This window comes from Diadema setosum, chromosome 7 (assembly GCF_964275005.1).
Source record: "Diadema setosum chromosome 7, eeDiaSeto1, whole genome shotgun sequence".
Classification (NCBI taxonomy): Eukaryota; Metazoa; Echinodermata; class Echinoidea; order Diadematoida; family Diadematidae; genus Diadema; species Diadema setosum.
The window spans coordinates 17,669,564-17,740,830 of NC_092691.1; the positions used below are offsets into that span (position 1 = coordinate 17,669,564).

Here is a 71,267-nt window from a genome sequence, read left to right on the forward strand (position 1 = left end):
CAATTATCTTTGGTGACCAACCACAATGATATCACTTCTTCTTCTTTTTTTTTTTTTTTTTTTTTGTAAGGCATAAGAGAGAAGGTGGTTACAAATCTCTATCTGTCTCACCAAAAATCACTCCACTTACTTTCATAGCAGTGCTACTGAAATGTGACACCTATTTTGAAGTCATTTCACTTTTACCAAATATATACATAGTATATCTCTTGCCATATCTGACCTTTCTTGATGATGTACTGTATATGCCATATATAGCGAATCTAAATTTTCGGGTATTGGGACTTCCCAACCATTTCGCGAGTGGTTAAATTCGCAATCATGGAATGAATTACTGAATGGAGAAATGCATATACACATATGCACATCACATTCATGTATCGAAAAAGTCAAAACAGTCAAAAAAATTTGTGTGTCTTTAAATTCGCAAACAGCACCTGACTCGCGAAATTCGTGAAAATCTTCTATTACGATGATGTACTTGTATCTTCAGTCTGTTTGCTGTGATGTACAATTGTAAAGCGCCTTGAGCATTTAATCAAAGTGGAGAACGGCGCTATAGAAATTGTATGTATTATTATTATTATTAAATAAAAATCTCAAGAAATATTTAGCATATACAATATTCAAACATCTAATATTCCTGCTGAAATTTTCTGAGAAGAAGAGCAATGGCATATTCAATGAAATATTTACAATTAAATCATAATTAAACTCATGCAATCACTGCACACAAATCACTTACACAAATATGATTCCTGAAAATTCAAGATGACACTAAGCAACACATAATTCAATGACAACCAGTGAACACTGCACAATACTTTGCATTCATATGCATCCTATTTCAAATGTTCTGCTACAACTGCACATCAAACACAGCAACTTAGGGCGCGTTCATGCGAATTTCGTAGCCAGAATCACAAACATGAATCATGATTCAAAACGGCGTTTCAAATCCCGATCTCTGCGGAAGAGCGTTCATGCGGGCTTTCGCAACGCTGATTCTGGCTCAGCTCATCCATTGCCATTGCGCAGCGCACTGCGCAGTTTGACCTTGTCTCTTCTGCAACTCGAGCCTGACCTCCTGTTAAATCCTTCTACCAACTGATCAGTCAGTTTATTGTATGCCTTTCCGTTTTATTTCGGTGAATACCTTCCAATAACCTGTGGCATTCAGGCTCTGCCCACAGATTGAGGAAAAATCTTAATTCTTCGTCGTTTTCCTTGGTAGACACAGCTGCAGCCATTACTATTATCGACTCAATCGGAGAGTAATTACATGTATTATTATGTATTATTAATAAATAGCTAGCTAGATACTATAGGATAGAATCGGTGTATGGCGTTGATGTAAACAAACTAGTGCAGGTATGGTACCGAAACACACGATTCACAAGACGTACACAAGCACGCGAACAGAACTAGAAGCTGTGGGATACCCCGTGAGACACGCATGCGCATAATGACGTCATAGAATCATGATTGAAATCACGGTTGCGTTCATGCAGTTTTTGCGATTGTGATTCTGGCAGAATCATGATTCAAAACGCTCTTTTTTCCGCGTTTCAGATCGGCGTTTTGAAATGCGTTTCAATCGCATGAACGCAACGCAACTAAACACGTTTAGCGACTAATCGCGTTTAGAAACGCAATTCTAGTTTCGCATGAACGCAGCCTTAATCTACCTACGAACTATCTAAATTGAGGCTAACATCATGCTTCATGGTCTAATGTAAACCGATTACACAATTTCAGCTTATTATCAATTTCATAATTTGCTTTCGTGTGATCTCCCTGTCTTGTTCATAAAAGATTCTTTATCTAAATCTACTGATTTCAGTTCCTACACATCATTTCAAGTACTCATGCACTGCATTTACCACTTCTTTCTTTCCATTATATGATTGCTGTTTGCATTTTTCTGTTTGGAAATGTACAATACTTTCCAAGTCAATATTCAACTCAATACTTAATGATCTATTCATACATGTGCTATTTTATATGCAAAGTATCTGTACAGCACGACATTTGGAATCACCATAAAAGAGGTATAGTACTGGTTCAAACTTTGCAAACATGATCATACCAAAGTAGCTAGAAGACATATAAGCATACCATGTCAGTATAACTTAAGTTGAGACAAGGATGTTAACACAACAATCAAATATCTCATGAGCACAAGATTGTACACTGAAAAATGACTGCAGAGTAATAATCCATAGCAAATGTACACCCTGCTGGTTTCTCTCAGAATTATTAATCACAGCAAATCTATACTCAGTCTATGGCTACTGTATGACACTGTATTTGGGGTGGCCTATCCCATTTGGCATGCTAATCACTATTTTAGACATAAAAGCTTACCTATATCCCTCATCTGTCACTTTTCCAATCAAAGATGTCTGACAAGTACTGACACTACACAGAGACAGACAAACAAGGAATAAAGTATACAAGATCTACTGAGTAGTAGGCAACAATGAGGTTTTAGTTCATGAGTCTAATATTCTGCTGCACACTTACTGAAGAGGGAAATAGTCCATTGGTTTGTAAGCTTTGCCACAAATGAGGAATAACTACAATCCTCAAGTTTCTAGGTTTGCTGGAAAATAGTGGCCCTTTTATGGCCACTCTGAATTCCACTCAAAGCTAATGATGTTACCTAGTCACACACAAATGGCAAAGCTAGCACCGACTTGTTCCACATGCAAAGCAAAATAACTCGTGCTGAAATGGCAGCAAACAAATCTTCAGAAAGACAGGGAAAAGACAGACTACCCACAGGTCAGGCAGACTTGAGGTTGACATTGGCAGATAATGTAGGGGGAGGTATAAGATTCTTATCATCTATACAGAGCTTCACGTTCAATTGTTAGTACTGGATGGTGTCACAGACAGTTTTATGCCTCGGTGGCTTTCTCTCTGGACATCAGAAGCATCAAATGACACTGCACAGCAGCTGAAGGTAAAGAGCTATGAAAATAGTGGGGTAAGTAGTCCCGGAAGTTGTCATTTATTATCTCAAGAGTAAGAGAGAAAAGAGTCACATGAGATTTATTGGAAAGCTGTAGTTTCTTGATTTTTTTTTTTTTTTCAATTGCAAAGAAAATAACATCACCTGAGAATCAGAAGGGCTTAATCACAAATTTTGGGGGTATTGATTATTGGTATCACCTTGTAGAGCTCGGTCTCCTTTACATTAAGGTGTCATTTCATATCATTTTCATTTTCAGTAATATGCTAAAAATAACACCACAAGGGTGCTATTTCACCTGATGTTCGGACCAATGCTTATAAATCTACCCACTTCTGATTGAATACACTTTTTATATCATGAAAATCGATTATTCAATTTTTATTTATGCTCAAATCTTAGAACACAATAGCCCTCTCCTGGTTGTCAGTTGACGATAACAACCATCATTTGGTATTTAATATGATTAAAAATGTTTGAGTAAGATCCTTATTTTTTCAATACATAACAGCTCACGAATTGTTACTTGAACGAGTTCAAGTCAACCAATTAGAACATGTAATGAAGCCCCTAACAAACATTCTTTTTTTTTTTCCTTTACTACAATATTCTACACATTCTAAACTGTGTATTCTATCTATCAAATTCCCCAAAGTGAGCACAAATAGCTTGGTGAATACTGTCTATAAAGATAATATTAAAAAAACTACTGTCCCACCGTGGACCTGTGCCAATCTATTTATCCTTGTAATGAGAGATGCTCTTCCTGCCAGCAATCCTCTCCACTGGCTTGGACTGGAAGTACTCTGGCCAGGTCAAGCAGCGCCAGGCAATCAGCTGCGGTACAAGGAGAAGAGCCAGGTTGACTCCCCAGAAGATGGGCAAGCCATTCGATGGCACTCGGTAGATGTACGGCGTGCGGCTGTGCAGCGATGCCCCAATGTGAGAGAACTGGCCCTGCAGATGAGATGGACCAGAAATTGTCTTGCTTCAGCTACATCTTGGCCCCATTTCCTAAAAAAGTTGCTATGATATATATATCATATTTCTCAACATATTTCTCAAATTTGTAGTACTGTTACGTTTTATTTAAGAAATATTGCTAGAATCAGGAGATTTATTGATCAATCTGCATGTCATAACGCAGTGCGTTCTTTAGTTCTATCCCGTATAGATTATTGTAAGGGGCTTCTCTCTTCCATTCCTTCAACTCAATTGGATCGTGTGCAGCGACTTCAAAATTGGGCAGCCCGATTAGTGTTTCAGGTTTCTAGGGACTACCCATCTCAGCCACTTCTGAAGTCGTTGCACTGGCATCCTTTGAAGTAACGGATAATTTTCAAACTAGTTTTGTTTGTCTATAAAATCCTCAACAATCAAGCTCCGAAATACCTAGATGCCTGTTTGACTTTATATACACCTACTAGAAATTTGAGGTCATCTAGTGATCCGCTTCGTCTCACATACTCTGTTACTCGCACCTTAGCCGGTGATAGGACATTTACTGTGTCTGCTTCAAAGCACTGGAACAATTTACCACTTACCGTTGGACAGTCTCCATCAGTCAGTGTTTTCAAAAAAGCCTTGAAAACACATCTTTTTAGTAGTAACTAGTTCGTAGCTGTAACATTTATCCAATTACACATACTGTCGTACATGCTTTGAATTGATGGTAAGCGCTTTGGGCCTTGTGGGAAAAGCGCACTATAAATAATAGTAATAATAATAATATGATAGCAACTCTAGCTGTAGTGGCAAATGTCATAGTAACGACAAGATTATCCAGCTTCCTGATTGGCTGTTGATATTGGAAGTTGCTATTCGAACAAGACATGCTATCTAAACATCTTTTATGAAATGGGGCCCTGATGTTACCTCTACGTATCAAGTATTGACTTGTATGTGAACTACAGAAGGCACCCTCATTGTATAATGTGTCACTACAGTGCACTCCCGTTATAACAAACAAAAGTAAAAAATTCAGGCCGCAAAATTATCCATTCTATGTTTTTTAATGTTTATTTGTTCAGCTAAAACAAAATTTTGATATAACGAAAGAAAAATGCTGGTCCCGAGGACTTTGTTATAATGGGAGTCTACTGTGTAAGGCTGTAGTAACCAAACTGGCATCAATACTGGAACTCACCATAAGATTTGGCCTTGCTTTAGGTTAGACAAACCAACTGGGGTAACACAATGAGGTAGTCTTTCTTCAAGATCACTTTGATATAGGAATGGAGATGATTACTTAGTTCCTGTCACTAACAGTTATAATGTAGATTAACAAATTGCCCTTCATCAATATGAATAAGCAGCGACTATTCAGTGTTTTAGTAGGAGCCATTATAAAAGAAAAGATCATGGGTTTTCAAGGTGAGAGTATAAAAAGTGACTGACATTAAACTAAAAATGGCCTGCCAGTACAAATGATTGGCAGAAAGCAAAGGACTTACAACTTACAATGGACAGCACAAACATACCTCCCCCCCCCCCACACACACATACATACTTTTACATACATACATACATACATACATACATACAAATCACTATGGTTCAACTTGGTCTTTGGGTCACTTGAGCTGAATAGCTGTGCAACTCAAATTCATGTCATGGGTGACCTTTATACATGTTTCATCAAACTGTCAGCTGTACATGATCTTCCAGAATATTTCTATCGTAACACAAGAAAAACAAACAAACAAACAAACAAACAAACAAGATGCTGGAATTTAATAACAAAAAAAAGTCAGTGTGACTGTACCTGAGCAAAGGCACCAGCAGTGATCAAGGACCAGTCAGGCATCCACGTACAGCCAGGTTTCAAGAAGCCATAGATTGCACACACAAAGTATGGTACGAAATAGAACCAGTACACGAGTGCCTACAGTGAGAACAAAGAAATTTAGCCACAGAAATTTAGTGTCTGTAATTTGAGAAAACAATCTAAAGATGCTGATGCTGCAATGCACAGACTGTGATATTTATGTGGGTAAATTGCCAACTTACATAGCTACAACAAATATTATCGCTGCTCTACCAGGAAATGACTTTGTCAATATCTATTAAAAACAAACAAAACTTCAGCAAATACATGAGATAGACAGTCGCCAAACTCATAACCAGAGCTTTGTATTTATCTTAATATAGAATAAGACTCAAAACCAGCAAGCATCAAAGCGCTCTCAATGTTTGAAACTTGCTCTCACATATGAAAACGCAAATATACAATTGGGGTGAAACCCTGACTGCATCACAAGAAATGGAAGTTCTGCAAGGTTCTGCTTATGATCATCACACAACAAGACTTTCTTGAGGTCAAATAAAAATTTGTTTCACTGAACTCAAAGAAGCATACATATACTGCAAACAGCAAAGAGCATATATTTCCTGGGTATGACCTTTCCTTAATTATGAATTGTAATACAATTTTGTGAGTGGTTGGATATGCGACCAAGAAGCAGTGATGAGATAAGATTTTTTCTTTTTTTTTTCTGAAGCAAAGCAGTGATTTCCCAAATCAAGAGGTACATCACATACATGTTACAGGAGGCAACATTTTCATGCATTGTAAATTTCGCCAGTACAGAAGTGTCAGATCATGTAAATTTGCAACAATAAAAACACTGCAAAATATACCACATATAGATTATATGCAGTATATTTTGCAGTGTTTTATAACACAGCACATCCTTTAAAGCTCTCCCCTTTATATCACATTCCTGTTGGAAGTCTCTATGAAACCTTCAGGGTCACAATATCTACATCACATGACCTGTTGGTTGATCAGGTGAAAGAAAGTGTGTATGCCTGTAAGAGACAATGCCGGTACAGATCAATATTGCTTAAACAAATAAACAAACAGTATGACTTCCTTTCTGATCACATGACAATCTCCTGTCAGGCTTCAGTTAGCCAACTGAACTGACACTTGCAACATGACACATGGAGACTCTGCCATCACATGATGAACATTCTCTCCTGCAATACTCTTCAAGACCGGTGGGGCATCACGTTGTGTGTGATCGTATGACTGTTGTGCAGTGTTTTGTTTTGTTTTGTTTTGTTGTTGCTGTTGTTGATGGATTTTTTATTTCATGCCTGAGAGTAATTCATCAGAAAGATGCGTATGTGTTTTGGCTAGTGTGCTAGTGACCGGTCTCAGACAGGCCACTGGCCACAGGCCACAGCAATAATTCAATTTGAATGATCTTAACCCTAATCCCACCGGTTTTTTTGAGGGACTTGAAACCACCGGGGGGGCTTTTTGGCCCCCCCTTCAGATCTCGGTAGTAGATCGTGCGATCCTCGCGAAAATTTGCAGTAAGGCAGAGGCCAATGTAATCTACAAGACTGTATAGTTAGATTTTTCAAATTTTAATTTATGTATTTAATATTAATTAATTTATGCTAATTTATGCAAAAATAAATTTTTGCCTATAAATAAAAAAATAAAGCTCCAAGACTTCTAATTTTTGGTGAACATATTCTTTTCAATATCTTCAACAGTAACATTGAAGTGAAAATTCGGCTTCATAATTATTTCTCCTGTATTTTATTGTTTAGTGAATTTCTTATGTATTTCTTTGCTTTTAACTTTTTGTTTGTGTTGTTTTTTCGTCAAAATTTGTCGCAGAAACTTTTTAAAGCATATTCAGGCTAAAATAAATCATTATCAGCCATTGAAAGAAAAAAATTTTTATTTTTATACGAATTAATTGCAAAAACAAAATTTACATTGGATTTGTACACAAAATCATGTTTTTGAGCAATTTTGGGGTCAACAAATTTTTTTCAAAGGGGCGTGGCTTCAAAACGGTGTGCCCGGGGGTGACAAATTTGGTCTCAAAAGTTGCGCGATACTTGAAAGAAAAAAGTCATAAAATGTCGCGGCAAGAGCTTTACGCGTTGCGGAATAATCACGCGAAACGTCGAGGGGGGGAATAGGGTTAATGTCATCTTTAAAAAAGAGAAATTCAGTGAAAACTTGTATGCAAGTCAATGGGAGTCTTGCAGGAAATGACATCATCACTTCCCCTAGTTTGGTTGTATATCAATTGTTGCTGCTGACATCACTGTTTCCTTTTAAATGTGTAAAACATTAAAATTCCTACGACTTTAATATTTTTGCACTGATATTGATATGATGTACATCATTTTGTTTGTTTGATTTTACTCTACAGTTCGACCTCGATTATCCAGCCTCCTTTTATCCGGAAATGTCTATTATCCGGACGCGTTCACGTAGTGAAGGACTTTTTTTTTTTCCATCCAAAAATTGAGAAAAAACAGTGACTTTCATGGATCTATTTCACTAATTTCATAAGATGTGCATGATAGGTTTCTCAATATCTAATGAGGTAAAACATGTATGATTTTCACATAAAGATATACTTTATTTTTGTGAAGATGGGACTACAATTTTGCGTAGGCTAGCATAGATTACACCACGTTGCAGGGTACGCTACCTGCCTAGCTGCCAGTGCACTGGGACGGCAGCTTGGACGGCAGCTATATAATATACATTAACATTGTGTCTCCCATATCCGGCCAATTTGCTTATCCGGATGAGCGCCGGTCCCGACATGGCCGGATAATCGAGGCCGAACTGTATTTATCAAGCCAACTTTATGAAGTTGCATTGGAGAGTCTTCCCCTCTGGCAGGATCTGGTTAGTGCCATGCTGATAGGAGGTTCCCGTTTTCTTTGTCGCCTTGGTACAGTCTTCATGTTTTTGTAATCGTGTATTAATTTTGACAAGTTGTTTTTGGTTGTAGATTTGAAATTGTTTTGGGTACATATGATTACAGAGAAATCAAATAGATATAGAGTGTATGTATACATAACAGTTGTGCTATAGACGATGTGATGTAAAGCAATGTAAAACAACTAAATTATTCATATGAACACTACACAAATGTAATTATTGTATTGTATCGTCATCTTGTATAGGCATGAATGAAGCTTTACGTTGGTTGGCTTCACTTAATTCGATACACTTCCAGAATACAGTTAACTTTTGGGCCCAATGGAACCATATTCAACTGTGCTCTACAAAGCTATGAAAAAAGACCTCGAAGAAGAGTCTGTTGTTCACATCACATTATGAGACAAGATTTTCTCAGGGTTATAATGCCATATTACTCAACATAATTGAGTATGCCTAGCCTACTGAAATAAGTGACTGAAATCTAACTGAAATCCAACTACTTGGAATGTGACTGTTGAGCAGAGGGGTGTGATGATGATGATGAGGCTCTATTGAAGTATATTGACTCTCTCTTTATAGCGCCAAAGAGAAAAAGGGATTCGATACTTCATAGCAACCACTGAGATGGGATCACATGATTGTCCTGAAAGTTGGTGTCCAGCACATTCTTTTTCTGATTATCTTAAAGGTGCATGGTCCCGGTGTTTTAGTCAAATGCGTACGCGGGCGCACGGCGCAAGTTTCCTATAGAGACCTACGCTATTGACTCCTCTTTAGCGCTACGCTTCGGCCCACTTCCCCGAGTCCAAAGAAGTCCGATCCACTGTAGTCAGTGGTCCGATCACAGTTCGGCTCATGGTTCGGCTGAGGAGGATGACAGCTTTAGCAAACTTCTTTTGTGATGTCATAATAAGAAGCACATATGCACGCACCCTGGCATTACTACAGACTGCGCAATGCGCAGTGAAGACAACGAAGGCAACGTTACTTAGCAACACCTACGCACTTTACTCTTGATGACAGCTCAACTTCGGTAATCTTCGTATCAATGCTAACGGTGATCGGCAGTATCATCAACAGCGCCCTCTACACTACCAGGACTATGCCCCTTTAAAGTATCAATGTTGTAAACTGCTGTTATATATTTAGAGGGATTAATGCAGATTTTAACATGCCTAAGATTTGACTACTATAAAAGTGGAAATTTTCGTGCATTTTGCGCAAAGAGAAACTAGAGCGAAGATAATCCGCGAATATTTTTGTTTGGCATATGTTCCAGTAGTTAATGTCTTGATTCTGCAGAATTAAAAACATGTGAAACTCTTCTTACCAAGCCGAGCGCAAAAAATTAGTCACAAGAAAATATCCACTTTTACAGTACTGTGAAGCAAGAAATATTTATGGCATGAAATTTTCACGAGCTGGAGCCAATGGCCTTTTTATCAGCATGAAATTTTCATGAACTGTCACTGCTTTTACTGCATTTAGTGTAGACAAGAACTTTCACATGCATTCTAATTTTGCTATCTCAGCTTTCATGAAATTTGTGAAATTCAAATGCATGCGAAAATTTATGGAACAAGTGGAGGAACCCAGCCTCAACAGGAAGGGTGACCTCAATTTCAACCTTTCACATGACTTGGACTGGGCGATCCGAGAGATTCCGAGCCGTCTTTCACACACTCGAAGCGCATCAGTGCATGAAATTCCTGCACGACTTCATGGTTTGGCTTGGTTGCTTCAAAAGGTTATTCCTGTAATTTACATATTCAGCTTATATGTTGACTGCCATTATGCATAATGCCATGGTGATCAAAGTTAGAATAACCCATTTTCCTGCAAAAAAGTAGAACCAAAGTTTACACGATCACTTTCCGATATGACATGATTGGCAAGATTTTGGTCCCAGCAACAAACTTTGTTTCGTTTTCTTTGATTCATTTAAAGTGTCTGATCGATAATTCAAAATGCAAATTCTTAATTGTCATTAACACTGTGTTTGCTTTCAGAAACTTAAAAATATAAAGAATTCAACTGATATTGTCCAAATGTCTTATACTACCTGCGCAAACACGATTTCAGATCATGTATGGTATTCCTGAAATCCGTTTTATTTATAAAACTTTTTATTACAGCATTTCATTCTCAAAAGTTTTATTAGTTTCTGCGTAATTTGTGCAAAGTAGATCAGTCTCTTTCAAATTTGTGATACACCTTCGAAACAAATCTTTAGGATGTCTTTTTCTTGCGACAGGATATAGTAACTTTGCCTTCATAGACACTGGTTACCTGACATCACCACCAATGTTGTCTACCATGTTGTTTCTGTGTCTTTATAGTGAGCAAATTCAGAACTTTCCAGTTAACAGTGTAGAAGTTATCTTTATTAGATATATACAGTCGCAAAGCAAGAAGTGAATGGTAAGTCTTGTAATCTCATGTCAGGCTGCCATAACAATATGAAAGTCATGGAAATTTTTGTTTGTTTGTTTGTTTGTTTGTTTGTGTGTTTTTTTTTCTGATGTTGATGTTGTTCTTCCTTTAGCATTTAGATATTCACAGAGGAGTCTTTTCTGTGTTCTTTTTTTTTTCCCATGCCCTCTCCATCTCATACCTGAATCATTGGGTAGAGCACAGGATCTTGGTAGTACGGTTCCACATTCTTTAGGTAGCTATTAGCTATGGATGCTGGGCTGTCAAGTGCTACCTGTGAAATAAGAATGAATACAGTTCTATGTTATCAGAGGACAGAAGCAGAGACAAAGATCTCCTACACATGTCTACTGTCAGCAATCCACTGGAGAATGCACATGAGGCCAATGGTAGGTAAATACCTTTGCTATGTTGAACAGCAATTAGTAAGCCAAGCCATAATTACCTACCATACGCTGATGTCCAGTTTGCATCGTGTTGATAGTGCTACAACACTATTAGTTTATTTTAAAAAATTAAAAAAATACTATACCATTGTGCACACATCAAACAAATGATGACATGTGATGAGCGTTACTTTGATCAAAATAATCTGGTCTTATTTTCAAGATGATACTACAATAGCCAAATGGTTGGTACAATCTGCTACAGAGTTGCTCACTTTGAAAGCAGTTTTACTGCTGTTATGTACTCTCCATATCATTTTCTTACTATCTATGGTGGAGAGGTTGAGAACCATAATCATTATCAGGAAGTCTTGATAACAGAAGATTAGTCAAGCTTATGCTTCCATGTGTTTGACAAGGATGTACAAATGGGCAGCCTAAATGAGCATTACTCCTTTACAAAATCTTCCAATTTAAACAAGAAAAATGATGTCATTATTATTATTTTTTTTTTTTATATGCTATTTATTTCAATCTCCCTAGTTTGACAGTTCTTTATACTATCACTTCACACAAAGCATCAGAAGGAGAGTTGTTGGGCTGGGAGACAACACAAAAGTGTGAAAAGGGATGATTTTGGTTTCTAACTTAGAAAATTAGAAGTAGAAAGCTACCTTTGCAGATTGATTACTGATCTACCAATATGTTTGGCTAAAAAAAAAAATAAAAAAAAGGTCATAGATCTACAATCTTACTGCCATCCGTAGAAAAGACACCAAGATAGCAAACAGAAAGAAGACAATGAAGACAAGGTCCATTGGACGCTTCCAGATGCTGCATTTGTGAGCTGCCTCAACCTGCAAACAGACACAAGGTTTGCAATGATTAAACCTTGGGGCTTGGTCACACAGCCCAAAAGTTGCGTAAATGCATGAATCGCGCATGAAATTTAGTTGTGCGTGCTTGTTCGTCGAGAATTTTCGCTGATTTATGCGATGAAAATTCACGATGAATTGCGCAAGAACTACGGAAAGATCACGCAAAAATCACTAACAAACCACGCTCTTTCAGTGCATAGGCACGCAAAGGCCCCAAATAGGGCGAATACGTGGTTGTGCGCGACGACTGAGGTCCAAGGAAAACTACGCATAATCTGAGCATTATCACTAATGAAGTGCGTATGAATCGCGCATGAACACGATAGCGGCAACATTTTTGCGAACGATCACTGATATTCCATACATATTTCGCGCATTGTCCGCGTGCAAACTACGCAAAAATTACGTAAAACAGCGCAATACTGCGCAAATTCTTACGTGAAGCCGAGTTTTGAGCTGCTCAAAACCTGGAATTGCCTAAGGCGCCGATCTGACGCACATCGGCGGACAACTACGAAGGTTCCACGTCAGGCATACTCATGAAATGCGCAAATCGCGCATGTAGGCCGAAAGGCTTGAATTTCTTGCGTGATGCAGGCGTTTACGTGACTTTAGGGCTGTGTGACCGGGCCTGTAGATTTAGAGAGCTTTCAAGCGATATAATAAAATCATTTGTAATTGTGTTTCTTAACTTTATCTAAAAATGTATTAAGAGTAACTGAGTGTTCACACATCTCTAAATGTGCTTTGAAAATTGCATTTGGAGAAACACATGTCAAGCTGTAATCAGATTCACAAACAATTCAATTACTCCATTTGGTTGAAATATATTCAGAAACATATTTACAAGCAAGTTTGTCCATGTGAGAGCTCTCTTAAACAGTAATATCAAAGTGTGATTGACAGACTGAGCTTATCATGATTCACATACCAGTGTCCTACATCACGCTCTACACTTACTGCCATCATCAATTATTTTGCTTGTTCAATGGAATACTTAATTACGATTTTGTGGAATTAAAGACATGCAAAATTCATCTTACTCATCCAAGAGCAGGGTTCCACTTTTACAGTAACTTTAATAAGTACCAAACATTGTTTTGACGGTACACTGGGTGTGACATTCTGCATCTGAAATCCTCACATAACCATGCAAATTTCAAACAAATCCAGCAGACACAGGGCAAAATAAGGAAAATATCAAAGCACCTTGGAATATCTCATCAGTCAGGTAATGAAACTCTCTAAACTTACATTGTCTGTCCCCCCTTTTTTTTTAACAATTCTACCAACAAGATGTCTATTATGTGCGTGGTTGTTGTTGTTGTTTTTTTTTTGTGTGTGTGTGTTTTGTTTTGTTTTGTTTTTTCCTGGAAGAAACTTACATCTCTGTCTTCCGGCTCTTTTCTGGAGCTGAGACACTTCCAGGCAACCAGGATGGGGAAGAGCACATAGGGGATGTTGAGGAAGTACGATGCCTTGACATTGGAGCCGTATTTTCCTGCCACATTGCCTGGCATGAAGACTATCATGCTGTTTAGAATGGAGCCTGCCCAGTACAGCCCGACTTCCCTGTAGTCCTGTCTGTCCAGTATCATTGTAAGAACAGATTCAAAATAATAGGAAGTTAAGTAAAGTAGATATGAATTTAGTGCACAACTGTTTCCTGTTGGACAAATTAAACAAAAAGGATTATATTTCAGACAGCTGCTTGATTCACTGACAATGGAAAGTCTGCAAGTAAACTGTACAGACAGAGGAACCCATATAAAACAGTTACGGGTCTGTGACATAAGTTTTTGTATGACATCTTTTTAGGCTTCCTTTTCCTTCTCAAATACACCTTTGATACTATCTGACTCTAAAAGACTGATTTTGATTTATACCCATATGGATGTTATACCATCAACTTTGAAAACGAAATCTTTTGAAAATGCTGATATTGTCGGTATCATGGCATCACCTTCCAATAAATCCCATGCATGTAGAAAGTCACGAACAGCAGTTTGGTATCAAAATACTTTCAAGAATGTAATATATATGGCATTCCATCATTAAACACGCCACATGATCCAATAACTACCATCAAATTTCACCCTGAATGATTCTCCATGAAACATGATATTTCATGCAAAAGATAAATATGGCTGCAGCCGTTGGGACTCTGTCTTCAGTACCTGTTGTTCTGATGAACAACAACCTCTGTGCAGAGCTGATGATGCGGGGTCTGAAGCATACCAGGGCAATTACCCCCCTCCCAAATACTGGTTAGTGATACAGTAAGGTTAGAGTAAAGATTAGGGTCAGGGTTAGGTTCAGGGTTAGAGTTTGGGTAGGGTTAGGATAAGGTTCAGGATTAGGATTAGGGTTAGGGTCAGGGGAAGGGTCCGGGGTAATTGCCCTAGACCTGAAGAGTAAGGATATGCATACCGGTACTTACCCCCACACGATAGCTGTTACCATCATGAGATACATGCAGTAATGACCCGATCCATCCCAGTAGTTGATCATTGTACCATGGGCTGTGTTCAAGTATGGTTCTCCCTGCAGAGTGTTTCAACAGTGGATGAGAAACAAAAATCTTTATTAGTGACATGATATACAACATGGTTTTCACATTGCACACTATCAAAAATGTGTCTTACTGCCAAGTGTTGCTGTCCTCATAAAGCTCATTGCAATGAATTTTACATGGTAAGTCTGAACACACATACTACAACAATACAAAATATTGGTACATAAATGCATTTAGCTACAATAAGTATACTAGAGATGCACACTTCTGGAGATGCAGCATCTGTTGCTACCTACAATAGCTTCATGTACAGGAAATGGATACAAACAGTATCATATCATAATGTGGCACAGGGAATGACTGATTGTCACTGAACAGATGAAAATGTAGAGTTAGTATTTGAAGTTATTTTGTCTGATGGTGGAATTGCTTTTTTTTTAAGGAATGTCAATAAAAAGCGTACAATGATGATATCTTCAAAATTCTGTAGAGTCAACTTCCATTATGAGTGACCATTATTATAAGACAATGTAAGTCAGGGTATTCTACTCTACAGAACAGAAGAAGATTTAAGGCTATGTCTGTGCAGGTGTATAATTTAGTGCATTGTGAACACTATAACCTCTGGGAGAATTTCGTTCTAATCGTATCAAGCAAAACTTGACCTCTTGTACTCTGAGAGGACAGAAGACATTACTCATTATTTGCTAAGTGTGTGTGTGTGTGTGTGTGTGTGTGAGACAGACAGACAGACAGAGACAGAGTAATACAATATAATGACAAACCAAAATGCACTAAAGTTTTATTGATATAAACAACCAACACTGATGCAAATGATAATGTCTTTCTTTCTGATTTCATGAGAAACAAGAAAATTTTGTGAAAACATGGTAAAGTATATAATTCTTTTCTTTTTCTTTAATTGGTCCAATTGTGTTGAAAATTTTTGTCATTCTATTATAACAATGTAGCTTTTACTCTCTATCAACTCCTAACTTCATTAACAAGCCAAGTTCATGTTAATGGTCAAACTACATGTAAATGTTCACAACGGGACATTCACATTTTCATGCAAGCAGCGTACTGTAATTAACTCTGCCTGTTATTGGCAGGCAGGGTTGTAAACCTTCTTTTACCTTGTTGCTTAAAAATACATCTTTTACCAGAATCACGAGGATAAAGAAACCAAAACTGAGTGATGTCCAAAAAACTCAGTAGGCACATGATGAGCTAAAGCCAACTTACACATGTGTGTTTACACTGCACTTTGAACTTTGCTTTCTTATCTGCTTTGTGATCAAATTTTAGCTGCTTGACACACAATTTATTTCAGTCAATGATTCACCGGAAACTCTGAACTTTGAACACCTAATAGTACTACTTGGACACTGTTGCTCCCTTCATTAACATTTTGTAAATTGCAGGTTGATCTTACCTCTTTCAGATACGCTGCCATGAATTTCTCAATTATGCCATCAAGCTCCATAGCCAACACTATGTCAATCACACTGGTGAAAGCAAATACTGCAAACACTGTAAAGATAACAATCACACAAGAAAGCATTATATAATGACCACAAAATGAATCAAATCATTTCTTGATAGGTGAAGTGATGTATGATTTGAAATAAAATCACATAAAGGGAATGACTCCATAATACAACCCCATTAGACTTTTAAATGCTTTTTAAAAAAAGTGTTACATTTACATGTACAGAAATGTACACTTTGAACTTATTCTATAGTAATTGTCTTCAAACTTCAAATGTCAACCAGCTCTACAAGTCTATTATCACTGATAATGAAGACATTTTGACTGCTCAATACGGCTAAAAATAGAAATACACAACCGACTAATCACTTTATGGTTCTACTGTCATTTGGGACATATTTCACATCATGCAGTCTGCGGATACATGCTGAACTAGCAAGCTTTGAATATTGCTTCTAAAGATTGTTTTAGTAATATTCATTGTTGTTTATATGATGAAAGATGCATATATTAAAAGGTCATGCAGTGCATATAATCAGCTGACAGGAATTAAAGGGATGGTATAGTATTGGTGGAGATGAGAATTGGGCTTTTAACTTTTTGCGAGATACCAAGAAAACACTTATGAAATAGTACAGAGCATACCTCTTTCAGAGGAATTCCAAGTTTATTTGATGAAAATCGGGTTTGGAATGACTGAAACATCCAAAAACAAAGTAAAACAAAGCTCGGTCTCCAAATCTCTGTCATTTATCAACCAATTGTAACCAAACTTAGTCTTTTGGTGTCTTATTATGTATTCTACATTGTAGTACAAGGATGCATGGTCAAATTATGATTATATTTGTTGTTACTCTTTATTATTTTATCTAATTAATGGAAACTGGATTTTTTTTTTTCCAAGGAATTCTTTTTCTTCAGTTTTCATGTTTATAGAGAAAACATAAACAAATATGGTATGTTTGTACATGTACAAATATTGTGAATGTAATTCAAGATACATTTAGCTTAGTCAAATGCACTGAAATATTATATACTTTTATCTATAATTGTTCTTAATAATGCAATTTGCAAATATGCTACTTTTGTCCAAAGTCCTGAACTTTCACACTTTCTAAAATTTTATCACATCAGGGCAAAATCTTATTCAAGATTATGTACTTTTTTGTTTGTAACAAAGTATTTCTTTCTTTTTTGATGTTTTGTTTTTCAGTGTTTTGTCATAGCTAGAATAGTTTCCGACAGCCAAAAGGGAAGTTGATTACATGTATCGGAGGAAAAACAGCAACAAAAAAAAAAGAAAAAAAGAAAAATCTTCTGAGAACATTTCTATTATAAAAATGTAAAACCTAGCCTGATCAGATGCCATGCTTTGCACAGCGCAACTTCTGTGTATGTACAGGAACAGGGCTGTGTAGGGGTCTATACATGCAGTTTTCATAGTAGATTTATCTAAAAGCAATAAACTGTTCCAGGGTATGTACAATGTACGTACAACTTGTACATCCAGGTCCAGGATTATTCGTGCCACACAAAAATTTCTGAAACCTCAATCTATTTTGGGACGTTGGTCATGAATAATACAAGGAAATGAGTCTAGGATATACATGTATGGTAGATGGGGTCTACATCATGTGCTAACTGCTACATCTCCAAAACCAGACCCCTGATTTTCACAAACAAGGTGTTAAAATGTGTGTTTTGAGATTTTTTTTTGCATCGACAAATTATTGCAAAAAAAACAAAAATGATGTGCTCCTTGTGATGTGATTTGTTGAGAATATGTGTTCTTGATATCAATTAGATACAATGTCCGGCTACAGTAGATACCTCAGCTCTAACGTTAGATAGACCCGTTTCTTGATACTTTCAACCTAGATTAACACAGTAACACTACAGACTACAGACTAAACTAGGAAAGCACTCCTAGAGTGCAGACCTCTGCCAAGCAGCTCATTTACAATTTCCATGCATGCATGCATGCTGAATACATGTATTGCCAAATTTCCCAATTCTATAGAAGCCTTTTGTTTAAATGTCACCAGCTTCAAGATAGGCGGCACCTCACCAGAGCAGAGTAATCATTTTAGAGTGTGTATGAAAACCTCAAATACGCACAGCTTGAACCCCTAAGACCATTGACCCTACGTACCTTCAAAAATATATTTTTTAATCCTTCCAAAATCCGTAAAAATCCCTGGATCACTACCAAACTTGAATCATCTGCTCCTTGTGTCATTATCAACTTTTCCTGAAATTTTCATTCAAATCCATACAAGTCTTTGAGTTATTTTGCAAACAGACAAACCAACGCCGATGATGACTTAACCTCCTCCTTCCATGACAGATGTACATGTACATGTACTTGACAGTAATAAAGTCCTAGACAAGTTACAAGACTACAACGTAGCTCTGTAGCAGCAGTGCACAGTGGGCCAGGATGAGCTCACCCCTCAGTTATATTCCATGGTTTCTTTTGCCCAAACTTGGAATTTGGGGGGTAATTTGGGGTGCAGAATTGACTGAACATAATTTCAAACTCATATGACATCATTGTGATGCTGACTTGGCTACCAAAAAGTCTGTCTGTAGGTTCTAAATGATGAATTAAGCAATGCAATTCGTTGTCTGTTGATGTATTTCTTTGAAGGTTGATGTGAGACTGATTTATGTTTATCACATTCACTGACACTGTAATAATATGCTATCAATGAATCATAGATGTTGAATAAACTTTTGGGTTTCGTTTTTAAAAGGAAAAGAATTCATGGTGAAAGTTCCACATTTACACAAGTATGGGAAAATAATATTGTTGTCCATGTAAATTAGAATTTATAAATCAAAAGTTTATGACATAACTTGTCATAAGCTGTACCGTTGGGCAAATTTCTTCATTCTATTCTAGCAGAACATATAGAGTCTAAAGCCTGATAAAACCAATCTTTGACAATATAAAGATCCTATTACTGTTAGGTTTCTATTCCTTTTGACAAAAATTGAGTTTTAAGCAAAACAAATAGGAGTCTAGGGGCCTAATGGTAGAAAGAATTTTTTCTTCTCATCATGGAGAGTGGATGTCTGTGTGTACAATAACAAACAAAAAAACACAGTGCGAACTTGCAACCATTTATATATCAGATGTGAGATGGATGAGAAGTGAAGAGGAGACCTCATGAGCACTGCGGGGAGGGAGCCTCATTTTTGAGGACCCCAGACGTGCTCATGAGGGGGAGAGTGTCTTGTGAGATGGAGCCCCACTCGTGAGTGGATTTCCTGGACTGATACTTGGTACTTGGTTGAGATCCTCCTGAATACTCCCACTGGAGTTTTAACTGGAGGCACCGGAGGGTGGACGTTTAAAAAACAATTATTCCATTAAGTAACATCTCTTTAAATTTAACTGAATCAGTTCGTGTGATTTCGGAAGAAGGAAGTTCATTTAATTGTGCGGGGAAAGAATGAGTTCCTGTGTGGACCTCCAGTCTGGAGGATGGTACTTCGAACTATCCGTGTCTACTTCTAATGAGCTTGGGTTTAGTATGTGATAAATACTGTAAAACAAGATAGGCTCTATATTCGCAGCATGAAAATTTAGCGAATTGGAGCCAACGGCCTCCTCGCAGCATTAAATTTTCGCAACTTGCCATGGCCATCCAATGCATATTGTGTAGTGTCTAGCCTCTGGGCAAAAAAAAATCATGTGCATTTTAATTTTGCGAATGCTGCGGCTTGCAAAATTCGCGAAATTAAAATGCATGCGAACATTCCTTGTTTTACAGTAATCAATATCAAATCAATTATTTAAGTTTTTAACATTTTGTGAAAGCAAGTCAGACAATGTGCTTCTCGTCTTGCTTGTAACTGTAGTGACTTCCATCAAAGAGAGTTCAGAATTTGAGTGACGCTAGATTCTCTGTTGTAAGTGTTGGTGACAAAACATTCATGAAGCTTGTCTCTGGATTCTTTCAATAAACGAAATATTTTTGTCAGTGTAAGGATCCCATCATGTGGCAACAGCGTATTCCAAGTGTGGTCTAACTATTAAGGACATTTAAGGTAAAGTAGATCTAACGTTATAACTTTTCCTCGACAGTAGGCCTAACGTTAGTAACAAAAGTTTTAGATGAACAATAATCGATAATGATGAAAATTATACGCCGGAGGATATTTTTTGATATAGAAATTAACATTAGAATCTTTTTTATCCCCATTTTTTACAATTTTAGCAGAGGTAAATTACATATGGCGGTGCTGAAGTTAGAAGCCTAAATAAAATAATTTAGCCCCCTAAAACCCAGGATTGCCCTGCATGCACTCTTCTTACCATAAAAGAATGGGTCGGTGATTTTCTGCGTCCCTCGAGAAAGCCGCACGATCAAGTAGCTGAGCAGCGCGATAAGGCCAAGAATCGCGTAACCCACGGTTAAGACCGTCCCCTCTCCCCGCGACTCGAGAACGTAATTGGCGGTGTATGTGACAGGGATTGCCGTCAGTGAAAGAGCGAAAACACTCGTCGCCGTTGACATTTTTGCGGAGAGAAATTCACTTACACATGCAATCAAATCAAAATAAAGGGTTCGGTTGATTGCAAACCTGTTGCGCGATCCGTTTCAAAAGTTTGCATTTGACGCCAAATCTAAGAATTACATGAGGTGTTATTCACTTCTTCAATCTCAAGTCGGACTTCAATGAATCGCGCGATCGGTCGTTATTGCAAATTGTCGGTAATACGCCCTCTACGGGCGTTTGACATTTTTGTGAAACCGAAGATCCTACCGAGCTTCATGTTGCCAAGCCGACGGCTTTCAAGCACTTATTTCGTTTAAAGGTATGCGAACTCAGTTTTTTTCTTGTTTGAAATGTGCAAAATTACTTCAGCATCTTTGCTCAATGAGTGTTTTATGTACCGTTTGATCCGCGTTGAATAGCATGATATGATATGGTTTTCATTTATTTTCATCGCTTTTCAGGTATACCTTCGTCATTGTCCCACATACTCTATTTTGTGTTTGGTAGTCACATACTGTCGGCAAAACTTACAAGAAGTTAATTTGCTATAACAGTTAGGGTCTAGACCCTACAAGCAATCATAAGGTCCCAGGTACCAAATACCACCAACTATTATTAGGTGTGCCGTAATTTCCCCGATGCAACATCGCGCCAATAATAAATAATGAGGTACGCTGCGGCACATTTTCAATGGCCCTGAGCTGTAACAGTTATAAGTACGTGCATCAACATCAAATGACTGCATAGATAGCTAGCACCCATCCAATATCTGATTCTGAATATCTGAAGTCTGGCCAGGCCAGGGAGCGGTCGCATTCTGGTCTAACATTAACATAACAATTCAGTGTTGCATTACATATCATACTATCATAGCGATATATTATTGGATTTTCTGAAATTTTGTGATCACCGATGTATTTATTAATTTAACAAAACAGACATTGTCACTTGTGACAAAAGTAGTTTTTCATATAATAGTAGGGCCTAGGCCTATTGTTCTAGATAAGATTTTGCATGAATTATTTTAGTTGAATAGATATTGCAGAAGATTAAAGCTATTATATTTTCGGAGGATGGAGGGCATCATGCCCCCCTGTCGAATTTCTTTTTTCTGTACTTCCTATAGTATTATACGCCTTGAAATTAAATTTCAAAACAAAATTCCATGATTTTTTTCTTTGATCCTTCTCACATCATATTTTGATAGCAAATTAATCCCTATCAGACGCGGTAAGAGTGTAACACATGCTGCTTAGATTTTGCAGTTGCTACATACAACTCTGTATACACTGTAAACTTTTGGACAAAATTATCAGAAACTTTCCCAAATTAATATGTGCGAAATACCTTCCAGAAATTATCATAACTTTCTCAAGTAATGTAAAACAAATACCACACACATACACTCTCTCACACAAAGATTTCACATGGTTCACGAAAAATGTGACTTTGATGCATGAATTTTTACACACACAGACACACTCACAAACACACACACACCCTCTCATACATAGACATACACTTATACACAGTTTTTTGCTGCTCTCTAAAGAGCAATCTTACATGTATTATTCTTCTTACATGGGAGAACTTGGTTGAAAAATAATCATGCTCACATTTCTAGAAGATTTTGGTGGAAAAAACAAAAAATAAGTAAGTTATGTGAAAACAAAAAATCCAAAGAAAAAAAAAATGATATACCAATTTTACCCAGTCAAATTGATCAGGATGTCATTAAAAATATTTGTAATCATAATCACATTTACCGGAGCATTATTTTTTTGAAATTTGTAAAATTGCAACAAAAAAAAAAGAAAAAAAATCAAAGAAATACATAAGGAATTTGGAAAACAATAAAATACTTTGAAAATAAAACCTACACCTATTATATTTCTTTGAAGAATCAATAAGGAAGTTATAAAAGACAATTTAACAAAAAATGCTATTCCTAAAGCTTTATTCAGTGAGAATTATCCAAAGCTATTATTTCTTGCATAAATTAACATAAATTAATTCATATGAAATATGAGAAAAGGCCTTTCATAGATTCAGCCATACTGCTTTGTAGATTATTTCATCCTCTACTGTAGCAAACTTTGGGGGCAATTGGGCGATCCACGGCTGAGATCTTGGGGGTGGCATAATGCTCCAAATATTTTCTCACCAGGACACTGTAACTCCTATAAACTCCGGTTTATGTCACCATACTACACAATCCCAGTGTATGAGTCTTCAGACCCTCTCTCTCTTCAGACCCTCCTCACAGAGGAAAACAAAAAGCTCTCCATCTCTTGAAGTATACTGTACAATCTTTATTCAGTCATGTATAAGTAAGAGATAACTTTTTATATCTTTGCTTTGAGATCAGTCATGGTATTGTGGCCAGTACATGTAGTTTTATTGCCATTATGGCAATGAAAATACAGTGTACATTGTTAGCTACATGTATGATAGCTAACAATGTACACTGTACTCTTACTCAATTGCAGGTTGTTGAGGACATGAACATCACTATTTCTTCAATTTGCTTTGAGATCAGTCATGGTATTTTGGCCAGTAGTTTTATTGCCATAACTAACAACGTAGCCTACACTGTACTTTTACTATAATGCAGGTTGTTTAGGACATGAACATCACTGTTTACTCTGGCATGTTTTGACAACTGAATTAGATTAGACAGCTACTTTTCTAGAGTGGATTTGGATGTCTGACTGTCTGATTGTCTTCCCCCCCCCCCCCTCTCTTTTTTTTTCTGTCTAACTCCTTGCTCTCCCTCTATACATGTATGTCTCCCCTCTCCCCTTGTCTCCCTCTCTCTGTCTCTGTCTCTCTTTGCTTGTCAACCCTGCCCCCCTCCTCCCAACTTCCCCATCCCCCTTGTCTTCCTCTCTGACTGGACAGGAAACACCTATGCTAAAGATGGAACAGTTAGAATTGTGAAAAAAAAAAAATCAGAGCTTTATCAGCCCATCACCTTCTTGGTCAGCAGTGACAGGAAAATGGGTCACGGGGCAAGCACCAGCGTGAAGAGAGTTTCCCTGGCACAGAAGAAATCCCGCGTGGAAAGAGAGGAGGAGGAGGAGGAAGAGGAGGATTCCAGGCCGATGTAAGATTTCATTTTCATATTGTTGGCCCTTTTGCACATGGGGGTTTCATGCAACATTAACCTGTACTTACTGAAGATAGTGGTAAATTTCTATTTGTGATTGTAAATTGATTTGCCAAGTAGGGTGGTGCAGGGATAATATGAACCAGGCAAAGAAACAATTATACTTTTGTGTGCCTACCCCCCCCCCACACACACACACAAACACACATACACACACACACACACACACACACACAATATGCACACATGTAAGAGTAGTAACAGGCAGTTCAACGATTTCCCAGAGATGTCCACTGATGGTTAAAGAGGTCACATGGTTAAAATTGGACTATACATGTCGAGTAAATAACTATGCTAAGATATTTAATACAATACTTTCTGTTTTTCAAGGACTGTTCATAAAGTCAATTGGGTAAACTTTGTAAATCAAGACAAATAATAGATATATGGTACACATCTTCATGTCAATTGTATGTCATAGACTGCAATAATTTTTGTTACTTGCTTGGTTGTTCAAGTTTCTTAATCCCAAACTTGATTTTAATCATGATTATGGTCTTTCATTTGTGCTTTGGTGAAAAGAATCCTATTGTTCACACAGTTAGAGATTTATTGATTCAAGCAGCAAGTACATTGATTCACTTCAGACAAATGCACTTTTTGTTTTTCTCTCTAGATGGACAAGATCAAATTCAGATGGATGCATCGTAGAGAGTCTTAACACAAGCAAAACCAAGGTATACTTCTATTGTGTGCCATTGTGTTTCTCTGTGTGTCTGTCATTCTATATCTCTTTCTTATATGCTGTCTGTTAATAATGGAAATGTAAACATATTTTTAGGGAATTTCAGGCATATCAGTATATACATCTGCTTATCATGGGCAAATACCTGCTCCTGATAATGTAATGAGAGAGAATATATCCACCCAGAAGTCTGTTCTCTGTTTGTTGTGGATGTTCTCCCTGTTGAAAGTATCAGCACAAGGTTTGCCATAAATGCTCTTATTTGTTCCAGTGCATGCAAATCAGATTCATTTTTTGCAGAGTATTGCTACAAGTTACTAAAGGGGTGGTATAGTATTGGTTGAGGTGAGGATTGAGCGTAAAACTTTTTTTTGCAAAATACTTAGAAACCACTTTATGAAATGTAAATAAGCATACAACTCTAGAGATATCCAAACTTTATTTGATGAAAATCAGTTTTGAAATGGCTGAGATATCCAAAAAACAAATAAAGCAAAGCAATCCTAATGAAAGGTGGGTTCCACCTATCGCTTTGTGTGGGCTATCTCGGCCATTTCAAAGCCACTTTTCATCAAGTAAACTTTGAATTCCTTTTTGAATTATATGCTCTTTCATATCTCATATCAGGTTTCTCATTATTTCAACCACAAAAAAATCATCATCAAAAAATATTAATCTGAAGCCCGTCTCAACTTAACCTGTACTATTCCTTTAAGGTTTATTACAATTCAAGAATGCACTACTGGTCCTTGATCAAACCTTGATTGTGTTCATTATTGCCACCTTTTTCAATAGCTGGATCTTCTGGAACAGCAGATTACAGAGTTCAAAGAGCTATTCAGGCAAGCAGAACTTAAATATGAGGAGGAGCATGAGAGAGCCAAGACTCTTGAAAAGCAGGTTAGTCTGTCAGATAAATGTGTATCAAATATATAATATATATATATACTGTAAAACATGATATATTAGCGGCATGAAATTTTCACGATTTGGAGCCGACGCTCTTTGTCATGGCATGAAATTTTTGCAAATTGCCACCGGCGTTCAATGCATATGGTGTAGACAAGAACTTTCGCAGGCATTTTAATTTCGCGAATCTTGGTGTTCGTGAAATTTGCAAAATTAAAATGCACGCGAACATTCCTCATTTTACTGTATACAATGTAGTTTTTAACAAACACCAGATGTGTACAATCAATATGTTTTGATATGGAGTATGGAAAAAACTGCACACAGAGAAAGTAATTGAAATAGTATTCTCATTTGAAGCTGTGTTTTGAGTGAACACATACATTAGATCACTAAATGAATTATTACTCCTCAACAGTCACAAATTATAGTCTGAGGATATAATTTTCAGTTGCAATCCATCATGTCATGGTGTCCATGTTATTATAATGCATTCTTTCTGTATCTCATTACATTTTAAGCAATTTTTTAAGAGACAAAAGTACAATTGTACATGTTGCAATAATGTTTTCACATTATGTCATAGGTCTTGACAGTATACCATTCATGGCTCAAAATAAGATTTTTTATTGGAAACTCATTGCGCCTTCAAGGTGTTATCTCAGGATTTGTAGAGCAGGGTGATCTGCTCATTTTTTTAGCCATGAAGGTTTGATAAGTCATGGGTATATCATTATTCATAACATTTTTATGACTAACTTTATTGATTTAAGGAATTACTGCTAATATCTAGTATATGGAATCATACTCAAACATTTCCTTAAGTGTTGACAGCTGATCTGTAAGTAAAGGAATATCTTAATTCAATGGGGATGAATTTAACAAGGACAAAAGCAGTAAAAACAAGATGTAGAACTTCATTTGATTTCACTCCAATGACTGCATCCCTGAAATACTTTTCATAGCTTATTGAACTATATATCTCATACAGATATTGAACTAGTGTTAAAGAACTATTTATGTAGATACTTTAGACAAAGAGTCTTGTGGTCATGCTTTCTGGCCTATTAATTTGCTAGGTATTGAATCAAATCAGTGCAATGTGTAACAATGATTGTGATTTGGTTCTGCAGCTGGCTGAAGTGGAAGGAACCAACTTTGAGTTGACGGATCAGATCTCAGACCTAGAGGGACAGCTGGAATCCCTTCAGGGAAATTCTGGGTCAGAGGTTAATGACCAACTGGAACAGGAGTTGACCCGCAGCAATCAGGTCTGTCAAACTTGCCTGTGAAAATTTTGATGCATGCATTCATTAAAGTGCCATTACACTCCATCTTCAAGTTGGATTCAATTAAAAGAATGAAATCAAATGAACAGGGGGTCATCAGATGGGACGTATACATGTATTATGTATTAAATATAAATTAAATATGGAAGTTAGCTAATTTTAAAGTTTTTGCATGCTTTCACTGAACAGTGATGTTAGATACAACCATGACGTAGATGGTGTGATTATGCCGTCACCTCACAAGTCTTCATGAGAACCAAAGCAAAACTCTTAACCAGTATTCTTGCAAACAGATGCATGCTTCAGCAAAACTGAGACTAAAATCAAGTGATGTTTTCATTTCTCATTGAAACTAGTGAAAGTAACCTTAGGGGAAGCAAACTTTTGTTGGCAGCTAGCCACTAACAGATGACACTGTATTGAGACTGATGTGGGGCATGCAAAAGATCGCTGTATTTTGAGATAATAGTTCACAGGGTGAAACCATACAACATATTCTAAGTTTGTAGAGGATATATCTCAAAAATTAATTTCAAGCTTATTACTGTGGTAACTTTTCTTTTCTGTTCATAGGGATGTTGTTTATGTCATCGTTTCTTCATTATTTGTTCCACAATGTGTTTTTCTTTTGATACAAAATTCAAGTGGCAGCTTCTTTCATCTGTACAATTTATTTCTTTTGACAACCTATATATATTCACAAGATTTGATGGATACCTTGAACTTTTGCTTTTGTTGACAATTGTTTTTCTCCTTCAAACAATACTTGATTTTTATTTGTAGTTACACCTGAAACACGTATATTTAGTTTGCAAGAATGTTTGCAAGTTTGCAAGAACGTTTCAGATTATACTGATCAATGCAATTCATTTTATTCCCAACCACAGTACAATTATTCATAGTTGTGAATGTTTCTTCAAAAATACAGATTTTTACATTAAAATTTATGCATTAATATGAAAATGATTTACTGCATCATTTGTTCATGCATACTCAAAGCTGATATCAATATTCCATTACTTTCCCCATACGTTCAACATTTATTAGTATATTCAATAACTTAATGCTAACTGCTCTATGGAATTCTGAATTAGATTTGTTTTACAAGCTGAAGTTTGAATCTTGCAACAAGGCATTTACATTGTAAGATAGACTATACCACAATTATTGCCAATCAGTATAACACTAACTCTACAAAAACACACACACAAAAAAACAACAACACACACATACACACGCAACAACAAGACATACACACGCAACAACAACAAAGGAAAAATAGGGACATTGTTTGGTTTATGTGTTTGTCATTATTGTGTTTTGTCAGGAGTTTCATTATTTTGTTTTAGGGTGGTGTGTTTTTTTTTTAGTGTGTGTGTGTGTGTGTTTGTGTGTTTATTTGTTTATTTGTTTCTTTGTCTTTGCTGTAAAAATTCTCATTCACCATTCATTTTGCAGGAAGTGGAAAAGCTGGAAATGCAAGTGAAAATACTAGAGGAACAGATGACCTCTATGGTATGTTTATGTTCTATACAAAATAATCTTATCTGTACTTTTCTAGTATTTCTTGAAGTAACCTTTTAAGCATATTCCGTGAAAGAGATAAAGGCAATCACTTTATTTCACTCCTGATCCAGCCTTTCATGTAGTAACATGCGAGCGAAGCGAGCCCAGCTGAGCACCACAGCACGAGGGCCTTTTGAGATATGCTTCACACATTATTATTCATGTCAAATGAACCCTTCTGAATATTCATATTAATGGGTTCCGGTCGACCAATGGAATGGCGCACTCCCTACATCCTCTGTCTTGGTGTTGTCATGCCTGTTTGCATGCATCACTGACCACCCGTGGAGGTCTGTGGTAAGCATTCGCTGTATTCAAATCGGGCTCGGGCAGACAGACACACTGATTGGTCGACTTTTGCTCCCAAAATCGGGGAGCAAAAGTCAGTAATTCAAAGGGCTAGCAAAAGGATGCGAAGCAGATCTCAAAAGCCCTCACGCTACCCCTTTCAGCTGGGCTCTCTTCACCATACAGCAAGAGGGCCTTGACAAAAGGCTACTCCTGATCAAGAAATCTGTTCATACTAACATGTAACTTTGAACATGAAAATGTATTTCTACACGATGATAAGTGTTACTAAGTCTTAGTGGTCACCTATTTTCGCGTGGTAAAACCATCCAGTGTGTACTCATATTTATATGACTTATATGTGGAAAATTTGAAAAAATGTTGCCTTAATACAATTAATACCATAAGGTGGGGGAAAGTGATTGAGTGATACAACTCAGCTATGGCATTAAAAGGTAAAATATGCAATAGAACTAGCTCAAAACTTTGGGTACTTTGCCACAAATATAAATTATATTATCTTTCCATGTGAGTTGTGAATCAACAAATACACACACACACACACACACACACAAAAAAGATGTGCATTTCTTACTTTGTTGATTCCATGACCACTGATTTTCTAATGTAAATGATCAATTACTTTATCTTCAGCGCTCCAAGTTCCGTAAGAAAGTGAGGGCAGCCAACATGGAGGTGACAGAGGCGAAGCAGGAATCCTCGCTGAAAATTTACCGTCTGAAGGATGAGATGAAACAACTGGAAGAGGAGAACCTGAAACTGACTGGTATGTTGCAGAGATTTCCTTCGGTGATGTTAGGTTAATTCAATTTTGTGCGTAGTGAGTTTCATTTGCAGCCATTCCCTTGAATCTAAGATCAAAAGAAAGTGAAAACAAAAGCCAAATGTAGATGATGCTAACTGCAGACAAATGTGTTTGCCATTAGCTCACAAAAGATGTGTAGGACATTAGAAGTGCACAAGCAGCATTGCATCTATTTGCTGTCTGAACATGTCTGGTTGTAGTGCATGATGTAGTAAAAACATCCACTTTGGTAATATTTTCTTCACTACATTGACTTAAGTAGTTTTTACAAATATGTATTTCATTCTTTTCATCTCTCCTGTTCACTCATATTATGTGTCTAATTGGTTCTCTCTCTCTCTCTCTCTAATGAGAATCCTTGTCTTCAGAACAGAGTCATTCACTACTTTTTTCTTTTTTTCTATATTTGTTATTTCTTTGTGTGTCCACTTACTGAACTTTTGATAATGACATACTTGGTCTCGTGGTGTGTCGTATAGTAATTGTTGCTTATTCTAGCTGAATTTATAAGATACAGATGTAGATATAAGGGTACCATGAGTAAATGTGTAGTTGTGTTATTGGAGTATGTCAATAAAACAGAAACATAGATACATTCATGTGATGACCTTTTAACTTCTGACACCCACAGAACGACTAGAACGTGCCAATGCTGGATCTTCCCCATCAGCTGAATCTGGCAAGTTGCATCCAGGACGAGACCAGCCTGTGACAGAGGATTCCCGCATGATGGTCATTTTGGAGCTTTCTGGCAAGGTGTCCAGCCAAGAGGATCACATCCAGGAGCTCACAGCACTCGTTGAAGAGAAGGACAAACTGCTGAAGGACCTGTCTGACCAACTTGCCCAGCACAGGCCCCCCAGTCGACCCCTGAGTGAGATGCACACCAGCAGGCCTCCCAGTGGGTCATCCAACCGCCCACTCAGCGGGAAGACCTCAAGGCAGAGAAGTAGCGGGTCGAGTGCCAAGTCCAGCAGTAATCAGGATGGTCAATTAAATGCTCACAGGAGAGCAGACCCTCTGGATAGCGATGGTGGCGAGGAGACATTCAGGAGCTCAGAAACAGATGTGACTGATTACAGGAGAGAGGAACATCAGGGACGATTTAAGAGGAAGTCAGAGCATGATGGAAGAGAGGGGCGGAGTAATGCAGAGGATGATGGCAAGACCCCTGCTGGCAGGGGGCACAGCTCTTCAGAGGAGAGAAGAAAAAGTGGTAGTCGAAAAAGCAAAGACAGGGTCAGGACAAATAGTAAAGACAGAAAGGATCCTAATAAGAGAATAGGGGGCCAGGGAGGAGAAGTTGATGCAGAGAGTATAGGTCCTGTCTACAGAGACCAGGAGCAGGTACATGCAATGGGACCGAAATCCAGCAGTCCCATTTCAGGATCAGATCAGCGCTCAAACTCAAGGGTCTCTAATACATCCATGTCTTCAAGGAGCACTAAAAGAGCGAACTCTGCCGGCAGTGAAGACTCAGCATTCCATGAAAATGGGGAGGGAACGAAGAGTGCTCCTTCCAGCGCAGGCTCGAGCAGGCTTCGCCGACGATTAAAATCGTCTCAGCAACGGGCAGCCTCAGTAGATACCCTGCACAGCCAATGTGTGGATTTCCCAAAGCCACCTTCCAGGACCAGTGCAAATTTGTACGAGCAGGACTCAGGTCTTGATGACAGTTGTACAAATCAAGCTTCCAAGCAGATCTCAAATCCTTCAGACCAAGACCTGGATAACTTGCTGCAGGAGCTGATGAGAGAGAGTCCCGTGGATGCTGTTCAGGATATCAAGGAGAAGAGAGTTCACAAGTTTGGTATCTCTGAGGATAAGATAAGGAGTCTGGTATCAGATGATGCTTCATAACCTATCCCAGTGGATGTAGACATCACTGAGCCTGAAATCTATGTGTTGTCACTCACTCTACCCAGAGCAAGTGTAGAATGACATGTGAGTAACAAAAATGTCATACAGATGCACGATTATAACAAAAGACATGGCTGCAAGATAGAAAACAAAGTTGAATCTTCCTTTTTGAGATAGTATAGCAGAAAGGTTGTCTTCAGTCTGATCCATAAAATATCCAGTCCATTAATGTATGTTGTTGGCATCGTGTCTACCCGAAAGAGGTTAGATTTAGTGCATTACTGTAGAAGTGGATGTTTTCACATAAGTAATTTTTTGCACTCATCGGGATAAGATGAGATTTGCAAGTTTTTTAATTTTGCAGAATCAAGACATGAACTACTGGAACATATAGCAAGGAAGAATATTTACATGCTTTTATTTTGCACTGGTTTTTGGTTGTGCAAAATATGTGATAATTTCAACACATGAATATTTCCACTTGTACAGTATCCATACTGCTCCTCCAAGTACCAAGAGTATTTCTTTTTCAACAGTCCAGCACTATCACACATATTGTGTGCTTTTTATGTCGACATACAAATTGTAACCGCATCAGTATGTTCCATTTTGTTTATTGTTTGCCTTTAATTGGACTATTCTACAGATTTTATAAGATTGTTAATGTTTGAACAGTCATGCCTGAATTTGATACTTGTCTATGGAAGTACATAGTTGGAAATTCTGTGTAGTATGTTATACACAAGCAAGATGAATATTGAGCACTTCATACTTTTGAGAAAGAGAAAACTTCATTGCACAAAGCATGAAAAAGTCCTGCTGTTTTTCATAAGTACGTTTCCCCAAACAATTTTAGATATTTGAGGAATATTGAAGGAATTGTATGCATACACAACTGAAATTTAGAATATTTTTCTGTTCTTTTTTTTTTTCCAAGGGCATGTCATGAGAAACAATAAAACTCACATCCCTGTAAATCTCAAAGAGGGGAAAAATAGCTTTTCCTGCAAAATTAATAGGAATTCTTTTTCTTTTAATTTCTTTAGCAATCATTGTGTTCCAAATATTGCACATTCTGAAAGTGACAATACCATATAAGATGAGACCTTGTGCACTATATCATGTGAGTATTGAGATTAAAAATACAATTTGTACTACATCCCTGGAGTGTACAGTATATATTTACTTGCTGCCAATGTCTTCATGAGGATCTGGTAGTCGTTATGAGAAGCAAAGTGGTTAGGGCTCCATCTTGTGTTCATAGAGGCAAGAATCATCCCCAGTGAAATGTTAACATGACACTGTAGTGCCTCACAGACAGATTACAGTCTCAGTGCATGAAGTACATCATGACAGTTGCAATACACCCACCATCTCATATTTTAACCCACTGAAGACGGACTGATTTTGCTATAACACGCATTTCCCATAGACACCTGCCCAAGTATTCTCGGGACTCGTCTTCAGTGGATTAAAAGAGGAAGAGTTTCATGAGAACAGTTGTATTAAAGGCTAGATTGTGAGCTCTCAATCACATCCAAAAACATTGATTTAAATGTGACCCTTTCAATATCCAGAGTTCAGATATTTTACTCTGTCGAGAATTCACAGTAATCACAGTGATCAGAAAGCAAACTAACAGAAACACATGATCATCTCTAGTTCTGCCATTTTGTGTCAGAGGAAATTGTCCTAATGCCAGCTGTTAATTCTGTTGTAATTGGTTTGGATATGATATCAAAAGTGTTGCTAATAGTGTGGTAGATTGATTCTTGTTCCATTGCAGAAGTCCAAACCGAACATTATCAGGCAATGGACCACGCACACCATTGGGTTGTTCGTAAGAAACCCTTCGAATGTGTGAGAGGTTGAAACATGAAATTCTCACTAAATTTCCATCTCGGAATCCTCATGTTGGAATGCTCTATTGTTGGGTTGTATTTGCTTTAACTCAGTGCTGAAAGTGGCATTATGCCAATCATAGAATGGTAGTTCATGTAATAAACACCATAAAGAACATTTCACACACACCTATACAAGTGGGACATCTATTATCCCCCCCCCCCCAATTTGGTTTTGCAATGCTGATGCTTTTGTTTCATTAGAATAATTGCAGAGAGAATGTATAGCAGAGAAAATGTATTAAGGTGGTCACACACACACACACACACACACACACACATGCACACACGCATACACACACGCACACCTGGCTTTAATCCTGCATACTTGAAGAGAATGAAGACTACTAGTGCTAGCTACAAATAGATTCTTGGCAAAATATATAATGTTGAAATAAGCATTGAAATTCACCTTTTTACATAATATATTACGTATACAGTAGTAACAGTAGTCACACTAATCACAATGTTGAAATAAGCCTTGAAATTCACGTGTTTGAGTAATATATTACATATAGCAACAGACTAGTCACACTAATCTTTCTCGCTAACAATTTGGGCACGTGCATGAAATCGTATTTTTCTCTGAAATTCATGTTTGTCCTTTCACCATTACTTTGCCTCTCCATCTCACATCAAAGTCACTTATGGAGAGCGTCTGACTTTGATTTACTCTGTCTTTACCTCGCATTCTTGTCTTTTTTTTTTTCAAGGAAAGTGTTGATTCTTACAAGGGGGGGGGGGGGGGGTTTCATACGATCCCGTGCATTTCATTGCTATTCATTCGTACATAGCGCCATCTTTGGTCGACCATTCGGAAGCTCTGAACTCTGTGTACGACCATGTTTTGGCATTTATGACGGCAAAGCTACCAGACAGTAACAAAGTTACGTATGCATTGGAATCTGTCCAGATATGCATGCACCTTTTCCAAATGTCATCTTCGTTTAGATGTAGCAAACAAAATAACACTTCTATTACAATGTGAACAATCTTGCAAGACTAGTTCTCCCAGATATTATAATCTACTCCAGCATAGACAATTATCGATACAGATTATTGAAGTTAACATAATTCCTGAACGACCGATGTTTCGAAACGGTAGCCATATTCATGAAAAAAAAGTCTCGTTTGTTAAGAATCACAGATCGCGCAACTCAGAATGTTCGTTTACAAATCAATAGACTTCATTTTGCATATTCGATGTTGTATAAACTTTATGTCCCAGATTTCTCCCAATGTATTTAGGAAGGAGTCCCGGGGCAATTCATCAAGTCTTAGCAGGTTGCTATGATTTGTATCTTGCCCGTTAGCCGCTCATCGCCAATATCCTATCGAAAACAAACAAACGAAAGAGCAAACAAACAAACACACAAGTAAACAATTAAACAAAAACAAAACCAACTCAACAAAAACACAGCAAAGCTATTCTACATTATTGTTTGAGGTGTGTCCGTGTGTTGATTGATGAAATATACAATGTGTCTTATAATTGCGGTCTGACTGTGGTTTTGAATAACCTATAAATTCTTACAAGGAAGGGAAGCATGGATTCCACTGGTGTTTTGTTTTTCATTTGTTTTTAATCTTTAATTTGTTGTTTACTACACGTCATCGGGCAACCTTTCATTTACAAATCTGTAGCAGTATTATACATCGCACTTGCAATCACAAACATTGCAACAGCCATCCACGGGGTGATATCAGCTAGTTTGTGTTTTGTTTGTTTGGTTTTGTCTGTCAGTGTGCGATGTAGGGTCCGTGGTCTGCATGGGAAGCGTTCCAATCACAAATGGAATCAAAGTGCCACAATTAACAAAGCAGAAGATTCTTCCCTTATGTACAAAGTCCGCTGAGGCCGTACGTTTGCGTGGTATATAATATGCCAGCGCCGTATACTGAGTGCAGAACGAAAGTTGCTCGTTGATATTCAGTGAACTCTTTCATCTTATGGACCTGTTGCCAAAAAGGCAAATCATTAAAACAAAACATTAAAAACAAACAAAGAGAGATCAGAATAGACCAGCAAGCAAGTAAGCAAGAATGCAAACGGTCGTTCTGTTATCGACATGCAGTTTTACCTCGAACAATCTCCTGCGTTATTTTACGATGACAATGTTTGGGTTCACTTTCTGTGTGCTAAGCCTAAAGTCTCGCACCGTAGGCCTTGATACAAACATGATTTGTCCTATAAATTTGTAACCTTTCTTCACCGGGCAGCATGGTGATAGGTATAGATAGCGAAATTATACAATTGATTCTATTTGAAATCCTTCGATGGAAGTGAATTCCAACTTCTGCTGTTCTGTAGAAGTCGGACCAGAAATCTCGTCAACATTATTCTCGGACAGAAAGAGAATGCACGCTTTGTGCTTATCGCAGTACAAAATGACTTCTCTGGGTTTTTTTCTTCCCGTCTCTTTATTTTTCCCTCTATTCAATTCTGTTCTGTTCTATTCTATTCTGCTCTATTCTATTCTATTCTAATCTATTCCATTCTATTCTATTCTATTCTGTTCTATTCTATTCTATTCTATCTATTCCATCTATTCTATTCTAATATTTTCTATCCTATCCTATTCTATTCTATTGTATTGTATTCTATTCTATTCTATTCTATTCTATTCTATTCTATTCTATCTATTCTATCTATTCCATCTATTCTATTCTAATATTTTCTATCCTATCCTATCCTATTCTATTCTATTCTATTCTATTCTATTCTATTCTATTCTATTCTATTCTATTCTATTCTATTCTATTCCGTTCTACTTTAGTCTATTAATTCATTTCTATTCTATTTGCTTTCTCCATACATATCTATTCTATTCTATTCTATTCCATTCTATTCTATTCTATTCTATTCTATTCTATTCTATTCTATTCTATTCTATTCTATTCTATTCTATTCTATTCTATTCTATTCTATTCTATTCTATCTATTCTATCTATTCCATCTATTCTATTCTAATATTTTCTATCCTATTCTATTCTATTCTATTCTATTCTATTCTATTCCGTTCTACTTTAGTCTATTTTATTCATTTCTATTCTATTTGCTTTCTCCATACATATCTATCTTTATAATCTATCTATCTCTCATCTTTGACTTAACTGTTCATGAATGATTTATGAAAATGTATCATAGTAAAGTAGGATTCATGTAAACGTATCATGATAGTAAAGTAGTATTTATTACAAATAACCATATACGTACACGTATGTTTTCTGACGCATGAAAGGAGGATGATTATTATGATTATGAGGATAATGATTTATTTACCAAGTCGGATATGCAAAACACGTGTAAAAGTCGAAACATCAAATACATGTATAACACAAAATGAGATTAAACAAGCTGAACACATGCAGTTTGCAAGTGTGGAAAGTGAAAATGACGCAATTGCTAATCGAGATTAGTATCCTTTGAAATTATTGATTTACGTCTTAAAATTTCAAACGTAAAAATATGTCAAGTGTGTATACCAGTATCATTAAGACGGAACAGTAAACATCCCGCGAGATACATGTATACATTATTCATAAGACTTTCTAGCTCAAGAAATGCGAATGTACATAATGTAGTCAAGGTCATATAAGTCATATAAGGTTCTGCATACACAAAGACGTTTACTCATTATTATGAAAGTGGTTTCTTCTTACGGCAGTGCACAGAAGTGCACAGAAAGTAAATACATTTTTGTTTACGTTATGAAATGTTAAATTGTTGAAGTTTTACTCCATCAGATTTTAGTGATCAACATAAACTAAAAAGTTGAATATGTCGATAATCTATAGTTTTTAGATTATTTATAATATGATATGATACAATGATATGAAATTATCTATTCCTGTTTGGAGTATACGAAATTTAATGCAATGTGTATACTCCATTAATTTGTTCATGTAATAATTCCTTGTCAAATTCAAATTTCTAGCTCTATACTGGTGAAATGATAATAGATTTATCAAATCTGCGCAAAAATCGGATAGAAAGGATCAAAACTAAGACAACATCAGAAAGAAACAGAAATTTCAAGCTTCTATCTTTAGTGTGCTGCCAAATCGAGAATCAGGAAAATTAAGGAGTAATGATGCTATTGTGAATTCTGTAACTGTAACAAACACTTCTGAACAACAAAGGGCTCAAATAACTTCTTTTTCTTTACACTATACCGTATACTTTATGATAACACAAACAACATGCAGCATAAACCACAGAAATGCGGTTTGTGATGGGACTCGACCGTGGAGTTAACATTCTCTCTGCAGAAATCAATTTTGCCGCCTCCTCTCCCTCCAACCGCAAACTTTGACAAGCGTCTCTTGTATACACCTTGCTGATCTACAAATAATAAGCACACGGATGGATTCATGCATTCGTAAAAATACCGAGATTTCTATTGGCACGTATTTGTTGAAAATTCGTGCATACTGGACGGATTTACCAACTAGAGCTTCCGCCGTTCTTAGGAATAACTATTAACGCAAATGATGACTGCAAATAAGGTGTCAAACTTCTCTCGCTGATGGGATTAATGACTTCTGATCATAATTATTGAGATGTGCCCTGTTCATTAAGTAGAATATTCGTATTGCAAGAGAGCTTACGGAGTATAATGACAATGTAAAGTAGACGCCCTTCATCCAGAAATTGTCCTCATTGAGGCAGTATATTTGTTTTCCTTTTATGCTAAAAATATCTCATTTTTATTCAAAAGCTTTCATACAACAATCCTATACACACAACAGTATACACTGTGTTACATTACTTTAGTGCTTGGTGTCACGGTACAAAGGCGGTTTTTTTTTTTTTTTTTTTTTTTTTTTTTTTTGTATTGCTCTCTTGGCCAGAGGAGGGTACCTGCATGTACCAAATACATTAAAGTTTTATGATAACATTGTTATTCTAAGTTATTAGATGTTGTAAAGCAATATAAAAATCCACCCCTACCACGATATAGGCGCTGGAAAGAAAAGAAACAAAATAGAACCATAATTGTTACCAATATCAGGATAAATATCATTCAAATAATAACAATTCTTAAAAGGTGCTAAATTGTCAAAATAAATTAAATCTAATTAAATTGTCTATACAATCTTGAGTTTGCCCATTAAAGATAAAAGTCGCGACTTTTGATTATACACATGCAGTGCAGAGAGAAGGGAAGCTGAGGTCGATACCAGGCCAACTCTGAACTCGGTACAATCCCGGGCCAACTTGGCACAGCCCGACAATAGAAACTCATTCTCCGGTGCGACATCCTCATAGGGAACTTCGAGCTCAGTCAGTCAATCTAGAATACCGGCAAGTATGATAACAAGCTCGAACTGTCTATTATACTCTATTTGATGGACCTTCTTCTAATATAAAATAGAACAATCCATCTGTATCAATTGTGTCTGTGTATCTTTGTTGTTCAGGATTGAAACATTGTGATGTCATGTAAATTCATTCAGTAATAATTATGAAATACTTTTCTTATTTGTTTATTTTGTAGTTCATGCAATTTTTGATTTAAGATGTAGCCGACACAATTTGTGACTGTGCATCACAAAACGCGCCCCTTTTTTGTTTCTTTTGTTTTAACAAAAAAATAAAAGGGGGCGCGCCCGGTGCGCTTCTCCCCCCCCCCCCCCCCCCCCCGATCCGCCACTGAAGGATGATGGTAAAGCTTTGAAAGTATGTATTAATCATGGATAGAATGTGTTAATAGAGCATGCTCAATTTCAGCTTAATCTCATGATAATTGCTGTGTTGTTAAACATCTTGTTTTTGTTCCATTCATTGCACAGTAAGGATGACTTGGTAAGATTTAGTGCTTGAATGGACCCTATACTTCGATACTTCTTTTCCCAGTACACATTTTCCCCATCAGAGTGTGGCTTTCTTGCAAGTATTTAGATTAGATTAGGCGATTCCGTTTGAATTGAGTTACACATCATTTTAAAGCTTAAAGACCGCTCTTTCACAATCTGCCCTTAACTAAAGATTCATGTCTGGCGATGTTTTGCTGGTTTGTGATGCAGAGTCACATGAATATGCACCACTCACACATACCCACACGTACGCACCCACAGGTATATATAAATATGAATGCGTATCTATCAAATTATCTTTACATTACGTAATGTGTACTTTGTATAAAAAATATGATAGCATACTTTCGTTAAATGAATTTCCTGTGGTTTTCCCTGTTGAAAATTCGTGCAGACTGGACAGATTTATCAACTATAGTGCATGCTTCTTCCGCTCTTTTAACTATTAATGCAAATGATGACTGTAATTAAGGTATCAGACTTCTCTCGCTTATGGGAGTATTACTTTTGATCATAATGATGTGCGCTGTTCATTAAGCAGAATATTTATATTGCAAGAGAGATTATTGAGTATAATGACAATGTATAAAAAGTATGATACCATACTTCTGTCAATATTTCGTTAAATGAATTTCCTGTGGTTTCGTGCAGGTTTACTGAAATCCTGCTAAATTGTTTGGCCGAGGACCATATTGTATATGGTGTCGCAAGTACTGAAAACAATTAAACACGGATTTGTGCGAACACAGAATCAACTAATGTGAACCTTCAGAAACATATTGGTTTGCCATCTAACCTGTTACGAAACACAAACAAAAATATATTTAGCAAGTTATTATGTCCGTTGAGAGATATACACAACGGTTCACTATAGCCTTGTATGATATATGTTGCCATGCTAATGCAGGTTATCAGAGCGTTTGTATAAAGGATATCATGCCATTGATTGAATCATTTGTTGGTTGAATGTACTTTCATGAATAAAAAAAAAGAATAAGGAGGGGGAAGAAGAGGAGAAAAAGAAGAGGAAGAAGAGAAGGAGAGATAGAAAGAGTAATGGAGGAGGTTAAGTAGGTGGGTTGCACAACAAATCACGACACCGATATAAAGATCGTGTCTACGAGTTATGATTGAGAAATGAAAGATTTGCATGATAAAACATCTAAAACTTTGCGAGTCTGCCATTCAGAACTCGTCGCTCAGACCTGCCCAGGTACGGTCTAACCCCTCACTCAATCTTAGTGATAGTAAACTGTGTTAAGTTGTTTTCCTCCTGCTCACGAAGGATAAGACACGAATTTCATCATAAAAAAAAGAGCCAAAAACAATGTCACATGTGCACTTCGTAATGCATGACACGCACCCATCTAACACAGATCTCGCTCTGGTAAATGGTCGTGAGAAAAGACAAAGGGTTACAGTGGTAATTGATAAAATGCATGAGAGTCATCGAATTGATTTGGAAGATTGGATTACAATACAGGTTTATAATGCAGCCGTGTAATCGCTGTATATGTCGCGTTTGGGTACAGGGAATAGAAAAAGAGAGAGAGGGAGGGAGAAAAAAGGACTGTAAGCAGCGCTACGTGATTAAATGTTTTGTTGGATAGGTTGATAACTAATGGAGAAAAAAGGAAAAACACCGGCCAGAGCAGCAACATTAACTATACTGTATAACAGAGAAAAATGCTTACATTCACAGCTATACACAATCACACACTCACTCGCATACATTCATGTATGTGAGTATCTATCTATCTATCTATCTATCTGCATATATATATATATATATATATATATATATATATATATATATATATATATATATATATATATATATATATATATATATATCATATATCACATATCATATATCAGGCTCAACATATACCATTGGCCAAAAAGTGGTGTCGCACCACCAAATTTATCTTTTGGTGGCCCGATTGGGCAACTCAGATTCAAAATGGATTTTTAATAAAAATGTTTTAGGCCACTACGAATCTTTCTTTTTTTTTTTTTTTATTTCAAAATTTCAAAATTTCTAGAACGGGCCACCAGACAAACAAGTTAGAGTTATCCTGTAATTGCAAAAATTTAGCAGAATATAAAGTTCAATGCGGCAGTTCACACTTTACTTATACCTGATAATATATACATATGATTCTGGTTTTTACTACGATTTTGTAAAGACTGGTTGCAAATAGATTTATGTTTTGGGGTCGTACATCTATATGAAAACAAGCATCATTGCGCTGTCTGAATCTTGTCTGAATTTGTATATCACTGTTATCATTTTTTTTTTTTTTTGTCATCGATCGATAAGAATGACAAAATGATTATTTATGCATTTTTATACACGTATTTATGGGTAAAAAGACTCGGACATTTTTGTATTTTTAACAGCATAAAGAACAAACAAAATAGATAACCAAAAAAAGAAAAACTCACACAAAACACACTTACATGTAAGTTTCATGTAAAAAAAAAACCAAACAAACAAAGACAAAATGTGGATATTCCTGTACATAGATTTGCACTGCTCCTTTCGCCCCCGTCCAGTAAAGCAAAAAAAAAAATATTTAAAAAAATGATACAAAGAAGTGAAGTTTCAAAGAATTTCTTTAAGCAGATAGTGACCTTCTGTAACTCACTTATCTACAAAAGGAGAATGAATAAAAACAAACTCTGCTTTCTCATTCTATCAAAAACTAGCTATCCAGGTAAGGCTGTAATATAGTATGTTATACTGCATAAAGTCAATACTAGTGTAGAATTCAATAAATGAAGAGAAACCATTTACATTCCATCATGTATTATGTATTGATACTTGGTATCTCGCGGGAACACTACAGTGCCTTTTCAGCGGATTTTGGTTGACAGTTTACACACAAAAAAAGTGTAAATAAACTGTTGGCTTATATAATTATTGTGTTACTGGGGGACATTGTCAATAACATTTATTTCAGACCATTCTTAAAGGGACTGTACAGTACTGGTTGAGGTGAGGATTCAGGTTTTATAACAGTTTTGATGAGATAATGAGAAACCTCTTATGAAATATGAAAGAGTATGTAATTTCAAGAAGGATTCAACGTTTATTTGATGAAAATTGGCCTTGAACTGGCTGAGATATAAAAAAAAAAGCGATCCTAATAAAATTGACAGGCCACGGCTTTTATTAGGATCTCTTTGTTTTACCTTGTTTTTAGATATCTCAGTCATTTCAAAACCGATTTTCATGAAATAAACTTTTGATTTCCCTTAGAATTGTATATATGCTCTATAACATTTCACAGAGTAGTTTCTAAATATCTCACAAGCTGAATCCTCCCCTCAACCAGAACTGTACAGTCCCTTTAATTTGTCCAAAACATACCATTATTATGTTAATGCAAAGACAATGAAAACAAAAAGTCCATTTCCTGACTATTGATTATGAATGCAATAGCACATCGAGCAGTTTCAATGGCATATTTATCGATTATTCGTATATTTTCATCCTTTTTTTTTTAACGATTATTCCTTTTTTAGCAGAAAGTGACATTGGATGACAGAGCTTAGAAATCTTGAAAATATCGAATTATTTTTCAGGGCTCAACACTTCCGTAACACAATGACACATTTTCGACATGAATCAAACAGTTTTTCAATTAAAAAAGATGGAATCAGACATATGATACTGTTTGGTTGAGTAGACATGTACTTCACCTTCTTGAAATGCATCTGCCTCTCGTCTATGTATTATTGAGGTGTAAGACTTCCAATTGCGGCCAGTGTTGATGGGGTGTGTGTAATGCGTGTGTTGTCTATTTTTTTTTTCTCAGTGCAGCAAACAGTTAATGGTAAAAGCTCTAATTAAGGTCTGAACTCTTCTGTGAATGTGTAGAACTGTGTGGTTTCTTCTCCTGTGTCTTTCCCCTTCTTCTTTTTTTAATCTCCCTTTCTCTCTCCCAATCTCTCTCATTTTGTCACGGTGGTGGTCGTTCTTCTTACGATACCGTCTGTGACGTGCGTGTCCAGTCGTCTCGTTTCCCATCACTCCTTGATTGCGATGGTCTCACCCACGTACATACTAAACAAATTGAATAAAGGCAGCAAACACATCCCAGCAATGCCCGTCCCCGATGTAGCCTATACAGATTCTACCGAGGTTGCTTCCTCATAGGCCTACCATGTTTTCCATGAGAGAACCCGTACACCTATAACGCTGGGCGTTTATTTCAGCTCTCCTAGATATCTATCATAGCTTATAGATTATTTAATTTATCCCTATTAGAATGCTATTTTCTTTTTTCTGAAATTACTTTAAAAAAAATGAAAGTATTTGAATGAAAGTATTGTCCCATGTTCATTGTGTCACTGCCGGCAACCATGCAGGGATAGCTTGCTGGCAGTGTCGCTGCCCGGAAAGCAGTAGATGACAGGTTCAAGTCCCACTGATTCCCTTTTTTCCCGACATGTTTGTTAATTTGCAGCATTTCCGATCTTAACAAATATAAATTTGTAGGGGGAGACAAATTGAATAAACTCCCACTTGTACTCTTCTTTTTCTTTTTTTTTTCTTTTTTGCCTAAATGCAAATGTATAAAGCCTTAAGGTTCTCGTGTCATTTGTATATAACTTGGAGTATAGGTTTATGGACGCCACTCTAAGAAGTGGACATTCTACCAAGTAAGTGAATTTATCATATGTTTTTTTTTTTCTAGTTCTGTCGGTTATGACTGTATTCTAATTTATCAGATTTAACATTTGCGCGGTTTGATGCGAGACTGGCCAAATTTTGCTAGGGTCGTACATAAGGATACCACGAATGTTATATGTGTAGATTTATAGCTATACTGATATGATTATGATTTAGGATATACACAAGCATGTAAACCATTCAAAAAGCAATGGTTTCAGTTCAGGATAAATTTAGACCCTACACCACGGTTACAGCTAACTAACCATGACTATAACTGGGCTGTGATACAAGGGACCTTTTTGGAACAATGTAACCTGTCAATGAACTTGTTGTGCACTTATTATGACGCTCAACGCGTTATTTTCTATTTCTCCCAGTTGTACGTGCTTGACACAAACCCGTCTTTGGCGAGGCTTGAAGGACGCATTGACTTATGATATACAATGTTATCAGTTATTATCATCAGTAACAAAGGGAGACAAGAGATACTACTTTAATAATGAGGGGGGAAAATATCTGCCGAAACGCGGATGACCTGAAAAGCGCACGTGCCGCGGAAAATCCATTTATGACAGTAACCGCAAATAGAGAGTGAAATGTATTGTACTCGAACGTGCAAACGTGTCCAGTAACGTTTGGGTAATTATGTATTGTTTGGTTCTCACAAAGATTAGATTTCGTTGTCAACAGGCTTTGTGGAGGTACCCCTTCTCGCTCATCCCTCGTCATGCTAACCGACTCCAATGACATCATCATATATAGATATTTAGGAGAAAACGTCTTTTGTACAGATCATTATAGTTTCCTGCTTGGGTGTAACATTAGATTATCTGCAACCGCTACATCGTGAGAAATCATAAAACGATATTGCTATTCCATCTTCATCAAACGTATCAAAGCCAATCTAGTATCCGTGTGAATGACACAGATAGCATTCACATTGTTTCAAGTAAGTTCGATCAGAATTTCATTCCCTTTGATCGAGCAGTCAGTGTGCTCCCTGATTTTAGGTTTTTGCAATTGGAGCCGTCTTTTTCTTTACAGTATAATAATTACAGCACATTTCATGCATCTTTTCTGTAAGAAATCTATGAAGATGATCATCATTGAAGAATGGACTTGATCATCATTACAATCATCATCGAATACAGATTTAGCCTCATTCTCCCAATTCATTGCCTCCGGATGTTGTTGGGTGTTTTTATCTGGTGCACGTCACGAGACCGACACCCACGAGTCATACAGCCCACGAGTCATACAGCCCATGAGATATACAGCTCACGAGTCATACAGCCCATTAGTTCGACACTAAGCTAACAAGGCCCACGAGACCTACACATTAAGCCCACAGTGTTGTATCTGTCGAACTCGTGGGCTGTTTTCACCTAGTGTCGAACTCATGGGTTGTATGACTCGTGAGCTGTATGACTCATGGACCTGCTTTCAATGTCGAACTTGTGGTCTGTATGACTCGTGGGTGTCGGTCTAGTGGGATGACCCGTTTTTTATCATAGTGTGCCATTTTTAGATGATGAAGTGTCAAAAACTGTCGAAATTCTGATCTCAGCCTCAATCACTCATTCAAAACAGACAAAATGGCAATCTTATACTACTCTCCAAACTTTAATATTGACGTTTACATGACATATAAAACAACTTGAACCATTAAAACTTTTTTTGTTTTCAATGATGCGGCAACTATTACACCCCATACTATATACTTTTACAACGCCATCATCATTTCATTAATTTTAAGATTAAAAAGAAAAAAATAAATTAAATAAAGACTTGTGAAGACAAATGTAAACTTATGAACTCACATGAAAACATCACCTCATCCTGTGAGGGTGTTCCAGGTGACTGCCAACGCTATCATCAATCTCAGAAATCTATTTCGTTTACTTCCCATCCGATTTTTTTGCTTCGTATCATTTTTCTACTATTCTTTCTTTTCTTTTGGTTCTTTACTCTTTGAGAGTCAACTGCATGGAGGGTATGTGACCAAAATTCAAACGAACAAACAAATCAACGCACTTTCATGGGGTGTGCGTTACAAAAAGAGGGAATGAAACACATTTGATGTATAATTTTGCTTTTTATGAAATGGTTTGGCGATTGTTTTATCTTTTATTTTGTTCCCCTTTCGTTATTATCTCCATTGTTAGCTTTCCAAAGACAGAGAAAGTGGAGAGAAATTGTGTTCTAAGAACTCAGCACCTTTTATATGCTAATAACAAAATACTGACAGTTGTTATAATAAATTGGGTATCAGTTATAAAAGCTAGATGTCATGCACGCTATATACCAAGGTGTTCCGATGCCTTGGAAAGCAACATCAAAGACTGTGACCCAAAATATTTAATCACACTGGGCAATATTCAGTGAACAATACAAATATGACTACAGGAAAGCTTCGCAGGCAATATAGCAAGTAATCTAAATCAATTTCATTTCATTTATTTTTCTATTTCCATGTTATACAAAATCAACACAAAATAACAGTGATATACGAATTGTACAAAAACGTGAAATGGCATGAAGCAAATATAAATACATACATTAAATAGATATCAAACAATTATAGTAAAGTAATAGTGCATAGCTCTGCGCCTCCACAAGAAAGGTTGCCGGGACAGTAATGCTCCAGAGAAGCTGGCCTAAGCGTCTTCTCGTTCATCAACGATGGAGGATCAACTATCCAATGATAGGAAACATGAAAAAATTAGAATGCTATCTTCTTAGGTGTAGTGTTTAAAAAAAGAGAAATAAAACAACGAAAGTAACGACTATTAGTCACCTTTGATTTTCTTCATAACATTTCTTCAACGCACGATTTACGTCTAGGGAGATAACAGGTTCTTAACGTCCCGAGTATACTCGAGCAAGCGTCTATGGGAAATGCGTGTTGTAGCAAAATTAAACCGTCCTCAACGGGTTAAGTTGCACCCTATATAACGTTATAGTGTTAAGGCATTTCCTTTCGCTTATTCGTGATTTTCACAACTTGGGAAAATGAATACTTGTTTCCGTGTATGGAATGAGCGAGACCTTTGTTTTTCTCAACTCATTATTCATTACATCAGTTTGATGACTGGAGTTGAAATAATTGATACGAGATAGTATTCATGAAATCGAACTTTGATATTGTTCTAGACTAAATTGGGAATTGTCTCGAAGAAATCAGGACTTTTGGTAAAAGACGTTGCCACTGTATGACGAATTTATCACTCTTGAAAATATCTTGAAATAGGGCCTATCCATGTAACTTGAAATTTGTTGACTGATGTTAGAACACTTTGCATAAAGGGGAAGTTTTACTGTATAACATTGTTGCATTTTTGTGCAAAATTTTGATAAATGGGTGAACTGTTTTCATGTCTTCGTGAAGATGTAATGAAACTCAGATATTCTCTGTCGAGGCATCTGCACCAGTGACGTTGTTAGTGACGTCAATGATATTTGTGACACGAAATGATCGATATCATAACTGCAATAGCTAGGAAATACCATATTACATGAAATGTACAATCATCTTCTTTTCGTTTTTGTTTTTGTTTTTTGTTTTTTGTCAGGCGTGGTCTACGTTTTATCAGACGATATCATGTTCAAACAGGTTTAGAATCAAGAATGAAATACTTTTCTTAGGCTGGAAAGCCAGGTCACAATTCTGATTGAAAATTCCGTTCCTATTCTAGGGTTGCTCGTATCAGGTATACTACGGTCTTAATTCGGACTCTCTCGCAAAGGCAGCGAGGTGGAAGTGGAGAGCTGAGGCACAATAATTTAGAAGCATAATACCCTGCTAAGTATTCAATGTCGGCTCACTTGACCAGTCATTTTAATGTTCAGGATACCTACAATTACATCAGCGTCTGATAAGATGGAATGCATCATGTACGCGTTCACTTTGCATAGCTGGAAGCTGGAAATGCAACAGTGAATCGACAATGTCTTCGAACATCCGCGGCGACGGATAGACGCTATAGGATATTGCAGAACCCGGCGAAGTTTACCGAGGCCCCTTCACTAGTCTTCGCTAGACCCTGGGTGAGCCAATCAGTCGGAAATGTGGCGTAACAAGCTGATATTAGTTATTTTCATGCACTAGATTTGCTCTAAGGAGATGGGGCGACTACAGGATTCAGAAAAGTTTGACATTTTGAGCGCCATGCATTGTAAGAACACCAAGACGTTATGCGTTATAGGAGGTGTGGCCTCACACAACTTTCAAGGACAGTGGAAATGAAATGACGAATCTAAAGCATTTCGGGTAAACACTTTAAGCGTTTTGGAACAAGGAAAACTGATTTCGAAGGCAACTGATTGCCTTATTACAATCAGTTCTTTTTAAAGTATGAATTGCTCATGACTGTTGCTGTATATTTTTTTTCTTTGTTCCGCAACCAAGGGACTATCAGACAGTTAAACGCTGATACCGTGCGGATAAACAATACATTACAATCAACTTTTATTTAAGATTCATGTCAAATACATTTGCAAAGGACTTTGACACGAAGTCGTTAATCGACAAATGCTTATCATTCAATACATTCGAGTCGGACGCATTGGCTATCCCTGCGATTTCATAAGCATAGTATTCAGAGGTTAAAAATCTAGGCTAATGCAAATAAACTGACTTAAAAAAGGACAAAGTAAACAAAAATGATTGTGTTGAACAGTATATAAGAGCAATGTCAAAATTGTTGTGGAGGCAGGTATAAGGCTTCTTCGTTACTCAATATAAGATATCATCCTATGTAACATATGATTTTACAATTTATTTGTCATATCTAGATGTGTCGCATTTTACCTCGCCTGCATTCTCTTTTCTTTCTATTTTTCTTTTTTTTTTGGGGGGGGGGGGTGGTGGGGAGGGCAGTCGGAACACGCTCTTTGACCAGTTAGAGATGATGAACTATAAATTCTTTTTCTTTTCTTAAACTGACCACTTACTGATTGTGTCAACGAAGTATGTCATATACTATTTGGAAGCGTCATTCATTAGAAAATACTTCCCCATAGGTATTGGAAACCCTGTCTAAGTTTTCAACATTATTGTGTGCATGTACGCCTGTCTTGTTTTGTACTGAATTTAATTTGATTGATCTGATTTGATTTGATTTGATTTGATTTGATTTGATTTGATTTGATTTGATTTGATTTGATTTGATTAATTTCCCAATGAGAATGTCCACTGTAAAGGAAGCGATCCTTGAAACATACAAATCCGGTTACTCAATATGAAATTATTGTCATTCAATTGTCCACTTTTCTAACGAAGTGCTACACGAACGAACGGTAACAAGACTGCTTCCCGAATACAAACCCTGTATGAATGATGAAGTGGTATTATAGCATAAAAGAAAACTATGATTTCGTTTACCACGTTTTTACAAGACAGGATAGGCGAAAACGGGCTGATCCAATGGTACATATTGGTTAATATTTTGCTGTAGTATTTGGTGAAGGAAAAATAAATCTATAGTGATGAGTGACATAACAAGAATACTCGTGATATAGGAAGCCGATCACAGCAAAATAAGGAAGCCCCTAAGCCAATTAGCGATATTTTCATGGTCATTGACAGTACGTCAGCAGTAATGGGGAAATCTTACGAAAACGAAATGAAACCTTAATTTTGTATGTTACATATACGAAGAAAACTTGAGCTTGTGTTTACTTCTTTCTATGATAATTCCCCGTCAATAATTCCTTTCACCTCATCTCCCCAGCGCAGCTACCATAGAACATCCGTTACATAATACCTTATAGCAGTATGCCGTCTGCAGTTACGACCGTCATGACGCAAACATGGTACAAATATGTAACAACTGCACTACTGATGGGGATGCTTCTTTAATCAGTTGTGTAAGTTACTAAATTCAAACAAATATAGGGAAATTGACCAGAAATTTATAACATGAATGAATATGAGCTTATTCATTCTTTGCTCGCTTTCATTCTGTTGCCTAATTTCCTACATTCAATTTGTAAGAGTTTTCCGCGTATCCACCATGTTTTTGTTGAGTTGAATTTGATTTGTGCTTTCTATTTTAGTTTTTTTTACATAAACTTAACTTTTTAATTTCAAGCAATTTCATGTGCTTTAACATCAGTGATATTTATATGTTTTGAAATGTATTTGCCATTTGGGACCACTTTATTCACAACAATATTTTTCAACAAAAAAGTAGACAGATTTAACTACACTGGATTGAAACTTTGTAATGACAACCTATATATCACCAGTGGTATTTATATATTATTTTATTCAGTCTTCTTTAAAAACAGGGTAGTCTTTTCAGAGCCAAAAGGCCTGCTTTTAAAAAGAGCCTTGTTAACATAAATATAACAATATGTTATATTTATAACAATGGTATGGAATATTGTGTAAAGGAAAAGATACTTGAGTATTACTTTTTCATAACTTTCCAAGAAGTTGCAACACGTAATGATATGTGACGTCATGCAATGAAAATCAACCGACATGACGAGGGCAACATTAATTGTCATCATTGAGGGGGTATGTAGGTAAAATATCAGAGACGGACAGCTGGACTTGACAACCATTTCACCACCCGAGTTGGTAAAACACACAGAAAATTGGATAAAATGAAAAACATTTGTGTCAACAGGAGCGAGAGGCATAATCGAGGTGGGCGCGATAATGATAATCAAGCTGAAAAATGACAAAAGCAACGATTCTTTTATTGATATTAATGGTAAAGATGATGGTTGCTATAATGTGAAAACAGTGAGATAATGTTGATGATAATGATAACGGTGATGACAGCGATGATAAATAATGTTCCTGCCGGCGCAGTTGGCGGTGATGGCGAAATTACGACGGATATCCGGGGTCCGTTAGGTATGGTGACTGTACACTATTTGCCCAAACGACTACGGGTGATCAACGCGTCTCCACACAGTGAGTTGACTTTAACGTTGTTTGGGTGATGGTCCGTGGGAAAGGAATTAGGATTTTAGATGGGAGGGAGCAATGATTGGCTCAGTAAAAAATCCTCTTCTCAGTTGATTAAGGGGCCAGTTTTCAGTTTTGTTCCATTGATCTATATTGATGTGTGAATACGACAATTCAGTGTTGCTTGTGGTATCGTAACCCCCCCCCCCAATGTTTTGTTTTTGTTTTTGTTTTGTTTTTTAATGTCGTCAAGTGCTGATTGGCTAGTGGCCGTCATGAAAAAGTTTCTTTCACCTAATATATGATAATCTTACACTCTTGTAACTGAAGTCATGCGAGAGTTCGGAAAGTAACAGAACAAACAACTGATAACAAAGCAATAGCGTCCTCCATTCTGCGAAGAAAATTTCTGTTTGAAATGCAGGCTGAGAAATGCATAGACTTGTAGGCATGAAAAGTGATTAAATCCATAAGGAGCTGTCTACCGAGTGCAGCAAACAAACTACCCCCCCCCCCCTCCCCCGCGACCCCACTTTCACGAGGAGGCCCCAGGTTGAATTCGTACCGATGTGCGGGTATAACCCGCTAGCTGCTGGCCGAGGATCATGGCGAAGGAGATCCGACATGCAAACCAAATATCCTCTCTTCATACCTGGTAAAGCAACATAGAGGGCAAATTCAGATTGGCAAACATTTTCCAAAAAAGATCCCACGATTGGTAATGAAAATGTCAGCTTCAACTCATGTCTGCCTAATCAGCCGTGGTCGCCAGTCTTGATCGAAGTTGCCCGTCTCTCGAGCCCTGTCACTGTTTATTTCGTGACGGGGACGGGACGGCCTATATCCGCGCTACGCTGGCATGGCTTTTTCGGCGGCTGGCCTTGCTGGTGTAGCTGCTTGCCGCTCTCATCAACCGCGTCAGTATATTCATACATACCAAGAAGGAAATAAGAGAGAAAACAGATAGTAAAAGTGAAAGATGCGCAGAGAAAGAGAGGGTGAACGAATAAGGACGGAAATCATACGTTTGACGGGCCTCTCCAAATTCAACATCAATTTGTGTCATTTAGCTCCCAGAATATTAAAACTGAAGTGGATAAAACCACACAAAAAGGTCATTGAATTAGAAAGTGACTACAAATAATGCTGGCAGAGAGATGGAACCTGATACCAAGAAAGTGGGGAAAGATTTGTCATGGACATGTTGAATGGAAGGGAAATGAAGTTTGGAGATTGAACAGCGTCGATATCTTACGATAGGCTCCATGGGTTCATGAGTGATATAGAAAGAAAAAAAAAACTGATTTCAAATAATCACCAACTTACAATGACAGGTCTTGTTTTACCCACGGAGAAAGAAGAAAAAATCGCAAGCCCGCTCTGGTGAGTGGACCATGCATTTCAGAGTGATCTATCACAATAACATCATCATGTCACTCACACGATTATACTCTCTAACATTCATCGTGTGATTTGGGTGCCGACACCGAACTCTGATGTCTTTGATCGTGTCTCACATACATCATGAAACTTATAGGACTGTCATACTAAGATTCTGGGCTCCGTGTTCACTATACAAATCCCGTAGAGAGTGATTCCAACAAATAGTAACAAAAACTCTGAAAAAGAAGTCGTAAGCAGCTTCTAGTTATCCGTACAGCCTGCAGATAGGACGATGGTATTGGCGGCCTGAGGCCTATACGCCAGGACTGGCCGTACACTATCCACTGAAGGCTGAGGAGTGCGCAGCGAGCCTCACCAAATATGCTACAGAGCAGTAGAAAGTTTTAGTCACCCACTCTCGTCATGTACAACTTTATGATAATTGCGTTGACTTCCGTATATTCATCGCATATTAATTTTTGTTCGTTTTTATTCGTTTGTTTACTTGTTTCATTTGTGAGTCCGTTCTCATAGAATATTTGGTTGTACTCTGAGCCGTTTGCGACTGCGGTAAATGATGTGATAACGCCCACAAATAAGAACTCTGGTCTCCACGAGATCTTTCATGATTCCTTTTCATTCATACGTTTTATTGTATTTCTTTATGACTCTACGAGATACATTGTAACGTTTTATCAGGCCACTTACACTTCGTACAATCAAGATGAGTTACCGGGACTAGCTAAAAATATTATAATACCATGTTACTCCTATGAAAAATGACCTTTATACTGCGGGAACATGTTGTCATGAGCACCCTAAAGTGAAAGTGGTACTCTACCACCTATTTGAGGTACTTTTCAACCCACAGCAATAATTGTAAGGTACGTAAATACACTGTTGCAGTTTATTGTGATAATCATGATAAATTTGTTCAACAAAATGAAGACACACACGTGTAGAAATCATTTTGCAAACGTTGAACATGAAGACCACAATATTCAAAGTTGCCACGCCCTATGAAAGTATACAGCACTAGCTCTGAATCTTTTTAGAGGGCTTGAATCAAGAAATCATCATAGAAAAACCTCATTTACAACTCAGACACTTTTAAAGTTTAATGAGCACTGCACACACACATACACTCACACACACACACGCATACAATGTATAATGAGAGATAAAAAATTAAAGAGAGGGGGAGAGGGAGAGAGAGAGAGAGAGAGAGAGACATTCAAGAAGATTCATGTGTTTTTTATCTATGCCCTCGCAAAGTGTAGTGTGCGCACGTGCATGTAGTAAGGCAATCACTGTTAGAAGTATGAAAAGAAGACGAAGAAAGAATCAAGGAAAGGAAAAAGAAAAGAAAAAAGAGAGAGCCGGAGCAGAGAAAGTGAGGGGGGTAACGGGGGTGGCTTAAGCCACGATACTTAACGGATTATGCCGTGCTCGGTGTACCAATTCCGGGGCCTACTGATATAGTTCACTACCCTGCCAGCAAGTTCGCAATATCCTTTAGTTTTTCTCAACTGTCTACCTATCTTGAACATGCCCGTCTTCAAATTGCCAAAGGGAGGCAGAAAAGAGAAGGGGAAAAAGTCGCGGTGTACATCTGCATACTAGTCGGCTGTTATATTATACTTGTGCAGTCTCGCTTATTAGGTAACATTTGCTCATATATACGCTCGTCCTGTGTATTTTTTATCTCTTCGACTAAGACGTATTCTCATTTTTTCTGATTTATGTCAGTTCATATTGCAGAGCGATATGACAGCATAGTGCAACAAACAGCCACACATGGAATAACTCCTACATACGGTGAGTGGTGGCGGATTCATAGTACCCGTTACATTTGGCATTTTCGTGCACTAATCTCTGAAGGTGGGTTTTATTTGGCTCGGGCGTATGTTTGTACTCAAAGTGTCTTTAGGGGCATGGAAAAGGAAAACATGAAAAGGGGAAAGGAGCGAGAGAAGGGGATCGGAGAACGCGATATGGGAAGAAAGCTATCAAAAATTACCGCTCAGGAAGGATAGTGGAGGCCGCAATTTGCCGCCATATCTCCAGTTTGTGCAACGCAAAGTCAGGCCGGTATGCACGCCACGTCAGCAAAAAAAGGACGAAAGAGATGAAGCGAGACCGGTAAAAATATACAGGCGGCGCTACCAAAATAACGACTGTCTTTTTTGCAGTGTGGATATTGGCCTGCCGATGGGAGATCGCGGTACGGAGGGAAGAAGGGTGGCGGATTTAGCCGCTACTCCGGCTTGATGAAATTACGTGGTAATATTGGTCATATTCGTGTACTATGAGTTTAATGTCAAAAGTTGACATATTCGACGCATTTCGTCGCCGATGCTGTTGATGTTGTTTATACCATCCACTATGACACCATGCTCTTTTCCTATTGTACATGCGCAGCATGTGTAATGAAACAAAACTTTTTTGCTCTCTCTCTCTCTCTCTCTTTCACGCACTGACCTTGGATGTCATTTCATAAAACCAATATCGACCCCTCGCACTCTTTATTCACTCGACATGTCGGAAGATCTCCGATTTTGAATGCTTGTGGGGAAATCTTCAAACTACGACTTGTGAAGATGACATGGGCTACAATATTGAGAGCGATGATTCCTAAATCTTTGCTAGAACACCCAGATCTGCTTGGTGACAATTGACAATATAGCTCTGCTTTGAATTGCCTTTTGTCTGCTAGTGATTCGGTAAATCACCCTATTCTGACTTAATGTCGACCCACATTCAAGATTGGAATACCCGCGCTCTACTCTTAGGCCTTTGACCAATGGAGATATAATCTAAACAAGTCACATGACCTGAAATCGTGTATCGCTGTCATTGGTCCGCACTGCTGAATTTTGACAAACACAAATTCCGAAAAGGCGATTAAACAACTATATATGTTCTTTAATTTGATAATTCTCTAATTTGATCAATATTTTTAAATTTATCATTCTTTTGCAAGTCAAAATGTTGGTCTCTCTGGTTTGATGAGGCATAATATCCTCACTGGGTTTCCCCATCTCCATTCTCCAAATTATTTATCACCACAATGCTTATTTTTCTGCAGTCCCCATTTAAGGAGTAATGTTCCTCCTTTTTGATTGATTACTTATGCTGATATTTCTTTACTTTACATTGTGCGTATACGTTATTGATTATGTTGAGATATGAAAATAAAACAAACTTGAAACTTAATTGGCATAGCAATTATAAACTCTTGTGAAGTCTTTATACTTCCCCAGTGATGTAGAACTCTCTCCGCTCGGACATACCATGATTGTAATCGCTCATTTACTATCTGCTACACTTTTGAATAAACTACATCATCATTAATGTGTCATTGTGTAGCGTTCGTTTGTACTCATTTGCAAAACGAGATAAAAGGTGGTAGATTCTAATTTTAATCATATGATGTCTAAACATATTTCATAATAACAACATTATGATAGTGTAACAAAATCTTCTTCACTAATAATACACACCGAATTTACTTTCAATAATAATACAATATGTGATAATTGTTTTCCTTTGATTCACATCAGAGGCTAAAATTGTCATTCTGCACGCTGTAACGAAACTCAAGAAGTTATATCAAATTTTTGCTCTTCTTTAATTATTCATGTGTTTGTAAACTTAAAAAAAGATAGAAATGGTTTCCCGTGTGATTACGTGATGTGAAAAAAATACACTCTGTGACATATTTAGCATTTCTACCCTGTAAGAAAAAAAAAATATATAAACATACTATATACTTAATGATCAATTCTAAGCTTGTTTCTCAGAGATATTATGTAATTGTATGAGAAAGTCTCTCTGTAATATATTTGGAGATTAAAACGTCTTTTCGGAGGATACCAGTACCTTAATTCAAACAGTGTATATACGTGAGTAAAATCGAATGACAACCGAATCGTATAGATTTTGATGTTGCTTTAATCAAGTATGTACTTCCAGTCATGTTGAACAAGTTAATGGTGTCTCATCAGGCAGATGGTACTGTTCAAAGCATGAAGCCTCATTTCCATCATGCTTTTAAAAAGGAATGAAAGTTTGTTTGTTTGTTTTCTTCTGCCACCGATATTCACTTACGCTTCAGCTCCTTCATGAGTATAGATCTTACGTGCTTAATACCCAACAAACCATTCTTGTGGGTCAAATTTGATGGAATCGCTCGAAACTTGACAGCAGCGTTTGGCACCATGTCCGTAGACATGACGTTTCGGTCAGTTCTTCTCTATGCAAAAAATAGCGAAAAAGCTGTATATATGAGCCGTTTCTGGTTAGACATGTTAATATCTAATAGTTTGAATTTCTGGTAAGATATGAATGCCGTAATACTTTAACAACAGGCCAACACGCCAATACATGTACCTTAAGAAATTGTCAGATTGGTAGATTGGTACTGCATTATTTCATGAGTAAAATTAACGACATTTGGGATTGTCGACTCGGAGTAATCAAGCGTTCATTCAAACTTTGAGTTACTGGAAGTAGAATGCGACAAAACGCACACTGAATAGAGACGCTGAGAGTCAACTTCTCACCGTGCTCAGTGGTGGTATCAGAAACAAATATTTTTAATAATGATGAAAACGCCAATCTGCATTTATTGGTAGTTAAAGTTTCCTTAAGCATGCTACGTGTCGTGTGTGTGCGTGCGTTTGTGTGTGTATGTTGTGTGTGTTGTTTGCTTCTGTTGAATGACTGTCATACCAGAAGCACGCTCGCAGAAATGAGTAATTCAAAAAGCAGAGCAAAAACAAAGATCTCGGAACGCGTTTTAACCTGATGTGTAGACCTTGATTCAGCGAGACAAACTAGCGAATAGTACACAAGACCTTTAATTAAAACGGGACGATGGCTGTAGTGTCGATTTTATCATATTCTCTCCCTCACCCTCCTCCCTAAATCCCCGTGTCTGCTAATCGGCTGATGGTGATTTAAAGTGTAGCAAATCTTTTGTTGCCAGCCTGCAACAGCAAACAAGGGCGCGTGACTTGCGTATGATGGGGAGATTTTGGCTGATGCCCGTCCGTGCGATCATGCGTGGCACCACCTTGTTCGTCACCGAGTGAGCCCGGGCAGCAATACCGTGCGTAATCGGCGAGCTCAACCCTCCATGGCGGATTTGACGCAACGCTGTGAGGTTTCGCTGCTTGCTCGCGAGTGGCGAGTGTGGTTTGTTTTCTCCCTATTCAATCCGCTTTCAGTTAGTCCTTTTTTTCTTGCTTGGTTGCTATTATCTGCAGTGTACATATTCCACTTTAATGACGACGAGCTAGTTAGTAAGGACGCATATAATATACACTGCACGGACGCCAACACGACTCGCGTGCCTGCCCCGATACAATCGGCACCGGAGATGCGGTTCTGTGCTTTAAATTCGTCCGGCCACGTGCGGCCATTTATGGGAAGAGTGAATGGAATCAGCTATTCTCTGTTTAGTCACGCTCTCACAAAGAAATACCAAAATCATTTTTTTTTTTTTTTTGCTCTCTCCCCTTTCCTCTCCCCCTCCCCCATCTCCCTCTCTCATAGTTGTCTTTCTTACTCTGTGCTTCTCTACTCCTCCTGTACTCTTCGAACGCCTGTAAATGACCAATCGGTTTCTATCAGTAACCGCAACCTAACGCAGGGGAAATATGGGTGTTGTAATGGAGTTGACTTTTCTACAAAAAAAAAAAAAAAAAAAGAAAAATACAGCTCGCGGAATACAAAACCACTGTGAGGAAGGTAAACGCACACGTCCGGTATGTTTCTTGTAGCTACTTGATCCCATTGAGACAGAGAGATAGGGACGGACAAAGAGACAGACAGACAGATAGACAGACTGACAGAGTGAGGTAAAGAGAGGAAGAGAGAGAGAGAGAGGAGAGAGAGAAAGAGAAAAAGGGGGAAGAAAAATTAAGAGTACGGGATCTTACTTTGCCTGCGGCGTGAAACTCTGAGGGACGGAAGAACGGGAGGGGAAAAAAAAGATAGCAAAATTGGAAAACGTTGACAAAAGTTCATTGGTGATTTTCTCTAATCTATCCAGCATTCACTGATACCTCAGTATCTGATTGAAATATTCTGGCAATTATCAAAACCCGACTTTTTTTCTTCCTTTTTTTTTTGTGCGTGTGAAGACGCTGCTCAAATCCGAATAAATGACGTCTCAAAAGCAACGAAGAGTCATAAAAATCGAGATGGGATTTTCACTATAGTTTTGATATAGTTTCATCTGTAAGGGGAGAAAGACTCGGGCGGAAGACTTTTTTCATCAAACGATGACAGTTATTACGTTCTTTGTAGAAGAGGAAATTGAAACTCTTCTTAGCTGATGACACAAAGACCATTATCTACTCAAAAAGAATTATATTCAGCTCAGACGAGAAAAGAAATAGAGGAGAAGAAAATTTACAAAAAACAAGAAAATAGGAGAACCCTCAGGAGAAAGAAAAGAAATCTGTAAAGACGTTTAATCTCTTCGAATTTATTTCATGACAATGAAATCGGTCCTGATCATTGCAGAGTCATACACTAGTAAAACTAGAGAAATAACCATTAATTTTCATCTTTGTGAATGTATTTCATTGAAGGTAACAAAACAATGGTTACATAGATTCGGAACGTAAAACTGAACTAATGTACTTATAACTTTTTATATTTGTGTTATATCTTACACGGCAGACGTAAGGTTTTTTGATAAATAAACTTTTCACACCGTTGTTCCTTTGATTTTGGCTCATTTTTTTTTCTGAGTATCTATTACCTACTTTTATGATAGACATAAAATAAACAAATTCCAACTAAAGAATTCACTGTTTTGGGGTTGAAACATTTGACCACCCCATGACACGCAGGGTGTCAAAAGAACTATAATAACTATAATATCAATATCCATGCCAATACTAATATTGATAACAAAATCAATAGGCCGTCTTCTTGCAAACATATATCAAACACGTGTCTTCCCAAAAAGTATTTGGATTATTTTTATTTGGTCTTAGCGTTTGCTTTGATATCAAGAATAATCTTTTGGGTGCTTTTTTTTTATTTCTTAGCTCATGAAAGTGTCGGAAGAACTAAGAGACAATAGCCACAGGCAAAAGGGGTAAGGCAGATCGAGGTATACGGCATTATCGATGAATATGATAACATTATCAAGGAGCTGCCTTATTGCAAATTGTCCTTTTCCCGACAGTCATTTTTTACATCATTCAGTTTGATAATGTGAACACTTCTGTGTTTTGTTGTTGTTTGTTTTTGTTGTTGTCGTCGTTGCTGCAGCTGCTGCTGCTGCTGGTGTTGGTGTTTGTGGTGTTGGTGGTTTGTGTATGTGTTCATTATAGATTATATAAGTATTCTAATGCCACTGGCGATGCCATGTATGCATCTTTCCAAAAGGTAACCAAAGCTCTCTGTCCTTAACGGATTAATTTGATTTGAACTTTCTAACACTTTGTGCTACTGACTAAATGTGGAAATATTGCAGTTAAAACATGCATGACTCTTGTGGTAAACACAGACATAATCATACAGATAAAAAGTTCTTTTGAAATCGCAACAAGATTATCAGTCAATTTTAAAGTTTGTTCGTTGGAATGGAATGGAATTCTATATAGTATATCATCTTCCTCCACGAGATTCTTGCTCAATACTGGGGGGAAACCATTGGCAAATTGCAGTCGTAAGTTGTTAAAGACACCACCACCACCACCACAAACAACAACAACAACAACAACAACAGCAAAAATCTCAATAATTATAGAAATCAAGACAATATGACGTATTTTCTTATTTCTATTCCTAAAATACCATGCCACGCTTTTATTCTTTTCTTCCCTTGTCTGGATAATCATGGGAGTGTTGTATAACGACATGTGATATAAAATCAAATTCATATTCTATCTGTTAATTGATATTTACCATTGGTTCTGCTTGAAACACGGTTTTAGAAACTATTTTTTTTTTGTCAGTGTTGACGCATAAAGTCAAGTAGGAATTATGCAAATTTACGAATCTTGAATAACAGTTACGTATTCGGAGGCTCATATTGTCTGTGTGTGCGTGTGTGTGAGAGAGAGAGAGGGAGAGAGAGAGAGAGAAGAACACATACAATAATTGACAATACTGATGATACCCGGTTTTCCTTCCAGGGAGAAAGAATAGGAAATTTCATATCCTTTCTCTCGGTGAAAATCACTATTTGGAAATTCTTTTACTCTCAAGAAGAATTTTTATTCCTGGAGTCTGGAAAACATTGGAGCAATCACTGGGTTAGCATTGTGATTTACTTCAGTTTACTTCTATATTTCCAGATTTTTATATATAGTTCAAATGTTCAGAATTTCCTTATTCATTTCTTTACATCATTCTCATCGTGTATGATAACTTTCAGGTCGGACAATCATTTCCTATTCGCATTCGTTCAACCAATTTGAAGCATCATTCGAATTTGCCGTGATGTTTAGAAGTACTTGAGTTTGAATGTTGGTTTGATCAGAGAGACTGGAGTAACCCAAGATCCCAGTGATCTTTCGCATCGGTGACAGACCCGTAGGCCACACTCTGCCCAAGGTTTGGGGTTGTGTCCCGTCGTACTTCTCCATGCAGTAAAAATAAAGTCTGTGACACTCCGTCGGGGCGCGCCACCGTTTACTAGGGTACCAACATTGAACTCATTTTGTAAGACAGTCTGGGAGAGTTCTCAAGTACTACAGTAACCTGTGGGGATAACATTGTTTGGAATCATCGGCGGCTAGGAGGGGTACTTACTGGAATCGCATCTGGAGATAACGCCTGCAATCGACGACTTAAAGTCAAATAAGAGAATATACAGTACACATGGTAGAAAGAATATGACAAACAGTTTTCTCCTTTTTTTGTCTATGATATTTTTTTTACATTAACGACTACAATATAATTCCTGATTTATTCTGTGTTATGTTTTGCTGGCAAAAAGAATGAAAATAAATGAATTAAATTGAATTTAAAAACTATAAAAAAAGAGTAAAGGATACTCATATTCATTCACCAATAAACTATCACAGAAATTATCTATCTCGATCTGTCTTTGCATATAATCTGAAATCCAACATTTGAATACCATATTTTCACAGTGAGCTTTATAATCACAGATATCGTCAGATATTGTCAATTTCATATGATTATTACGTGGAGTGTGCATATCCAATCTATCGCGGCGCAAATGTACTGAAGCATATCCAGCGCTTTGAATGAATTCAGCGTACAACTTTTTTTTTTTTTACTTAAAATACAATATCGATGATTTCCTTCCTATTCTCAAACATGAAGTAACATAGCTTTTTGCTATAGTTGCAGTGACTAGCACCTTGGGTGATGACTCCATTAAGATAAAAAAGGACTGGACTTTAAGATGGCAACCGTCAGATCAAGATAATGCAAATTCCTTTATTGTAAACAGCACAATAAGGATTTTTTTATCAATCTGTGACAAATTTTGTTTAGATTCAGATTTAAAAAGATTTTCACTGCAAAGTGAAAGACATCTGTCATAAAAAAAAAATCTCTCAAGAAAGAAGATTTTAAACATGAATATCGTTTTTTTTTTCACACTTTGAAACGACGCACAAAATGTGGAGATGAAATTTTGTGTCACTGGGAAACCTTACACAGTAGGACCTTCACTTTAGAAAACATCAGATGTAGGTGTATAGACTGTACTGGTATTTCACCGCCCTGTTTCGTTCTGTGAAATGTGGTATTCATACTACTGTCTATATGTCCTTACTCCTCAGGTATTATCTCGTCCTTTTCCTACCACTTCATTTAGAAAATTACTGGCATTCCTGTCAACATTGTGAATGACGTTTTCACAGTATCACTGTTGTTGTTATGGTCTAATGTGAATACTTTCAGCCGATAACTACCACATTTTAATACCTACAGAATGATAGTGAAATGAATGATACACGCAAGTTTCTATGAATAATGCAGAAGTACAATTTATGGTTCTTTAGAAAGGACATTGGAACACCACAGAGTTAAGAAAATCTAAGAAAATAACAATGTCGGTTATCATGATATCATGTACCAGCATTTATTTTTCTTAGCCAAGTTCATTCATGAACAGATTCCTTCACTATACAGCCGCCAGACATCTGGCAGCGAAACGCCGCCGTCTAGTCACAGCCAAGTTTTGCGGCCGACCCTCTTGCTCCTTCTTGATAGAGCTAGTTGAGAATTCCTCGTGACCGTTGGCGTTGCATCCACGATTGGCTGGGCGGTGTTTTGCTTACAATTCGCTGATCCGAATCTGTGTCATCTCCGATAATACCTGATTGACCACAGCATGATATAAATGTGATTACTGTTACTGATATATGCTTAGTGGTATTGTCTCGGTTGTGCTAACTGTTCGACCTGCAACTCTCCCATTTCATGATTCCGTCTCCGACATCGCTAGCTCTTGATAGCTGGCATAAAAATCACAATAAAATGAATTCTTAGCAGCATAGAGTATTGATAACGACTGAAACAAGCTTTAAGCTATAATAGACACTACGTTCATTTTCATTACAATGTTATAATGACCCAATGTATTGAGGGAGTGAATTATTTCTACGTCACCATATCTCGAGACAGTCTATACTGTTGTGAGCGTCGTTCCTGTTATTGCACTTGTTTGAATGAATAACTGATTACATACTTTTGGAATCCGTACATACCAACACATTAATGCATTTTATGACGAAAAATGGCAAGAAACAATCTATTTGGAAAATGGACTACGTATATCTGAAAGGATTGAGGATAAACATACAGAACAATGAGAGAAGTGGTGCATTAGTTGTTCACACATTCTTAAGAAGATTGATGCACCCTTTTTTCCGTTACTCCTTTTATCTACATGACGCTTATAGTATTTGAGAATATTTTACTTCTTTGCTGAAGCCTTTCAATGTGCCGACATCAATTTCAATTGATTGGTAAACACCGCAACAATGCCGCCTCGTTTGACTTAATCGCTTTATGAATCAAGAATAATTACAACTTACCACGTTCATATCTCAAAACATACGACCCAGCTCACAACATTAAAATTATTCATCAAATCTCTTTGCCGCATATGTTGGTAAGATTAACCCCACGAGAATCAAAACATGGCAAAACAAAACGGAACATCGCTGTTTGCGCTCTCCCCAATCCGATCAAAGGGCAGATCCACGTTTCCATCGCTGAGCACGTGTGACGTTGAATTTTAATTACAGAGCTTTGGATCCTAAGCAAGACAATTATTTGCATATTTGTAGTAATCATCTTCCTAAATCGATGTTAATTTCATTCAATCCTCTCACTCACAAATTCTCTCCTACTTTCTCTCTGTGTGTGCCAGTCTCTCTGTCTCCATCTATATATGTTTCTCTCACTTTTTTTTCTTCCGTCTGTCTTCCCATCGACAATCATGGAAGAGACACGCATAGCTGAAGAGGAAGCCGTGTCCTTGGGTCTTGCTAGTTTCTGATGCTAATTTATAGTTCAATCGCATGTTGCAACAAAGACGAGGCAGATGAACACGTCTTACGTAACCATCGCACCCAAGACTCCGGGGATGAATCCTTTCGAGGGGCTTGTTTGATCTGTTTTTCCCTTCTCGCCATTGATGATGATGCTAACCATGGATTTAATAAACACTCGTAGACTTACACCGAGACAGAAAGGAGGCGACAATCGATTTCATAAAACTTATCAAATACGATTTAATGTAATGTATCAACAAGTGAGGATAGCAACAACGAGACACAGCTCGAGAATTCACATCAAAACGATGATTTCAACTGAAAAAAAAAAGATACCGGCCTACGTGATATCTCAATGCTTTGATGTTTTGCTCTTTTATAGTTTGGTTACGAACATCCTCCCTAGAAATGTTTCTGTAACAAAAACAAAACAAACCAAAATTACATGAATATCTTAACTGAAAGTATGAGTGCAGATGATGTATGGGGATAGAGTCTTGAACGTCCCATACCTTCGTAACAAAATGAAAATGGACAACATGCTGTCATTCTCAAGATGGATGACAACCAGAAAGCGAGACTATGTTTTTTGTTTGTTTGTTTGTTTGTTTGTTTGTTTGTTGTTTTTTGATAAACCTGCAGTCAAAGATGTTGCAGTGTATGGAGGGCAGTCAGCAGGAGTATAACTGTTGGGCGGGTGGAAGCCTGATTCACACATACCACCAAGCATAGTGTGTGCATTTTGAGCGCGCTGCATGCGTCGAAGGCGAGAAGAGCGAGTAATCCTAGCACAGACCGCCCGAACCATGGCGCCCATTTTCTCACTTAGTCGTTTAATTTAAGTTATAAGAGAGGACACCCCTGTCGTCTTTAAGGGGAAATTAAAGCCAATTGGCCTGACAAATAACCTAATCCAGCGCAGAATGAGGCAGAATGAGCATTAATGATCTCTGTTTTTTTTTTCTTTCCTCTGGTAGCACTTCTATAAACTGAACGGACAGATCGGGGAGCGAGGGAGAGCTAAAGAGCGAGAGATACCGAGAGAGAGGGGGGCTATGAGTTAAAGAACATGTATATAAGTATATATGTATGTGTTCAGGCATATATATAAATATATATATATATATATATATATATATATATAAACATACATATATATATATATATATATATATATATATATATATATATATATATATATATATACTGAGAGTACGAAATAGGATAGTAGTAAATGATATTGATTTTGTGTCTATTACACTCTGCTTACTTAACGAGAAATTGATGCTTCAAAACACTCTGCCAATTGATATTTATCAAGTAATCCCATAGAAGTGAAAGAAAAAAAACACACCAATGTCCCGAATATTACTCATGAAAACGGAATGGATGAAATTGTAAAGGGAGAGACTGAATAGGAAGCAAAACATTGTTTCCCAAAAGAATAATAAGTCTAATAGCATTTGACGAAAAATAATTATGTACTATCAATGTAAAAGGAATTATTTACTTGTTTTCAGAATCTATTAAGTTCACTTTTTAAAAATCTTATCAACAGTTACATTTTCAAGTGCAAGTGAGGAAAAAAAAAGCCTGGACGTAAGCCTGACAATAAATACGCAAAATTTGAAATGACGAAAGTTGTGATGGTTATATAGTTTACAACTGAAATTGAATAACTACAGCATTGTTAAAAAGGATATAGAAATATTGTAGAAGACTATCACTTTACTACTACTAATGAACAATTAGTTATGACAATTATATTAAACATTAATGAAACTGCTGATAGATAATTGGGAAAAAAGTCTGAATACGTAACTGTGTAACAGAATATTGATGATACTGTTGGTTACAGTGATGATGTACCACCGAGGGTAATAGTGATAAGAGCATGATAAATGTAATGAAGGAATAGTTTTTTATGATAATGAACAACATGAATGCTTGGTCATCATACCCTTCTCAAGAGGCCGCTTCATTTTTCTTTTGCTCCTTGACATTAAGATCACTGACCTCTGTTATTGGAGTCAAACATACATCCTCAGCGTACTCATTCCAGTCCCTGGACAGCAGTGCAGCTCAGCAGCCAATCTCGTCCCTACGTTCTTGCTGAATTCAACCACAACATCGTCAGAAAGTTTCCACCTGGCCTCAACGGGTTCCCGTACATTGGTATAAAGAGGAGGGTTGTAAGTAAGACTATTGTTGAAGGACGTTAGTTCTGGTAAGGGCTTAAACCCTGAACTTACCAACCCACTCTAACACACAGTCACACCTCCAAATCAGGATGTGTCCTAACAACCTTGTGATGCATACAATACTATACATGTATTATAACTTAGACATCGGCAACATGAGTTATGTCGCTTACGTCATTTTTATCACAAGAGTTTTAGAATATATCGTTATATATATATATATATATATATATATATATATATATATATATTATATATATATATACATATACACATATACATATAGATATATACTAGTATATATATATTGTATGTATACATTTGTATACATATAAATATGCAGCTATGCAGCTATACTAGTATATATAATATATATATATATATATATATATATATATACATCATGAAAGATATCAGCAGTTAACACAGATCAATTTAAAAACTTTCGAAAAACTATTGTTCCAAAAGTAAGACTTCTTTTTAGCTCTTACCTAATTCCTTTTATAGTGATCTGACAAGTTTAAAGTCATTATATGTTTTGCTTTGTCCTTTCTCTCTTTTGTTTGTTTTGTAAATATTATTGACTTCTTGTATTTTGTTGAATGTGTTGAAGCGCTTTGAGTGTGTATATAAAAGGCGCTATATTGGTTATTATATATGTATATATATATATATATATGTATATATATATATATATGTATATATATATATATATATATGTATGTATATATATATATATATATATGTATATATATATATATATATATATATGTATATATATATATGTATATATATATATAGAGAGAGAGATATGTATATATATATATATATATATACGGTTTTATCGTGTACGTAATGTAAGAGTATTCTCCTATTTTTTTTTTTTTTTTTTTGTGATGAGTCCATTTTGTCACGCTTGCTTTACGGTTGATTTTATGGATATTGATATACCTGTTATCACCAGCCAACACGACAGTCACATGGATTCTTACTTGAAGATTCTATGTTACAAAGTTTTTAACTGTATGATATCATTGATCTTTTTTAGGGGGAATCTCCGATAAAAAAGAAAAAAAAAACTAAACTAAACAAAATAACAAATAAAATCGCTGATCAATGGATTTTTTTTAAATGAGGTTTTCCGGCCAATGAGAAGACTTAAAAACAAACAAACAAGAGAGATATTCCGCTCTTACGTTCATGCTAAGATTTTGGAATTCGGATACTAGTGACGAGAGAGATATGAAAAGTTTAGCCTCAATCAATAAGTTGATATGACTTAATATCAACCTGAAGACTTTGGTAACGGTTCTAACATGACAAAACGTACGTTATCCCTCGCGTATGTAAGTATACACATTTTATTATTTTTGATGAATGCTGAGTCGTTCAGCATAGACTGTCATTTGAATGGAGAGTGAAGTACAAAATGTAACATACGGTATTATAATTGATAGATATCTCGTCCAGACGTAATGCTCACACATCCGATTATTCAACCATTTGCTCAAAGGTAAGAAAGTTGCTATCTACTACACGAACATTTTAAGCGGATTGCACTCGAAATGGACTGATTACAACTTCATGATGCCTTCAAGACGAATTCAAGACGAATGTGTCATTAAAAATGGAAGCAGTGAAAACTATACTCTGCCGACATAAGCATGTTAAATTCCGATGATTTATCATTGTGTCACTGTCATGTCCACTATTCCCTGGCATCTTCCATAGCACATCTGGCCTCCGTAATCCATCTATATTGTAGGTATCTTTTATATTATGTTACCATTAATGAACCAGGAAAGGTCCAGTGAGCCTATCTCTCTTCTTATCTCCAGAGCTGAAGGACCATGCACATCCAGATGATGTTCCAACGGGAACTTTCCCGGCATCGCCGGGGAACGGCGAGGTGAAGGGATTCTCTTCAGACCGTCATTTCAGGGCTAGCTTCTCCACATTTGACTTCTCCAAGTCGATGTACAGATCAGTCACAATGTATTCTTGCCTATCTGACATAGTAAAGTTCATCCACTATATGTATGTATTTACGTATGTATGTATGTATGTATGTATGTATGTGTGTACTTACATGTGCATGTATGTATATGTATGCAAGACTCGACACTCGGGACCACCTGAAATACATGGTAGGGCCACCAATATCTAAGAAGTGAACAATTTGTGTGCATGCACACTGTTATGTATGTTTTTCTAATCCAGAGGTATAGGAAAAATAACCCCTGGCTTATAGTGCTTGTAACAGAGCACGTTACCAGCTATACCTTGGCTGCCAGATCACCGTTAGTTTTCATGGACAAAATCTGTCTAATTTAAGCCCAATTTGACTAAAATTTCTTAAAGTTTAATCCTCCATTAGCAGAACTAGTAATAGACCTGGCCTTATGTTTATTCACATTATTTTAGGGCCTATTTCGGCAAAATAATTTTCTTTTCATGGTCAATTTTTTTCTCTGTCTAAAGATAGAAGTAGGTAATACTCCTATGTTAAACAAATTGATTTCATGTATAAGTTGTCTCATGGAAAATAATTTTGTGCCTAAATTTGATATTGCATATGTTAATTAGAGTAAATGAACTTAGTCACAGTGCGGGGTATTTAAAGCTCCTTAATTATACCTGTCAATTTTCACATAACTATCATGGTTTATAATTATTTTTATGCTTTATAGAATTATTTCATTTCTATGGTTTTTCTTTCTTACTTCTTGTTTACGATACTTCGGATTTGAAGCACTTTCCAATACTTGCCCATTTTTCACATTAAAAAAGTCATAGTTTATTCGGGTGCTGTTCGTTATTCCGAAGGTTCGATATTCCGAAGGTTCGTTATTCCGAAGGTTCGTTAACTGGAAACACACAAATTCCCTATACCTAGAGGTTCGTTAATCCGAAAATGAAATTCGGAAAAACGAACCTTCGGAATAACGAATCTTCTGACTGAAGAGCCTTCGGAATAACGAGCCTTCGGAATAACGAGCTGTAACCGTTTATTCTATCATTTTGCTGTTTTGTCAAATGATCTTTTAATACGTTTTTCTTTATTTTTTTCGGGCCATCGAAAAAATAAGTGTGATGATTAGTCGGAAGTTAGTGTTAGGAAGTAAGTTAGAGGGAGTTAATGTATGTATTTATGTATGTATGTATGTATGTATGTATGTAAGTATGTATGTAAACGTGTTATATCTATCTATTCAAAGGTTTACATTATATGCATATATCATAGCCAAAATTAGCAATTAAATAAAACCCGACTAAAAGCACCCAACGCACAAGCTAAAAAAAAAAAATACATATATACAAAGTCTAGCGTTAAAGCAGTGAAATTGAATCAACAGTCCGATAAAGACGCAGGTAAAATAAAAAAGAAGAAGCAGAAGAAGCTAGTCTATAGTAGTTTCATTAAGTCAACTAGTCAATGGGGTATCCATGCAGCATGCCTATAACCTGATTTCATTTGCAATGTGGAATATCAGAAAGTCTACGTTTTCACATGATAAATGTATCATACTGTCAAGTGACTACTGTTAGCAGTCACATACAAACACTCACACATATTCTTGATAGCAATTTAGTAGAATTATTTCAGGGAATTTGACTGTAGTTGATAAAAGCTAAAGATACCACACTACGTGACTAATAAAACCGATTTAACTGGCCAATTCAACACCATGATGAAATCCATTCTTTGTGTGTATTGTTGTTTTGACATCATTATGTTCCTGGTACACACGGCTCATTAAAGTGGGTATCATGATGTTATTATGTATTTTCTTGCACTTTGAGACAAGTATACTGTCGACCACATACTTTCTACGCATCGTATATTTTATATCAGATATCAAATGTTTTAACAGTATGCTTAGATTAATTTTGCATATACATTGTATATATGTTATTGGGATATTAATGTTTTCCTTTTCTTTGTTACCATCTCAACGTGTGCATCTTTTGTCGGCATTATCCGTACGTACTTTTGTTTATACTTTGACCTTTACTTCTTTCAAATTGTTCAATGATTAATTGACAAATAATGTATACTTTTTTTATGTATCACTTTTTATTTGATGGAATGAAGGTAAAATTTAAAGGCATAATCTACCATTTGCAGATAAAACAAAAACCCAGCATTTGTGCTTCAAAATAGCTCTAAACTGTGAGTTAGGGAAAGAAACAACCAATGTAAAAATTTGAACCAGTATAATCAGTGTTAAGTATTGTTAAATATACAAAATGTGAACAATAGTTATAATAAAAATGTCTCCAGACTAAACCGTCTACAGTTATGGTTTAATGAGAAAAACAGTGATATCTCCTAATATTTTAGACTTTATTGCAAAAATTTTATTGCAAAAATTTTATATGGTAGGATGTTTTGTGATACCACTGACCTACACATATGCATCAAAAGTGATATATTGAACATTTTTAAACCACTGCTCCCAAAGGTAAACAGGATCTTTAACTGAACTGAATTGAATCAAATTAATTTAACGGCAGTGACTTTTTCCATGTAATCTGCATTCATATTTTGATCAGATTTTAGTTGTTTGTTTGTTTGTTTGCTTATCTATTGCCTCTTTAAGGTGATGTGCTAACTCAAAACACACTCATTGGTTCCTACACTGGGCCACATCAAATATCCACTATCTCCATTCTACTACCTTATCCTACTATCTTTTTAAACTCTATATGAGCAAAGCGGGCTGGTCACTCCACGACTTTACTTATATGCATCACATGCACATGCATGTTATGTTTATGGTACATTTCACACATAATATTCTATATTCGTAAAATAAAATGACAATACAAATTGTTGTTACCTAATTGTGATTATCTAGATTTTGTTTTGTATTTAGTTTTTGTTTTATAGTTTGGTTGTTTTATTAATTTGATAACATATACTTATCTTGACTTTTGAATTGCGTTTGTTTTCCTTATATCATAATGATGGTGATCCTGCATCACAAAACCAACATAAAGTGCCAGACATGAAATCTTAAAGGGATGATATAGTTTCGGATGGGATGAACTTAAGGTTTCTAACATTTTTGATGATCATTTTTTTTTTTTAGATAATGAGAAACCTCTTATGAAATATGAAAGAACAGAAGAGGAATTCAAAGTTTATTTGATGAAAAGTGGTTTTGAAATTTTGTGATCCTAATAAAAAGTGGGACCCACCTTTTATTAGGATCGCTTTGTTTTACTTTGTTTTTGGATATCTCAGTCAATTCAAAACCGATTTTTATCAAATAAAATTTGGATTCCTCATAGAAGTATATGCTCTGTATCTTGCAATTGATTAAAAGATGAATCTTAATCTCAACCAATAT

At 36.8% G+C, this 71,267-nt stretch overlaps 2 protein-coding genes across 2 annotated transcripts; one reads left to right on the top strand and one right to left on the bottom strand.

Moving 5' to 3' along the window:
* Nucleotides 1-3,573: 3,573 nt before the first annotated feature.
* Nucleotides 3,574-20,917, bottom strand: LOC140230468 (transmembrane 6 superfamily member 1-like). The gene is made up of 8 exons (XM_072310623.1): nucleotides 20,716-20,917; nucleotides 16,335-16,432; nucleotides 14,825-14,928; nucleotides 13,770-13,968; nucleotides 12,262-12,363; nucleotides 11,302-11,394; nucleotides 5,742-5,861; nucleotides 3,574-3,934 (listed from the first exon to the last, which is right to left on the bottom strand). The coding sequence occupies exons 1-8, from the start codon at nucleotides 20,915-20,917 to the stop codon at nucleotides 3,713-3,715; spliced, it is 1,140 nt and encodes a 379-aa protein (XP_072166724.1). The 3' UTR covers nucleotides 3,574-3,712.
* Nucleotides 20,918-21,161: 244 nt separating this feature from the next.
* LOC140230402 (uncharacterized) lies at nucleotides 21,162-32,651 on the top strand. Its single transcript, XM_072310549.1, has 8 exons — nucleotides 21,162-21,219; nucleotides 23,802-24,006; nucleotides 24,686-24,746; nucleotides 25,550-25,654; nucleotides 26,797-26,934; nucleotides 28,411-28,467; nucleotides 29,461-29,593; nucleotides 30,264-32,651. Exons 2-8 carry the CDS (start codon nucleotides 23,900-23,902, stop codon nucleotides 31,490-31,492), a joined length of 1,830 nt encoding a protein of 609 aa, XP_072166650.1. The 5' UTR covers nucleotides 21,162-21,219; nucleotides 23,802-23,899; the 3' UTR covers nucleotides 31,493-32,651.
* Nucleotides 32,652-71,267: the final 38,616 nt, after the last annotated feature.

Excerpts from the sequence above, each read along its gene's own strand:
- LOC140230468 (XM_072310623.1), bottom strand. The coding sequence starts at position 20,917 with ATGTCAACGGCGACGAGTGTTTTCGCTCTTTCACTGACGGCAATCCCT. Across the intron at positions 16,433-20,715 it reads CACCGACCCATTCTTTTATG|TGTTTGCAGTATTTGCTTTC; the intron begins GTAAGAAGAGTG and ends TTATCTTTACAG. Across the intron at positions 3,935-5,741 it reads CTGCTGGTGCCTTTGCTCAG|GGCCAGTTCTCTCACATTGG; the intron begins GTACAGTCACAC and ends TCTCATCTGCAG.
- LOC140230402 (XM_072310549.1), top strand. The coding sequence starts at position 23,900 with ATGGGTCACGGGGCAAGCACCAGCGTGAAGAGAGTTTCCCTGGCACAG. Across the intron at positions 24,747-25,549 it reads TTAACACAAGCAAAACCAAG|CTGGATCTTCTGGAACAGCA; the intron begins GTATACTTCTAT and ends CTTTTTCAATAG. Across the intron at positions 26,935-28,410 it reads AGTTGACCCGCAGCAATCAG|GAAGTGGAAAAGCTGGAAAT; the intron begins GTCTGTCAAACT and ends TTCATTTTGCAG.